Consider the following 65,387-nt stretch of genomic DNA (forward strand, 5'->3'; position numbering starts at 1 on the left):
CTCCTTGCAGGGGACTTTCTCCTCAGGAGGACCTTTCCTGGCCTGAGTGGCCTCAGAGGGACTCTAACCCTCTGTGGGATCCTAGACCCTGGGAGCCTTCTCTACAGTGCTGTAAATGTCCTAGAACCTATCTAGATAGTGTTTTTTTTAGGGCTGGGACTTTATTGCATTAATTTTGATTAATTAACTACAGAAATAATTGAAAGTAAAAGAAAATGTATGCATTTAATCGCATGATGATTTTTCTTTATTGTGTAAGAATGTTACCTTTCAAAGGAGACCAGACTCATGCATGTGCTATAAGTATAAAGTATAATACATCGCAAATTACTTTTTTTATTAGTCTGGTTTGTTCATAAAAAAATAATTATAAGAGAAATTGAGATCAATCAAGAGTTTTTTTTTTTTTCAATTGTCAACTGTTCTGGAATGTACTTGAATGTACTGCGTTTTACTTTTACCTCAAAAGTGCTTGAGTTTACAAAAGGTCCTTTGCGCTATATATATAATTCCTAAAATTGCTGCACTTTGTTAATGGTCTGTGTAGTAGCTAATACAGGATTTTGCTGCTTAAACGTATAATGTATATTCATTGATTCACTCGTATACCAAAATTAATTTGAATTGAAAAATGTTGCTTTTCGCATCAAATATTGATATGCAATTAAAATGTGATTAATTTCTATTAATAACTATAAAGTCTCGAATTAATTCGATAAAAATTTGTAATCGAGTCACACCACTAATTTATTTATTTATCTATCTATCTATCTATCTATCTATCTATCTATCTATCTATCTATCTATCTATCTATCTATCTATCTATCTATCTATCTATCTATCTATCTATCTATCTATCTATCTATCTATCTATCTATCTATCTATCTATCTATCTATCTATCTATCTATTTATTTATTTATTTATTTATTTATTTATTTATTTATTTATCTGTCATTGACCATGACAGAATGTGTATATAAAGGTGCTGAGTAGAGGCAAGTAAGAGACCCTGATGGGCCAATACGGGGCCTCAACTCATCATCGGATAAAAAAGAAAACACAAAAACAAAAGTAAAGTGAAATAAGTTCATAAAACAATTTTCATAATATTAAGATAATAATAGGATAATAACAATAATAATCAAAGTAATAATAATAATAATAATAATAATAATAATAATAATAATAATAATAATAATAATAATAATAATAATAATAATAATAATAATAATAATAATAATAATAATAATAATAATAATAATAATAATAATAATAATAATAATAATAATAATAATAATAATAATAATAATAATAATAATAATAATAATAATAACAAAAACAACAACATTAATAACTATTCTAAACAATTTAACATGAAACTGTAAAACAAAGTGACATGAATGGTTTTATGAGATTTAAGCTGACCATTTAACAATGTATATTTAAGCTTGGATTTGAGTGATGAAATAGATGAACAAAAAAAGGGTGAATTCCAAATAGGACCTCTAAATCTTATACTGAACTGACCTAATGTTGTGCGGAAGAAATTACGATGAATATTATTTGATAATAGTATAACCTAACCACCAGTGCGATAACTTCTCAGCTTTCCTAACAATTCACAGAAACTGAAATACTATGATACTTTTTCTCAATAAATAAATCCAATGTAATGGGATGGGATGACAGATAACAAGACGATACTCACCTAAGATCAAGCTTCTCGTTGTCATCCCACTTCTGACACCATTTGATTAGGAATAATTTTGTTAAGCCTAAAAGAATTGTTTCCGGAGGCGGACAACAGAGCCTTTGGTTGAGGGTGGAATGTAATGAAGCGTCATGTTATAGCATGGAGAGAGATATAGAGTACAGCCAAGAATGCACAATGGATCTCCTAACAAAGTATTTATACAGGGAGTAGACTAAACTAAGTGGGTGTATTGTACAGATATGGGGTTAGTAGGGGAGAGGAGAATGTATAAAGTGTATGAGAGATGAGGGGTACAGAGTGTATGAGAAATATGGGGTAAGGGACTGAGGTATGGGTGAGTCACATAGACAGATAGAAATTGGTAAGGGAGGGATGAGAGCTGTGTAAGAAAGTACATAATGTTCTTATCTTCGACAAGAACTGTTGAAAGTATAAGAAAGTATTGTATATCACTGTCATAACAAAATGATAGTTCTATCATTAGCATAGACATGTACTTCCTCTCGTTATAATACTGAGAGTTTAGAGTGGAATTCTTGTTGCAACAAAGAATAGGCTATATCCTTTCCCCTAAAGAATCAATTTTTCATATGCGCAGTTATGGGGTTCATGTCAGCCTCACTTTTCAAAACAAAGACCACATGTGTCCATTTAATGCAAACCAGACCCTTGGATGTAAGCAACCGGTTCCCAACTGCCTCCTCTCATTGGCTGGGTAGAGAGCCATGAAAGCGGGCCCTAGGGGGAACCATTAGCCCTCCTTCTCTCCCTCACCATGACCCCGCCTGACCCCCAGTAGGACTCACCACAACAAAGGACTGGGGTGAATGTGGTTCTGTACCCACAGAGGGACTCTCTCAGCATGAGAGAGATCAAAACAGTATGAGAGGAAGTACTGTATGGAGTAATCTTGGGTTTTCAGCATGATATCATACTGTATGATGATATCATCAAATTGTGTGGTCAATTAAATTAATTTACCCATTTAACTTGTTGTCGTTCATCAAGTTTGCTCCAGTTTCAGTGATAACCTGCAATTTAATGGTTCAATCATTGCCTGTATGGGTGAATGTAGGTCATTGCAGGTGCATGGCCATAGTGCATGTGTTGTACAAAAATACAATTATTTTAGCTTCATTCAAAATGCACAAATGCACTATAAAGGAAGAGTTGTAGGAATGCAGTAATAATAGTGAAAACGGAGTCGTGTTCCGATGCAAAAATACTATTTTAATACGCACTCTACTGTCGCACAACAACACTGCCATTCATCTTTCATTCGTCTCACTTTAACTACGTCATCCCCTAAGGATCACGGGAGATGTAGTAAACACCACCTAAGGCTAGGATGCCCGTGAATTATGTCCCAGTAGCCACTACACACGTCCCCCCAGAATTCACAAGAACTGGCCCCAAAAAACGTCCAGGGGCTCTGACGACCCGCCCAAAACGACTCCGGTACCCCTGGGCAGGCACAGGAAACCGAGGCAGTGGTAAAGCAGTAGGCTGGCCCTGAACAGGCCTCGGACGGCAGGTCCGGGGGTCCGCCGTAGCTAGAGTAGGCGTCGGGACTGCCCTACCAGGGGGCCGACCGCGGCGGGGCGGTTGGGCCAACTCAATGGGGCGGTCCAAATCCAGGTGAGCAGGCTTCAGGCGATCCACCGAGATCCGTTCTTCCCTCCCCCCCATGTCAACGACGAAGGTCTTATCGCCTGCCTTCACAACCCGGTAAGGACCATCGTAGGGTGGCTGTAGGGGGCCTCGATGGGCGTCGCAGCGGATAAACACGTACCCCGCTGCTTGCAGATCAGGCAGGACACGCACCCTTGGAACGCCGTGGCACGAGGTGGGGATGGGCAAGAAAGCCTTGGCCTTGTCCAGCAGAGCATCCCGCTGTTCCAGTGCTGACCAGGAGGCCGTAACACAGGGAAGAAAATCCCCTGGGACACGGAGGGGTTGGCCGTATACCAGCTCAGCTGAAGATGAAAGAAGGTCCTCCTTAGGTGCAGTACGGAGCCCCAGCATCACCCAAGGAAGTCTGTCGACCCAGGTGTCGCCTCGGAGATCGGCCTTGAGAGCAGCTTTCATCGACCGGTGAAAACGTTCACACAGGCCATTGGCCTGTGGATGGTAAGCCATAGTGCGGTGGAGGGAGACACCCAACTGCTGGGTAATGGAAGTCCATAACGCGGAAGTGAATTGGGCCCCTCGGTCAGAGGACAGATCAGAGGGAACACCAAACCGGGCGACCCAGGTACCGATGAACGCGCGAGCCACATCAGCTGTAGTAGTCGCAGTGAGTGGGACAGCCTCCGGCCAACGGGTGGTCCTGTCCACCATCGTCAGAAGGTGAGTGTACCCCCTGGAGGGAGGAAGGGGTCCCACCAGATCCACGTTGATGTGGTCAAAACGCCTCTCAGGCACATCAAACCGCTCCAACGGGGCTTTAACATGTCGATGGACCTTCGCGCGTTGGCATGCCATGCAGGTCTTGACCCAACCTCCATTGTCAACCTTCATCCTGGGCCAGACGAATTTTGCTGCCATTAGGCGCTGTGATGGTTTCCTGCCCGGGTGCGAGAGGCCATGGATAGCGTCGAAAACTTGTCGTCTCCATGCCCGTGGAACTGGCCTTGGCTGCGCCATAGATATATCACATAGCAGCGTCGTGCCATCATCAAAGAAGGGGACGTCCGCCAACTGGAGGCCAGTAACCGCCGTCCTGCATGCCTGGATGTCTGGGTCTGAAACCTGATCCGCAGCCATACGGGCGTAATCAATTCCCAGGTGGACAGCACCAATGGCAGCCTGCGAGAGGCAGTCAGCCACGGGGTTGTCCTTCCCCGCCACATGCTGGATGTCAGTGGTGAACTCAGAGATGAAAGCCAGATGGCGCTGTTGCCTGGCAGACCACGGTTCGGACACCTTCGCCATAGCAAAAATCAACGGTTTGTGGTCTACAAAAACAGTGAAAGGGCGAGCCTCCAGCAGGAAACGGAAATGTCTGACCGCCAAGTACAGGGCGAGGAGCTCACGGTCAAAGGTGCTGTACTTCTGTTCGCTGGAACGGAGTTGTCGGCTGAAGAACGCCAGGGGTTGCCAAATGCCCTCGACCAACTGTTCATATACGCCTCCAACGGCATAATCCGAGGCATCAGTTGTCAATGCCACGGGAGCCTCAGGCACGGGGTGCGTCAGCATGGTTGCACTCGCAAGGGCCTCCTTGGTATCCGAGAACGCCTTTGACATGTCGTCGGACCAGGCGATGGCATGCTTGGGAGTCTTGCCCTTGAGAGCCCCATACAGGGGGTGCATTAGGTGGGCAGCCTGAGGGATGAACCGATGATAGAAATTCACCATCCCCAGGAACTCCTGCAAGGCCCTAACCGTGGTAGGGCGTGGGAGCCGCAGCACCGCTTCCACCTTTACTGGTAATGGGACCGCTCCAGCAGTAGTGATGTGGTGGCCAAGGAAGTCCATGGCAGGCAGACCAAACTGACACTTTGCTGGGTTGATGATTAATCCATGCTCTCTGAGGCGACTGAACAGGAGTCGGAGGTGTGTTAGGTGTTCCGCCTTGGACGTGCTGGCTACCAGGATATCGTCTAGGTAGACGAACACGAAAGACAGGTTGCGCAGCATGGCGTCCATTAACCTCTGAAAGGTCTGAGCCGCATTTTTGAGGCCAAAAGGCATCCTCAAAAATTCAAAGAGCCCAAATGGGGTTATAACTGCCGTCTTGGGGATGTCCTGAGGGCTAACCGGCACCTGGTGGTATCCTCTCACCAGATCCACCTTTGAAAAAACAGATGCTCCAGCCAGGTGGGCTGAAAAATCTTGTATGTGTGGAACCGGGTAACGATCAGGTGTAGTGGCGTCATTAAGGCGCCGGTAGTCGCCACACGGACGCCAGCCGCCGTTGGCCTTTGGAACGAGATGGAGAGGCGAGGCCCAAGGACTGTCGGACCGACGAACGATGCCCAGTGCCTCCATGGAGGCAAACTCATTCCTAGCGATGGTGAGCTTGTGTGGGTCGAGACGACGAGCCCTAGCATGTACTGGCGGGCCCTCCGTGGAGATGTAATGCACGACTCCATGCTTAGTGGCCGCGGACGAGAAGGTGGGTGTTGTGATGTCCGAGAACTCCAACAGGAGGCGGGAGAAATCATCAGTGGGCGCGACGGCGCTGGACAGTGTCATTGTGGCCGTGTCACTGCGCTCACATGCTAAGGAGCCAAAAGTCTCAGCATTGACGAGCCGGCGATTCCCCACGTCTACCAAGAGACTGTTGGCGCAGAGAAAGTCAGCGCCTAGGAGGGGAGTAGACACCTTGGCCAACACAAAATCCCAGCTGAAACGCTGGTCAGCAAAACACAATGCCACGGTGCGTTTGCCAAATGTAGGGATCGCACTGCCATTGGCAGCTTCAAGGGCAGGGCCCCGTCTCGCTGAGTGAAAATCCTGAGTGGACGCCGGCAACACGCTCACCTGGGCACCCGTGTCACATAAAAAACGGCGGCCGGAGAGTGAGTCGGTGACGTACAGCAAGCCTGCAGGATGGCCAACACTCACGGCTGCTAATGAGTGGCAGCCAGTGCGTTTCCCGACCCCCCGTAGTTACAAGGTGGCAAACACTTTTTAGCTTTGTTCCCAAACTTTGCGTGGTAAAAACACAACCCCGACGGCCTCACCCGGCGGGGCATAGCCGCGGCAGAGATGGAGAGTGGCTGGAACCCCTGCTCATCAACGGTGTAGGCTGATGCTGTCACACACCTCTTCCCAGCTGAGAAAAATACATCTGCTTCCCTAGCTAGCTGGCGAAAGTCAGTTTTGATGGAATTAGCCATAGGTAAACGCACATAGTCTGGCAGCTGTTGCAAGAAAAGCTCCTTAAATAGAAAACATGGCCCATGGTCACCCAGCAGAGCTAACATGTGATCCATCAGTTCAGAGGGCTTTGAGTCACCCAATCCAGGTAGAGAGAGAAGCTGGCGAGCACGGTCAGATTCAGACAGACCGAAAGCCTCCTTCAGGTGTGTTTTTATAGCCACATATTTGTCATGTGTAGGTGGGTTTTCCAGCAAACTCACCACTCTCGCCGCAGTTGAGTTTGTCAGGGCTGCTACCACATAGTAGTACTTTGTGGCGTCCGCGGTAATGTCCCTGAGAGCGAATTGGGCTTCAGCCTGTGCAAACCAAGCGTTGGCGCTCCGCTCCCAAAACTCCGGCAGCTTGAGTGAAACGGCGTTCAAAGTGCTGCGATCTGCGTTCTGTTGTTCATCAGGCATGTTCAATGTAATCTCCGAAATACCAATGTAGGAATGCAGTAATAATAGTGAAAACGGAGTCGTGTTCCGATGCAAAAATACTATTTTAATACGCACTCTACTGTCGCACAACAACACTGCCATTCATCTTTCATTCGTCTCACTTTAACTACGTCATCCCCCGCTAAGGATCACGGGAGATGTAGTAAACACCACCTAAGGCTAGGATGCCCGTGAATTATGTCCCAGTAGCCACTACAGAGTTACATTTGTTATGTTCCACAACAATCCACTGCATTCCAAGCAGAGGTGAGTGGGTTTACCCAGACTAGTGGCTAGATAATGGTACAGCCTTCTGCTGTGATCTGAACAGGGGAAAATAGTATCTGGACTTTACTCCCTCCAGTCAGATAATCACTGTGACCCAGACACATCTCAATACTATATCACGCACATGGTAAACAAAACAATATTTCAACATAAGGTATGAAGTCCAACAGAGACATAAACTGATGTGAACTCAACTTAAGGGGGAATTTCACCAATTATTTGTCCTTACCTTGGGCGTAATTTAAATTGATTCCCCATTAATATTTTCACTATAGTCTTTAATTCATCAGCTGTTTGGTTCTAATGCTTATAGCTTATTAGAATCTATATTTTTCCAAATACTTTTCTCTGAGGCTTTGGGGCATTTTTTTATTGTAATGTTGTTTTGTACATTGTAAAAAAATGTATTGACATCATTTCATTGAGCTATGATAAGCACATCAATGGTTCAGTGTCCACCAGGGGGCGTCACTTGAAGGAAAGTTTCTCTCAAAATCTAAGTTCAGCCAAACAAAATATTGTGCAAGACTGCCGTTTTGGTAGGCTTATGATATACCAGTAGAGTATATCTATGTGTAAGATAATGTAGGCTACAGTAGCTATATCAAACATATAGAAAGTCCCCCGTTAAAGGTGCACTATGTAGAGAGTCAGAGAAGTGAATAATTTCTAAGGTATATTATATTTTCCTAACTGAATAATCAAACTGTCCTCAGAAGAAAATTGGATCCCTCGAACACTCTTTGAAGCTAGAAAGCTACATGAAAAGTTACTATTTCATTGCTGTCGTTTACAAAGGCAGGGCCCATAATTTATTTAATTTAATTAAAACATATTCTAGGTTCACAGTGCCTCAAAAAGGCTCTGAAAACAATTCCCCTTCCTCCAAAACTGCATAGTGCACCTTTAATGTAGCGTATTTAGTTGTAGGACTATTCAGAATTGTTTATTTGGGTAATCCATCTTCAAACATTTTGTATAGTTATTTTGTCTGTTATTGGCCTAATTACAAATGTGTTATAGAGGTTTTGTAGTAAAGTTGTATTTCCTCCAACCAACCTGTAACAATTGACAACCTCTTTTGAAATAAAGTGTCTAACTTCTGTGCAGTAAGTAAAATGTTGGACAATCATGTACTGTTCCATTGCGACTCAAGATCCAGTGATATAACATCAATAAAGGCCTTTCACAGAATGTCTGTAATTGTTATGGTTTGTAACCGACCCCAATCACACAACACAAGACAGGTATGAGAGTAAGCCAAGAACTGGGCATTTATTGAAAACAACAGAAAACGGCACTATCCCTTTAAGGGAGAACACAAATTACAGGAAAACAAGAACTTGGGAAAATAGGCACAGTGCCTTTAAGAGGCGAGCTGGCTAAGGGGAAGGCTAAGGGAAAGGCTAACGGACAGGGCCAGGGCAAGGGACAGGGCAGGAACAGGGAGGACTAGGAGGACTGGACAGGGAAGACTAGGAGGACTAGGAGGACTGGACAGGGAGGACTAGGAGGACTAGAGAGGACTGGACAGGGAAAGAGGCCCGCGGAGGCGGGCTGGGGACAGGGACATAGAAAACAGGGTTAAGGCCTTGGACTGGGCAAGGGACTGGGGCACAGGAGGGGAACAGGGACAGAGGCCCGCGGAGGCGGGCTGGAGACAGGGACAGAGAGAAACAGGGTAAGGCCTTGGACAGGGCGAGGGCTGGAGCTGCTTACAGGGAGGAGTAGGAGGGCGCAGGCTAGACGTCTGGAGGAGAGCGCGCCGGCTCGGAGAGCGCATCAGGCGCGGAGGTCTGAGTGGTGCGCGTCTGCTTGGAGTACGCGCCGGTACGGAGAGCGCATCTGGCGCGGAGGTCTGAGTGGTGCGCGTCTGCTTGGAGTACGCGCCGGTACGGAGAGCGCATCTGGCGCGGAGGTCTGAGTGGTGCGCGTCTGCTTGGAGTACGCGCCGGTACGGAGAGCGCATCTGCCGCGGAGGTCTGAGTGGTGCGCGTCTGCTTGGAGTACGCGCCGGTACGGAGAGCGCATCTGGCGCGGAGGTCTGAGTGGTGCGCGTCTGCTTGGAGTACGCGCCGGTACGGAGAGCGCATCTGGCGCGGAGTCTGGATGCGCGTCTGGATGCGCGTCTGGAGTGAAGAGCGCGTCTGGCGCGGAGTCTGGATGCGCGTCTGGAGTGCGTCTGGATGCGCGTCTGGATGCGCGTCTGGAGTGAAGAGCGCGTCTGGCTCGGAGGTCTGGAGTGGAACACTGGAATACCTCCCGTAGAGGATTAGAGAGCGCAGTACAGTGTCTCCCTCCAGGCAAACGGCGACAGGTGGTGAAGGCTTAAGCGCATCTCACGCCGGAGATGAAACAGCATAACAGACAGAAACAGAAACTCCCGTAGGAGCCTACAGATTGAGAACCTCCCGTAGGAGTTTGCTGATAGAGATATGATACGGAACGACCCGACCAGGACTGAGGGGAAGAGCGAGGTATTTAAAGCCCACAGGGGCGCTAATTAGAATACACATCAGGTGCGTGAAGGTAATTGATACTTGAACTAGAAGAGTGTGTTCGGCACGAACCAATCAAACAGATACTGACAGATAGTCCAAGGGTGTGGGCTGCTGAAGAGCAGACGAGGCTAAACGAGCGCGAGGGTGGGGGCTGGAGAAGTGAGGAGAACAGGGAATTAAAGGTCCAGGGAAAGGCGAACCTCACAGTACTCCCCCTCCACGGGAGCCACCGGGCGACCCAAAAATACAGACAGAGGGGCAGGGGAAATGACAAGGCAACAAAACAAAAAATTGGGCCATGCTAGCGGGGAAGCTACACCAAAAGCGGGGCTAGCAAAGGGGCAGGGTAGCCGAGGGGTAACTAGGGAAGCCGAGGGGTAACTAGAGGAGCTGAAGGGTAACTAGAGGAGCTGAGGGGTAACTAAGGAGCTGAGGGGTAACCAGAGGAGCTGAGGGGTAACTAGGGTAGCTGAAGGGTAACAGCCAGGGCACAGATAGCTACAGGGCCTATGCTAGCTGTAATGCTACATTAACATAGAGGCTGCGCTGGCTGCCGGAGCTAGGCTAGCAGACAGGGCTGGAACAGGGGCACTGGAGAGGGGAACAGGGAAGGGGCTAGCAGAGGGAAAGGGTAGCTGCCAGGGCACTGATAGCTACAGGGCCTATGCTAGCTGTACTGCTACATTAACATAGAGGCTGCGCTAGCTGCCGGAGCTAGGCTAGCAGACAGGGCTGGAACAGCATGAGAGAAACAAGCTAGCTGGAAGGACAGTCCTAGCTGTGGGGAACTGACCTTGCTAGCTGAAGGGGCAGTCCTAGCAGTAGGGAAAACTGACCTTGCTAGCTGAAAGGGCAGTCCTAGCAGTGGGAGAAAACTGACCTTGCTAGCTGAAGGGGCAGTCCTAGCAGTGGGGAAAAACTGACCTTGCTAGCTGAAAGGGCAGTCCTAGCAGTGGGGAAAACTGACCTTGCTAGCTGAAGGGGCAGTCCTAGCAGTGGGGAAAACTGACCTTGCTAGCTGAAGGGGCAGTCCTAGCAGTGGGGAAAACTGACCTTGCTAGCTGAAGGGGCAGTCCTAGCAGTGGGGAAAACTGACCTTGCTAGCTGAAAGGGCTGCATAAACATAGAGGCTGTGCTAACAGCCGGGGCTAAGCTAGCAGACTGGGGCCATGCTGGTAGTAGAGGCCTAACAAGCTGCAGGGGAGCTAACGAGGCTAACAGGGAAGCAAACAGGGGAGTCAACAGGCTAACAGGGGAGCTAACAGGGAAGCTAACAGGGGAGTTAACAGGGGAGACTAACAGGGGAAACTAACAAGGCTAACAGGGGAGACTAACAGGGAAGCTAACAGGGAACAAAAAAAAAGGCAAACTCAACATACACCGTCTGTGCTGGCTGGGGTCGTCGACTGGTCGGGTCGTACTGTTATGGTTTGTAACCGACCCCAATCGCACAACACAAGACAGGTATGAGAGTAAGCCAAGAACTGGGCATTTATTGAAAACAACAGAAAACGGCACTGTCCCTTTAAGGGAGAACACAAATTACAGGAAAACAAGAACTTGGGAAAATAGGCACAGTGCCTTTAAGAGGCGAGCTGGCTAAGGGGAAGGCTAAGGGAAAGGCTAACGGACAGGGCCAGGGCAAGGGACAGGGCAGGAACAGGGAGGACTAGGAGGACTGGACAGGGAAGACTAGGAGGACTAGGAGGACTGGACAGGGAGGACTAGGAGGACTAGAGAGGACTGGACAGGGAAAGAGGCCCGCGGAGGCGGGCTGTGGACAGGGACATAGAAAACAGGGTTAAGGCCTTGGACTGGGCGAGGGACTGGGGCACAGGAGGGGAACAGGGACAGAGGCCCGCGGAGGCGGGCTGGAGACAGGGACAGAGAGAAACAGGGTAAGGCCTTGGACAGGGCGAGGGCTGGAGCTGCTTACAGGGAGGAGTAGGAGGGCGCAGGCTAGACGTCTGGAGGAGAGCGCGCCGGCTCGGAGAGCGCATCAGGCGCGGAGGTCTGAGTGGTGCGCGTCTGCTTGGAGTACGCGCCGGTACGGAGAGCGCATCTGGCGCGGAGGTCTGAGTGGTGCGCGTCTGCTTGGAGTACGCGCCGGTACGGAGAGCGCATCTGGCGCGGAGGTCTGAGTGGTGCGCGTCTGCTTGGAGTACGCGCCGGTACGGAGAGCGCATCTGGCGCGGAGGTCTGAGTGGTGCGCGTCTGCTTGGAGTACGCGCCGGTACGGAGAGCGCATCTGGCGCGGAGGTCTGAGTGGTGCGCGTCTGCTTGGAGTACGCGCCGGTACGGAGAGCGCATCTGGCGCGGAGTCTGGATGCGCGTCTGGATGCGCGTCTGGAGTGAAGAGCGCGTCTGCCGCGGAGTCTGGATGCGCGTCTGGAGTGCGTCTGGATGCGCGTCTGGATGCGCGTCTGGAGTGAAGAGCGCGTCTGGCTCGGAGGTCTGGAGTGGAACACTGGAATACCTCCCGTAGAGGATTAGAGAGCGCAGTACAGTGTCTCCCTCCAGGCAAACGGCGACAGGTGGCGAAGGCTTGAGCGCATCTCACGCCGGAGATGAAACAGCTTTACAGACAGAAACAGAAACTCCCGTAGGAGCCTACAGATTGAGAACCTCCCGTAGGAGTTTGCTGATAGAGATATGATACGGAACGACCCGACCAGGACTGAGGGGAAGAGCGAGGTATTTAAAGCCCACAGGGGCGCTAATTAGAATACACATCAGGTGCGTGAAGGTAATTGATACTTGAACTAGAAGAGTGTGTTCGGCACGAACCAATCAAACAGATACTGACAGATAGTCCAAGGGTGTGGGCTGCTGAAGAGCAGACGAGGCTAAACGAGCGCGAGGGTGGGGGCTGGAGAAGTGAGGAGAACAGGGAATTAAAGGTCCAGGGAAAGGCGAACCTCACAGTAATGCCCTTTTGCCCTCCATGTTGGAAGGAGTGGGCTGCAGAAACAGAAATGTGCAGATGTTTTTGGACTTCTGTGCAGACAACAGCCTGGTAATTGGCGGAACCTTTTTCCCACATAAAGAAACCCACAAGACCACATGGGTGTCCCCTGATCAGAAAACATGCAACCAAAGCGATCACATATATGCATCAGGAAGCAGTTCAGACGATCTCTGCTCAATGTGCGAACAAAGAGAGGTGCAGATGCGGGATCAGACCACCACTTAGTCATAGCGAACGTACAACTGAAGCTGAAAAGGGGGACCCGAGGAAACAGAACAACAAAGTATGACACCAAGAAACTGGAAGAAAAACTACACCAGAAGCACTTCCAGATCACACTGAGGAACAAGTTCCAGGCCCTGGCTGAAATGGGCAGTGGGGAAGAAGAAATCGACGAAAGCTGGGAGAAGATCAAAAACGTGTGGTGAACAACCTGCGAGGAAAGTCTCGGAAGAAGAAAGAAAGAAAACAAAATGAGGATCACCCAAAGAACATTGGACAGCATGGAGGAGAGGAAAAAGGCAAAGGACCACCTCAACAATGCCAGGATGAGAGCAGCCAAGGAGAAGCACACAAAGGAATACAACAGGATTCATAAAGAAATAAAGAAAAAGGTCAGGGCGGACAAGAGATGCTACTATGAAGAGCTTGCTACACAAGCAGAAGAAGCAGTGGGACAGAGAAACATGAGAGAGGTATACAACATCACCAGGAAGCTCTCGGGAAGAAGGATGAGATCAGAGAAGCCCATAAAAGACAAGGCAGGAAACACACTATCCACAAAGGAAGAACAAACAAGGAGATGGGTAGAACATTTCACAGAGCTGCTCAACAGAGCAGCAGCGAGCATCCCAGCAGATATACAAGCAGCAACAGACACACTCCCACTGAAAATGCCCCCCCCCCCCCAACAAAAGAAGAAACTAGGAAAGCAATATCACAATTGAGAGATGGGAAAGCAGCAGGACCAGACACCATTCCGAGTGAAGCATTCAAGTCCGACATCACTACAAGCATCAAAGCACTCCATCCCCTCATGATGAAAATTTGGCAAGAAGAAAGGATACCCAAAGATTGGAAAGAAGGCTACATAGTGAAGATACCAAAGAAAGGGGACCTTGCACTATGCAAGAACTACCGGGGGATCACGCTACTTTCGACCTCCAGCAAAGTCTTCAACCGGATAATTCTAGATATGATGAAGACTGCCGTTGACATGCTCCTCAGAGACCATCAAGCAGGATTCCGGAAAGAAAGGTCATGCATAGACCAGATCGCCACACTGAGGATGATCATCGAACAGTCCCTGGAATGGAACAGCTCCTTATACATCAACTTCATCGATTTCGAACAGGCCTTTGACAGTCTAGATAGGAACAGTCTGTGGCACCTGATGGAGCACTATGGAATCCCACCGAAGTACATCAACATCATCAGAGGATCATATGACGGGATGACAAGTAGGGTACTGCACAGAGGGGAGCCCTCAAACCCGTTCGAGATAAAGACCGGAGTGAGACAAGGCTGCCTGCTATCCCCCTTCTTGTTCCTGCTGGCCATTGATTGGACCATGAAGAAGACAACCGAAGGAGCCAGAAACGGCATCCAGTGGACACTGATGCACCAGCTTGAAAACCTCGATTTAGCAGATGACCTAGCTCTCTTATCACACAGTCACCAGCAAATGCAACAAAAGACCAACAAACTAAAGGAAACAGCCTCAACTCTAGGAATGAAGATCAATAGGGTAAAAAAAAAGAAAAATAGGCGATGAAGATCAACACAAAGTGCCAGCAAAACATTGAACTAGAGGGAGAGGCCATCGAAGAAACTAACTCCTTCACCTACCTTGGGAGCATAGTAGACACAGCGGGTGGCACAGAAGAAGACATCAGAGTGTGAATCGGAAAAGCAAGAACGGCATACAACCTACTTGGTCGAGTATGGAGGTCTCGCGAAATAAAAACAAACACAAAGCTGAGGATCTTCAACTCCAATGTTAAATCAGTCCTGCTGTATGGCTCGGAGACCTGGAAGACAACTGTAGGGCTGAAACAGAAAGTACAGTCCTTCATAAATGCCTGCCTCTGCCACATTCTAAGAGTGAGATGGCCAAATGTCATTACAAATATGGACCTGTGGGAGCGCACAAAACAACTACCCCCGCCAGAAGAAATAAATAAGAGAAAGTGGATGTGGATAGGCCATACCGTGAGAAAGGAAGACACAAACATCACCCGGCAAGCCCTACGATCATGGAACCCACCCGGAAAGAGGAAACGCGGCAGGCCTCGAAACACCTGCCGCCGTTCTTGGGAAGGGGAAATTAAAGAGGCTGGACTGGGATGGCACAACATCGTTCGGGAGGCCAAAAACCGTGTAACATGGAAATAAATCGTCAGTGGCCTATGCTCCACAGGGAGTGCAAAGGCTTAAGTCAAGTAAGTCAAACAAGTCACAATGGAACAGTAATATGTTGTGCCACTGTTTTACCTGCTCTATCACTGCACATAAATTAGGCATTTTATTTTGAAAGTGGTTGGTTACCAATGGTTACAGGCTGCCATGCTGCAAGAAATAGAATTACATAAATACTCTGTACAAAGCCTCTATTAATTACATTTTTGTGTATATCTTTCTCATTATAACAATATATAGCAACCGTTGTTTTGCACATATCTCTCCCAAGACAAATGGGCATTCCAAACATTCTCTGCAAAGCCAATGTAGGTTGATCCCAGGACCTGCGGATGCTGTTGTGGCTGATCATAAAGTTACATAGTAGCCAAGGCATATTGCCATTTGAGCATTAGTGAATCATGTCAAGTTAATATTAAAGTTAGTAAGACTCTGATGTGATAAATGTTTTCAGCAGGTATGACATTTTGGGACAAAGCTGAGACCAAAGCCCTGACCAGCCACCTCCAATAATCTGTTTAGGTTTAACAAGATTATTCCCAATCACATGCTTTTAAGGTTTAAAGAGGAACTATCTTATAAATAGCCTTTTTCAGTGTTTAGCATTGTTTCCTAGCTATGTGGACTTATATTAATAGGATCTATGTCTCTAATTCTCACATTGGCGCATTCTTCCAATTCTCCTCTCACAATATTCACCCTCACTGAACTGAGTCATCTGAAAATGTGCATATCTGTGATGTCAGAGATTTCTCAGCTGCATAATAATGTGGCAGTTGATGTGGCAGTTGGCACTAGTGCACTGCAACCTTGCCCAGGCCCGACGGGGCCCGGCCCGGCCCGGCCCGGCGGGTTCGGGCTGGGTAGGGCTTTTTTTTTAATAAATAATTCGGGCTCGGCCGGGCCCGGGCACTGCCGTTTTTTATTTCTTTTATTTTTTTATTGCGTTTTTTAAATTTTTTCATATAACTAGGGTTATAGGATAACCTTCGTTTTTAAGATTCGTTTTCGCTTTTGCGCCAAGCTGTCATCAGAGAAACATTCGGATGTAATTACCGCAGCGCGCAGGGAGAACTCAGGCCGGGGACAACTCGATTGGTTGTGTTGGAATATAGCCAGTTGGCGAACGTTTTATTTGTACTTGGATCATGTAGCCGGTTGAAGTTTTGTTAAAGTTGTTCAACGCGTTGCTGACGTCGTGGTGAGTGATGTTTATTATTTGCTGGATCGCTCGCTACCTGTTTTGTTGTGCTTTTCATTATTGCTCTGCTCGAAATCTGATTTCTGTTTGTTTGTATATAGTGACTGAGTAGGCTATTGTGTGTCGTGTGTGTGTGTACTGTGTGTCAAAGAAGATTCTATAGCCTTGAATGAATGAATGAATGAAAACTTTATTTAACAGATTGCAGAATGGGTACAATACAGTACGGCTCAATACATACAATTGTTAAGGGGATGCAGACCTGAGAAAGACGTTTGTCTTGTTTCCATCAGGGTCCCCCATTTTCAATTCATAAATGCTTCTTAGTTTTCAGCGTGATATGCGTTATTTAGGCAGACCTATTGGACATTTTCGTTTTTGTTTATTTATTAAGTTAATATATAAAGTGTTTAGAATATTTAAAACAAATACAAAAAAAATTATATTTTAATAATAATAATAATAATTTTTTTTCAGGTTTTCACGCAGGCTAGGGCTTAAAATATTATTTACAGTCAGGCTTATTTTCGGGCAGAGCCTGAAGTTCACGGGCTCGGGCAGGGCTCTGGCTTTATTTCAAGGCCCTTGCAGACCACTAGTTGGCACCAGGCCACACAGTGGTTGGAGCCCAGCCTCAAAATGGCTTAAGATCTTGAGGTAGAAAAATGCTGTTTTTGAGTACTTGATTAGAAATACAAAACAATGATTTTTTTTTAAAAGAAACGTACAGAGGTGTTCCATCGACTCACAGGAATAGTGTAAAAGTGCCCAAATAGTGAAAGAAATAGTAAAATAGTTCCCCTTTAAATCCACAATTTGTGGCTGTGTGCCTTTGTACAGATCGGTATGATTTGATGATTATAAGAGGTACTAAAGAAAGGAGCATACTACAGGGAAAGGGTTTTTAAATAGTTCCTATACTGATCGCTGCTATTTGAGACAGACAGAGGCAGCAGCAAGGGTTAATTTAGTCACGTTTAATGGCCACGTCCACTGGAATGAACCCCCTGCAACGCTTATGAGGTCACTGGACAGCAATGCTGCACACAGTGTAGAAAAAATGCAAAACCATGAATAGAAACATGCAACCAATAAATCAGTTCCAACCCGATAATCTGTGCATCTGGTGAGCAGTCATATAACTTCCGTTTCTAATGCTTGTTTGGGGTTGTATAAGGTAAGGAGGACATAAGGAACACCGGTTGATTTCAACTGAGCAATGCAAAAGTAAAACATGCGTTTGCAGTGCTTGTAGTTTTTAGGTGTCACACAATTCAACTTGAGTTACTGATTAACAGCTGAGTCATACCAATGTCATGAATGGCAGAATGTCAGACAAATAGACACCGTCTGTGGCGAATATGAACTTGCATAATATTTGTATCAAACACATGTACACGCGCATGCATGCACGCACGCACACACACACACACACGTCACACACACACACACACACACACACACACACACACACACACACACACACACACACAAGTCACACACACACACACACACACACACACACACACAAACTGCCAGCACGATCTAGAATACTTTAGGCGAAGAAGACCAAAAACAAATCGTGGGCAGTCAAGGACAGCAAGCTCCTACATTGACTGTGACCGTGTGTTGGGGACAGTCCCTTGTCGCCAGCCGTACTGCCAGCATGCTAAAGGCAACACTGTTTGTGTTGTCAAATGTCAGCTTGTAACTTCCAAAATAATAGAATGAATGAAGTTAACACTTTGAATGCCCAAAATCGTTTTATTTTTTTTATTAGCGATCTGAATTCATATTGCATCAAGCGAGTCTACCGTTGGTAAATCAGCCACCCCAGGCGCTCAGATGTGAAAAAAGCACCCCCTATCGTCTCCCAGATGGTAATTCACCCTTTTGGATTGAACTCAATGAAAATGCATGTGGGAAAAAAACCCGGACTCCACATTTTACTTCTCACGCATGTAACCGGCGCCGATCAGCTTCATGCTGGACTCTCAGCACAGCGTGGTTACTGTGTTTTACTGTATACGCGTGGGATCAATAAAAGGATCGATTTTTGGAATGGCTATCAGGAATTGGAATAATCCATTTGGATACCATCTGATCTCAGGTAAGGAATCTATTTTACCAGTCTTAGGATAATCAGACCCGTTTTCACGGAGATATAAACGTTTCCCATATGTGTCCCCCAGGCTGTTTGACTGTGCGAGCAGTCAGGAACTAGGAGAATCGATTTTCAGCTCGCGGCACGAGCGTGCATGCGTACACATATACTATCAATAATCTAGCGATTCATAAATAGGCCGAAAAATGACGACGTTCTAGAATATTCCAGTAAAGGGCGATTATCATGGAATCTCTTCTTTTTTACGTGAAAACGAGTGCTTTTCAAAATGCTAGAAAACGGAAATGAACCGATAAAAAAACAATCCGCTTCGACAATGTTGACTGGAAAATGAGTCTTTGATAAGCAACGGGCAGATTAGACACATAGCCATAATTTAAAACATAGATTAGGCGATATTAACGTTAACATAGGAGTGGATGGTGGCATTCAAGGGGGTAAAAAGGAAAACACGGCCGGCATTCAAAGTGTTAAAGAAGGATGGAGGCATATGGTTCCAAATCTAGGATGTAGCTTAATATGCAACCAACTTAATGACATAACTCTGTTCAAACTACTGTAGTAGTAATGCTATTTAACACATTTAGGCACTAGGTCTTAAATAGTCTCTCTCACTATACTTTCTGATAACAGGCCTGCTGTGGTTTGAAACTTCAGGCAAATTACATTTTATTAGAATCCCTTTCCTGTCCAAACATCTTTTTAAAAGCTGACAGCCATTACACGGAATAGTTCTACTAAATTCTTCACTGCTATTAGTGGCCTTAATTACAGAAATTAACTTAATTGACTTTGTAGGGAATGCTTTGGAGCTCAAAACCCCAAGACTTGAGTGTACCCTATATTTTCTCTGCAGACATGTTATCCGACTAAGCAGTCTTGAAATTGCATGCATGTTAATAATGTAGGAACAGCTGTTGAATAAACAGTGTTTTCCCCTCTCATCCCTACACACTTTTTCAATCTCACCACAGGTGGGTCATCTGTTTTGAATCCATGTTGTAGCAGCATAGAAGGGGTTAAGAGTCACGTGGTAGCGGGTGGTATTATCACCTCAGGCTATAAAAAGTGTATGTGAAGAAAAAGAGAACAAAGAAATCAGAACCTATATAAGAGCTCCCGAGAGCTTGCGCCGTCATTCTGCAGCTGCAGAGAAAGGGGCAGCCTTCGCACCCGCGCACCGCTCACCAAGACAACGTTTCCACTGCTTGCAACGGGGTGATGATGTTGGTGATGATGCAGACTTCCCTGCTCGTGTCCTGTGTCTTCACGCTGCATTGCCTCCAGAGCATGCATTGTTTGCCGTTCCGCGGACCTAGCAGGTACAAAGTTGCGCCGGTGAGTTGAGAACAACTTTTCTCTCTTGTTGGAAAGTGAAAAGAAAACGACTAAAGTGAAAGTAAACGTCAGTAGGCCTACACCCTCTCAAAACGTGTTGTTTTATGACTAGAGTTGATCGCGTGTTATTTTCCTTAGAAAATTACATGCACAAAAAAAGAAATCCCGTTTATGACTTTTCTTGTCAAACTTCAGAAAGCAGTCTGCAGCGTGTAGTGGAGTGGGGTGCTGCCGCGCGTGTTCTGCCTCCTCTGCACCTTCCCCACTCTTTGACATGCATTACCTTGCTGCTGTCTGCAAGCAGGAGCTGCCAGTATTAGTGTATTACCCCTCCTTTTGGCTGCTGTCTGAGGTCATTGTCATTGATACTATTGTAAATAATTAAGAGGATGACAAAAGTAGACTTTTTGTTACTGGACCCATCTTATTATGGACTGGACCTGGATTCTCCTGGTCAGTTAACTTAATGTGTTTAGCGGCAAAGCTTGATATACGATGCATGTGGTGACATCAACAGAAGGTTTTTCTTCTCAGCCTTGCGTGGTCCACCAATCTGACCATGACTGCATGCATACATATTTATAGGAAACGGTTGCTGAGTTCTTCTGTCTGCAGGACAGGAATCGGTAATAACAGGTCTTATACAGTACACACATTGTCAACAACACCATAAAAGAGGGACAGGGTGGACCTCCACAGGCAATGTGATGATGGAAAATGGGCATACGTTTGATTAGTCATATTGACGATTCAAATGTTGACAATAGTTTTTGTCAACAGAAACCTATGGTCGTTTTCATTCTGAATGAAAAAATTTAACAATCCTCAATAGAATGGATGAAAAGTTCTCAGTCTACTCTCCAGCCTAACACTATCAGCTGTGATTTTCACCTGCAATGACAACTTTGTTATGTCTCCCGTTGACTTAACTGGAAAGTCTAATCTGTAGTTTTGTCAATTTGTTCCCCGTTGTTGACAAAGGGGTGAGTGATTATACAAGCTTGGACAAGTCTCTCTGTCTGTGGCATTTGGGGCAGCAGGATTCAAGTGCCTGTTTTCTTTCTCTCCCAGGGAACGAACGGTGGTGAACTGTTAGGATATTGTCAATAAAGCCTGGGTCCCATAGGTTTTTCTTCCTGTTTTGCTCCACTATTTGAGTCTTTGGGCAAAACTATGGGTCAGAAGCTGTGAGAGCATCATTGTGTGTTCCCATAACCTCTACAAGTAGAACTAGGTCACAGCTGCAGATCCCTGCCAATAGCCAATGGAAGACACTTGTGGTTATGTAGTTAAAAGGCCCTTATTATTTTTTTTTATCCACTTTTTCTCCTTTTTCTGTTTTTCTCCCATCCCAATTCCCCCCTCCCCTGTCTTGATCGTTGCTCGCATGTGCCCTCCACTGGTCGGTCGAAGGGAGGGTTGAAGAATCTATCGCATGTCCCCTCCGATACATGCAGAGTCAGCCAGCCACTTCTTTTCACCTGCCAGCGTGGACTCTCATTGGCGAGGTGTAACGTGTGGGAGGCTCACACTACCCTCGACATCTCCTGTCCTTGCTGTGCACAGGCGCCCTGACCGACCTGTAGGAGTCGCTGTTTACAACAACCAGATTACCACCCATCGACTTCCCTCCCGCTGACTCTGCCAATTGAGTCAGTATGACGGCCGGCCCTAGCCGGAGGCAACACTGACAGCCGGATTCGATACCGGTGTCTCGCTCGTTGCTGACGAGCGCTTAGACCGCTGCACCACCCAGCCGCCTATAAAGGCCCTCATTCTTGAAGTTAATCAGATGCTTTGGTTCATTAGCGAGAGGAGAGTGCTTGGGCCTATGGATGCACAGATATATATCGGTAGACAATTGGCGTTGGATGATTTGGGTTAATCGATCTGATTGCAACCTCCTTACTTGCTTAATATAAGTGCAAAGTGAAAAACAGAGTAACACTAACAAAGACTTTTGATTAATTAATAAATTTCAGCGCTTTTCTCCTGTAACTACAGTTTATTGTGAGGCCCAAGTGGGAATGAAGCTGGGATGAAGCTGGATGAAGCGGGGATGAAGCTGGCTGAAGCGGGGGATGAAGCTGGGATGAAGTGGGGGATGAAGCTGGGATGCGCCGATATCTTTTTTTAGGCCAATATCCTCGTTTTTCCTGACCCATATTGGCCGAAGCCAATACCAATACTAATTGTTACAAACAAAATTAAATGTTTGCACAAATGCAGGACAGGTACAAAGCAGGTTAATCATTTCAGACAGGCCTATCTCCATGTCATGCAAGGTCAGATGTCTGCTTTGTCAGATCCATAGACATCAGATCTGGGAGCCTGAGGTCTCAGAGGAAGAGCGTTGTTGCCAAGAAAGATAAGAATGTATAGTAAGTGCCCAGAGGATTTGTGTCATCTCCCATCGCCTGCTTCAGCTTCCCATGATGTATTGGATTAGGGGGATGAGCTGATACGGTATTTGTTGATAGCAAAGCACACACCTCTTGCCCCATCAGATACAATAAACCCTCTTACATTAAGAGATCCTTTTTGCCTGTTTATTTAATGAGAGTGTACACCCTTCATATCAATACCTCATCTGGTTCCTCAAGTAAGCAGTCACTCTGAAGACTTATTCCCACTACATCGTCCTGGATTCACTAAAACCTATTGCCGAAATATGGGAAGTGTACACTTTAACTGAATGTGTTCTAGGCGTTGTTTGGCATTATAGTAATGCAGTTACAAAAAAAGAAACAGAGTTCACATGTCATTATCCCAATGATCTTGGACAGTCAGATCAATATTCATGAACACAGATAACTCTTCCAAGCTATGGTAGAATCCAAAGAAACAACACCATCAAACAACACTTTCTGGAGTCACTTCATTGATAAGGAATAGGAGGCAGACTTTTTTCTGGGCTCATAGAATGTTTGTTTGAGCACCCAAAATAACTTTATTCCATAATACTGCAGTTGTGAACCACATCATGTAGCTATTAGACCCCTGTAATCATCATTGGGTACTGACACAGTCCCACACAATTTATTGTGAGTGGAGCAGGTACAGAAAGCATCACTTGATGAAATCATGGTCTGAAGTGTTTCTGGATTTGGGAGGGAGTTATTCATTTAATCAAAAATCTAAACTACAATCTTGCCAAGACCATCAGAGGGAAATATGTGAACTTTGTTGTAGGTTAAACTGGTTTTCTTCCCCTTAGGGGTGTGGAGGCCATAATTACTATTTTGGGTGTAAACGTTCAATCAAGTAAAAGCTCTTGACAAGAGCTATTTCGGGCCAAAAGCACATTGCTGAAATTATGACAAAACCTAATTTAGCAGCAAAATGTCAAAAGGATGTACCGGGCTTCCATAAGAAGGTTGTTGGTATATTGGCTGAACTGTGTTAACTTAACAATTACTCATTCTGCTCTGGCTTCAAGCCCGCAACATAGTCACAAGTAGCTAAAAAGAGAGTGAACTGATTAAAAAGTATTTTACAATGTCAGGTTGTTTGGTAGAATAGAGACACTTTTCACAGGCACCTTGTACAGACATGTTACCTGTTCTCTTTGAATACCACTCTGTCAGATCCCCCTCCACTGTGGCTCACAGATCTTGTCATCACTGTAACCAGAAGCTAGATGTGTCCATACATGTAATAGATCCCCCCTCCTCACATGATCGCATAATGATAAAACCCTGCATGGCCTCCAGGAGAGCTATGGGGGGGGGGGGGGTTCATCAATGGCTTTTAGCATCTTGTCTCGCATACTCAGCACTGCAGCAGCACTCTCTGTAACAGTACCCCACATAGTCTGCTGACAGGATGTCCACTGTCTGAGCACTGCGCGGGCTGCACAGAGCTATTCTATACTATTGGGCAACTTAAAAGGCTGTTCTACCTAGAGTGGTAAAACGTAATTGCCGGTGTGGAAAGAAAAAAACACTTGTGTCTAAATTTAAAACACATCTTTATACCTTTCCACTTAATGAAATCGACTTGGTCAGGGTATGACCCTGAACTTTGATCCTAAACCTTTTTAGAAATCTAGGTGGTCTGTGCTGTGTTTACATTCCCCTGGGGAGGTCACAACAGGTCAACTGATCCATTTGGCACATGGGCAGGGGGGGTATTTTTCAACCGCACAATCTTTTCATCTCCTCCTTTGAAATGACAGGCATGCCCACATTAACCTACTGCTTAGAATTAGCCGTGTTGTACAACCCTGAAAAGCCGATACTCCCTTCACATGACTGATTGTGATCAGTCAGTGGGCAGTTAGTATAGTCCAGCCTTTCTTAAACAAAGTGAAATACAGGAGGAGGGTTTAGAGTGGGGTGTCCGCTGTTTCTCCTTTGATCATGCCCATCATCACTCACAGCAAGGCCCTCTTTATTTTTGAGGTCTGGAGCACATTCCACAAATCCTGCTGGGTATTGTTCCCCTACCCTACATTGCTGCAACAGTTGAGCCCCACAGAGCTTAGTGAGAGTGGGTCACTTCAAACACAATGACAGCGCCATCATGATTTTATTCGGACAAAACCAGATTTTCTTTTCTCGCTAGAATAGTGTTTTATTTCAACACACTGAATGCACCCATTAGTGTGTTGGCACTCACTGTATATATTTGACTCTATTGGGTAGTGGTACATTTGAAACCTTGGACCCACTTCCACTGTGACTGAAACTGGTGTTAAATGTGCTCTTTACGGGATCAAATATACACCGTGATTTAATGCGGTTGTAGGCTTAGCAGTAGGGTATCCCATCATTTCTGCAGTTTTTTTTTTTTTTTTTATATATTTTTTTTATTATTGCAAAACAAAAATTATTAAAAGTCAGTACTCAACACACAATGCATAATGAAACTTTCAGTAAAGGTGGTTAAAATATATGCAAGTACAGAAACAAGATAAAACAAAATTAGTCTATAATAACATTTTAACCGTATACAGTGTATATCCAGCGAAATTACAATTATATAAATGTTAGTATATAATATACCCCTATCATTTCTGCAGTTGTAGAGGTAGGGGGACAGGAAAACAGCCAAAATGCTCGGCCTGAATTGTAAAATGACAGATGTAGTTCTTTGCATCGTACCACATGAAGAGGTGCTGAGGCGCTGCGGCTCGGACTGCGCTCTGTAATTTCCTCTGGAGGTAATGAGCAGAGCCATTTCCTCACAATAATCTGCAGAGGGATGTTTACTGTAAGAGTTCCAGAGGTAAAATGATAACTGACAGTGTTGTCAATCGAGGCCCACTCTAAGTCAGCGAGGGAGAACAACATGGTTGACTCAAGCACCTGATTGTTCATGTCTGGTGCCTTGTTATCACATTCATAAATACCCAAATGAATTGAAAGATTTGGTAATGCAGTATACCGGACCGGTACTGAAATACTTTGGTTCAATTCTATTCGGGCCATTTTGACAGAAGGGTAGAACTCGCACAGTGCTTTGGTGACCAAAATTTTACACAAATTCAAATAGTACATGAGTTCCACTTTAAAAATGGAATCTACTCTTCAACTCAGCACTTAGAGAATAGATGTCTGATAGAGGCATCTGTCATTCTGATAAACATTTATTTTTGTCATCCACACAACAAGCAACCTTTGAGGAAATGTGTGTATGAGAGCGTTGAGATGTTTAACCCTTTCACTACCACACTACAGAAGGTTAAACGTGTGGTAGTGAAATGTTAACCTTCTGTAGTGTGGTTGTGAAAGGGTTGGCCCTTTGTCGTGTGGCAGCGAAAGGGTTCATGAAGCCTGATGTTTCAATAGGGTTTGCCCCAGGCCTCTGAGAAGCTCCATGAGCTGAAGAAGAGAGGGCGAGGGGTCCATGCCCAGGACACAGTGAAGGAGGCAAGCCTGGCTACCAACAGCACCGAGATCTGGAACCGTCCTCGCTGTGGCGTCCCAGACTACCCAGCCCAGAAGGAGATCCATTACAAGGGACGACACCGGCAGAAACGCTTTGTCCTACATGGCGGACGTTGGGAGAAGAAGGACCTCACCTACAAGTATTTTAACTATGTTATGTATTCATCTTTTTGTTGACATTGAACCCAAGCTGAACCCAAGACCAAAAGACATATCATATTTTTGCCCATATTGTTCTAGTACTTGTACAGGTCAAATAACTTTTTAGTTAGTATTAACAATATGAATTTGGAATTTGAAAACATCCCATTTTAATTCATGGTAACCTACATTAATTGATGTAATTGAATTGATTGATTACAAAATGTAAATGACAAGGCACGAATGGAGTCTTGGCGTTAGTGGAGAGCACATACATTTACACCCACTGCATTCATTTCACACTACACTCACAACAGGTGGGGCAGTGATAATACATGTAGGCAGAAGCCAATTTAGTTTGGGGGGGGGGGGGGGGGGGTGTTCCACTCAAGGAATTCCAAACCAAAAATCTCAAACCAAAGTTCAAAAGTTCATTCTTGTGATATTCCCACCCCAAGGGTACAACTAATGTTTCTTAAGATTGGCAACTCATGAAGCTGTTGGTCTCAGAGTCGTCTGGGGCCTGTTGCCTCACTGTCTGTCTCTAGTGGGCCATTCTTTACCTTAATGCAACCTTCTGTAAAGACAGACGCAGAGAAAGAGCAGGAAAGGGGAGCCGCAGACTAATAAGATTTCGCTGGATACGGGCAATAAATCAGTCACGGTGTCACCTGGCGGAGGGGATGTGGTTAGCCTGAATCATGGCAGCCGTCCAGAATACTCCCCTCCCTTAATAGAGGAGCCACTCCAGCGGCTCCTAAAGCCGTGGTCGGGACCAATCACCGAGACACAGCAGGCATGTAAAATGAGTGCATACTGTAAGAGTTCTGGCAAGGCACTCAAAGTCTGTGTGTAGCTGCAGTGCAGACCTATATCAATTACATTACACTACTACACTGACTATATGAAGCCATCCATCGCACACTGCCATGTACAGTAAAATGTTTGGTTGCTGTTTGCTTGCTGCTACATCTGATCACCCCAGCCTACAAGCTGCTTTGGTCTGGCTCGTATTATAATCAAGGGGGGTGAATTTGTACTCATTGCATATATTATGTTTCCATATTACCCTGTACTCCTGTAGCATGGAGCACCTTAACACTTTGATTGCCAGCAGGGGGTGTGCTATTTATCGCTTGAGTGCCAGCGATTTAGTCAATGAGAGGACGGGGATATTTGCGAACGCATAAACTATATCTTAAATTATGGCTATGTGTCTAATACAACCGTTGCTTATCAATGACTTGCTTGCAGTCAACATGTACGAAACGGATTGTTTTTTCATCAGTACATTTCCGTTTTATACCGTTTTGAATACGAGTATAGTTTTGAAGATTTCTAGTGATTCCAGAAAAATCCACGATAATATCTTTAGTGGAATACACAAAACACGTTGTCATTTTTCGGCCTATTTATGAATCGTTTTCAAATAAACGCTAGATTATCGATAGTATATGTGTACTTATGCACGCTAGAGAAGCGGGCTGAAAAATCGATTATCCATGACCTGGTCAGCACTAACGTCATATACACACATAGGGGAGACGTTGTGAACGCTGTGAAAAAAAACTCTGATTAACCCAATACTGGTAAAATCTATTCCTTACCTCAGATCAGATGTTCTGCAAAAAGATTATTCCAATTCCCGATCGCCATTCCCAATATCGATCACGTTTATTGATCCAACATTAGACCTCGAAACAGATAAACCACGCTGTTTTCGGTTGCCTCAATGAATGCAATAGTCTCAGGTTACATGGCTCAGAAGTAAAATGTGGAATCCGGAGTTTTTTTTTCTCATGCATTTCCATTGACTCCAATCCAATGGGTGCAATACCATCCGGGAGACGATAGGGGGCTGTATTTGCCCTTTTCGAAGTCAGAGCCAGTCCCAATGATAACGTGAGGCTGGATGGATGAAAAATGTATGGATATCGCTAATAAAAGAAATAACGATTAAATAACGAGATTTCTCGTCATTGGCACTCAACGCATGGTGGCCAACAACGAGATTTCTCGTTGCTGGCACCCAATGTGTTAAAAAGTTAAATCATTCCACAGATTCTAACTGTGTTTTCTTACACATGGCACGATATGATGCAACAGGGTTAGAAATTAAAAAAAAAATTCAAGGGCTTTTTTTGCCCCCCTTAATTGATTTTCGGGGGCTTTTTTTGTATTTCGGGGGCACAACATTTTTATAATGAAAATTAACATAAAGATTATAAAACATTGTTGACACTTTTTTTTACAGTCTTCGTCCCTATGTTTGATAACGTAATGTTAATGTCTCCATATATAGGGCTCTACGCTAACCTTTTTCCCAAGGAGCACATGTGCTCCTAAATAAAATCTAAATACAAATTTAGGAGCACACAGAAATTTAGGAGCACAGTGACAATTCTTCAAGTAACACACAAACACACGATGTGTGACATGACATCATGGCTTGGTTTCATGTTTTGAGGTACCTTCAATTATCTGTAAATAATACATACATACTCTTATCTAAATGGATTAAATATTATTGTCCCTGAGGGCAAGTTGTGGTGTTGTCTTGATATATCTACAAATAGCAGACGAATAGCCGGTTGCCTCTGGATCAATGAATGTCTAATATTGAATAATATTATTAGCTATTTTATTTTTAACATCCCTAATTCCAACAGTCAAGAGGCTTGTTTCAAATTGATACATGAAAAACCCCACACGCAACGTTTGTGAGTATAGGCTCTGGCCAGATCGATCAATGAAATATGTTGCGCGCTCAGCGCTGTGGAATGAAGGAAATGCGCATCGGGATCGGATTTGGATGTTATTCTTTGGAGTTGTGTTACAAATGGAACAGTCTTTCCCAGCGGAACACAAGTTACTTAACGTTACACAGGTCGCGCTATGCAGATGCTTAGCTTGCTAACGTTAAGATAGCAGTGTAAATTATGTTACACTATGCATGCTTGATGAGAGCAGAGCTCTCTGTCTGTCTGCGTTCGCACCTCTCAAGCACCCTGTAACACGCAGCGGGCCCCGCCTCCCTCCCTCCTTGCAACAGACATTCCACCCAAACTGAATTTCAGTCCAGTTTCTGAACTATTAACAGCGGAGCTGTTTTGTAATCTTCACTCGTCTCGCACACTGTCTGCAAGTAAATTATTTTTCCGGTTTGCACACACACATATTATTAGGGGCAAATACGAGAGAAATGCTCGCACTGTAGAGCATATATATAATTATATAATTAGTAAACTGTCTGGGGCTTTTCTTGCCCCCCTTAACTGATTTTCGAGGGCATTTGGTCAATTTTCGAGGGCATTTTGCCCCAAGCCCCCGTTAATTTCGAACCCTGTGATGCAATATACTTTATTGTCCCCATAGGGAAATTTGTCTTGGACACATAGCTGCCTCCAAATAGTAGTAATAAAAAACTAAACAAGAATCATATAAACAAAGCATCACACACACATGTAGCACATCACAACCACATATTACACACATTACACAACCAGTGATGAGAACAGCAACATATTGCACAATCCCTCGCATCATATCATGAGTCTATTGCACATCTATCAGGATTCCTGACTGAGATGCAGTAAACGCATTAATTCAAGGCACTTATTCCATATTCTTACTGCAGTCATTAATTTGTTGTGAATTTTTGTTAGTAATTTGATTCCTTTAAATCTTTGATAATTGTTGCATTGGTTGCATGTTGATGATAGGATTAGGAGATTGGTTTTACACCAGAGACACTTCGTTTTAGGAGAGGAAAGGGAGACGGGCCATGACACACTAGTGTCTCTGAAGGCCTGAGGGTCTTAGCAACGGCACACCTCTCTTCTGATCTGATAGTTAAATATATCAGATGAGACGGAGATGTACAAGACAGGTGGTCTCTGATGTGCCTCTACAGATAGTGTGTGTGTGTGTGTGTGTCTCTCTCTCAGGATCGTCCGCTACCCCTGGCAGATGAGTGAGGACAAGGTGCGGCGTGTCCTGCAGGAAGCATTGATAGTGTGGAGTGACGTCACCCCTCTCACCTTCACTGAGATTGACAGTGGAAAGGCAGACATTGTCATAGATTTCACAAGGTCGGGACATTTATTTTGTAATGTACAAACCTAAGCCTTTCTGCCTGTTATTGTCAGTGCTGTCAGAGCTTTCCCCTTATGGAACCCAGGTACTGGCACGGAGACAACCTTCCCTTTGACGGCCCCGGGGGCATCCTAGCCCATGCCTTCTTCCCCAAGACACACAGGGAGGGAGACATCCATTTTGACTATGATGAGTCATGGACCCTAGGCAACAACATGGGTATGTTTTGTACACTACACTAGAATTAAGTGAAGGAGCTACCGTACTTTTCGCACTATAAGCCGCACCTGACTATAAGCCGCAGCAGCTAAATTGAATGATGTGTACATATATAAGCCGCACTGGACTATAAGCCGCAGGTGTTTTAATGTTTAATTACCATATGTAATTAGCATTGGGACACAATACTGTCGGACAAATAACAAGCATTAACTCATTTACAAGTTGTATTAAGTTTAGCAAATAAGGGAACAGATAAATAAAATTTCAATGCAGTCAAAAAAGCTATATTTAGATGTTTACATTTTCGAGTTTGGTCACGTCGAGTCACATATAAGCCGCACCGTTATGCCGCAGGGTCGAAAAATGGGGAAAAAAGCCGCGGCTTATAGTCCGAAAAGTACGGTTGTGAGCGGCATGTTGTGTCATGCTGCTTGAACATAATGTATCTAAATGCAGTCATACTTCCTCTCATATTGCTTACTGATCTGGTGTTTGCCATTAATTAGGGATGTCCGATATTATCGGCCGATATTGGCAAATGTATTATCGGTAATTATCGGTATCTGGGTTTTTTTTTCTTCTTTTTTTACATTTATTTAACCTTTATTTACCCAGGCAAGCAAGTAAGAACAAATTCTTATTTTATTTATTGTCAAAAGTATGCATAATGTTGTGTTAATTCCACGACAAGAGATATGTAATGTTAATTACCTGAAATTATTCAGTAACTTCATAATTATAAACCCTGCATATATCGGTATCGGTTGATATCTGTATCGGAAATTAAGAGTTGGACAATATCGGTATATCGGATATCGGTAAAAAAGCCAATATCGAACATCCCTACCATTAATTGATACTTTGAAACCTGTTATATGACTATATAATTGTGCCTACAAGATCTGTGTAAATTTACCATATCGCTCACACCACTGTTATGGGCTCAAAAGAGCTAGAGTGTTACCTTTTTATAATTATCTTAAATTATCAGATTCAATACCATGTTTACGCCATCCCTCATAAGTACTATTCTTCCCTGGTTTTCAACCACAAGACAGACATGAATGACTTGAACCCTCTGAAGTTTGAAATAAAATCATATGAAATGTACATAATATTGGATGTTTACATGTAAAGTGTCAGTCCATCATTCTATGTCTTGCTCTGTTCTGTGAGAGTACTATCTTTTTACCATATGTATCAGGATTTGTAACTGTAAATCTACAAGTTGCTGTATTTCTCCACTAGTGTCACCAAGACAAATTTCTGAATGTGAATGTGACGAACAAAGTGTTTGAGATTCAGATTCTTCTTGCTGTTGTGCATCTTGCCTAAACACCTAAAGGGTTCACAAAATATGTTTCTGACTTACATAATCTTGTTATAACTTAGAGATGAAAAATGTAAACATGGGCTTGCGGACCTTGCGGACATGGGCAGATGACGACATTTACACCACACCAAAGCGGACTCTCGCAGACATGTGGACATGGAGAGCATGAATTTCGCTTAAGGGCAACACTCTATGTTCTTAACAATCAAGCATCTATAGCAGGGGTGGCCAACCAGTCAGAGACTAAGAGCCACACAAATTACTGTGGTACCACAAAGAGCCACACCATATACCAGCGTTTCTCAACCTTTTTTTTCAGTCACGGCACCCTTCATGTGTTTATAGGTCTCACCCTCTGGCCTCTGAAGTTGCTAATGTCTTTTTTATTTGGGCCTCACAGGGTTAAAAGTACCCTGTGAGACCCACGGTTGCAAAATTACAAAATCACTTTTAGCCATTTAAAAAAAATAATGTTTATTTAAAAAATGTTAAAGGGGAACTATTTTACTATTTCTTCTCTGAGACGTGTCTGTCTCTCCACTGCCAGGCACAGACCTCCTCCAGGTGGCTGCCCATGAGTTCGGCCATGTCCTCGGCCTGCAGCACTCCCGCGAGCCGGGGGCCGTGATGTCCGCCTACTACAGCTTCTCCTACCCCCTTCAGCTCAGTGAGGACGACAAGCAGGGCATCCAGTACCTGTACGGCACCCGTCCACATGTCCTGCCTCCGCCCCCGCCCACAGTCAACACAGAGACCAATGAAATCATAAGCAGCACTGTGAGTTTCACTCCTGTGTCCAAATTTACCCACTCTACCATGCTGCACTGAGATATATATCAAACGCACCCTATAGGACACACACTTTTTTATTGTTCCAAATGTGCACAATGTAGTGATTGCTTTTTGTTGTGTTGTTCTCTGTGTTTTATAAGTTTTTGTTGTGTTTACCATTGTGTAAACGTTGCTGCTTTCTTGGCCAGGTCAGCATTGTAAATTAGATTTTGTCTCAATGCTTTTTTATAGAGCACATTTATGGGTTCTCCTGACTTTGTGAGCACCCATAAACATTCACGTTAGCCTGTGTTAGCTTTGTTTGGCAGACAACGTTCCAGACAAAAAAAGGTTCTAATGGACCTGTCTCAAACCCTGCCCCTTTTCTTGATCCTCCAATCACAACTGTCGCTTACCTCGGACAAACTTGGTTTGTCCGAGGTAAGCGACAGTCGTGATTGGAGGATCAAGAAAAGGGGCAGGGTTTGAGACAGGTCTATTGGAAATATACCACCGGTCTACAAACCCTTTTGGAATCTTTATTTTAGGGTTTATTAGTGTGTGGAAATTAAGTGATTTGCTTGTTTCCAGCCTGACTCTTGCCAGACAGACTTTGATGCCGTGTCTATGATCCGAGGTGAGCTGTTCTTCTTCAAGTCTCGCTATGTGTGGCGCATTCGGGAGGGGCAGCTGGAACGTGGATACCCTGCACTGGCGTCCCGACACTGGAGGGGGATTCCCGACAACATCGATGCTGCCTTTGAAGACAAATCAGGAAATATCTGGTTCTTTCAAGGTGGGGGGGATGGACATTATGCTGTTAAGTGGTTTATTTTCCATGAGTATATAATCAAATAAGCCCCATGTATGATTGATTATACAACCAGACGCATGGATTACTCAAATATATTATCATTTTAGGTGAAAAGGATACTCACATTTAATGAAGCCAATCTGATTTATGGGGGTTCAGGCCCCCAATGACTTCCACTATTATTGCTAACAAATGCTAATACTTTGTACTTCCAATATGTCAAAAATCAAAACACTGGTGCTTGTGGGATGGACTGAAATGTTAAATGAGATAAGCTTCTTAAAATGGACAGTGTCCGTTTGAGCATGAATTAACAAAGAGGTTATGGAATTATCACAGCCAAGGATTTAATGTGAATATTGCCATCTGTTGAGGTACTCTGAGCTACACTTTCCTCTTCCGAACATAGTAAAATTGTACACTTACTGTATAGTTCTGTATATTTTATATTAGAATGTAACATAGGAAATGTATATCCCGGACCATATTTTATTCTTAGGCTTATTTTAATTCTTATTCGTGACTTTTGTTTTGTCTACCAAAATGTTTACTGTTTACTGTGGGCGCCGATTTGTAGTGCCAAATTTCCCTCGGGATGATTAAAGTATTTCTTTTCTATTCTATTTCTATTCTATTCTCTCTGGTGGCAGGTCAGAATTACTGGGTGTTTGATGCAGAGAAACCGATCAGGGGCCCAGAGTCTGTCCAGAGCCTTGGTCTCTCGGTCTCCCACATCCAGGCAGCTCTGAGATGGGGCCAGGACAGCAACTACAACACCTACTTCTTCAAGTCAGGCAGCTACTGGAGGTTCAGCTCGCGGGACAACCGCGTCGACTCCATCTACCCTCGCAGTATGCAGGACTGGAGTGGCATTCCTGACGACGTAGATGCTGCCTTCAAAGACATATATGGTAAGATAGAACAATTTTGTGTTTACACATGCAGCTCTTATATTGGCATTATATTACTTCATACTACATCAACCACATACTACATCAACGTGTTAAAGATTCAGTACAGTGAAAAGCGTGTTTGCATTTTGTAAAATTACCCAAAATAGACCTGTTGTTGTTGTTAAATTGGCCCTTTGATGTCTATCCCCCTGGTTATCAACAGAATCAAGCCATTTCAGATATTGCGCCGGTTGAGCGGACGTGCGTGCAGTTCCATTCACACAGCTGAGGGTCGGCCTCTGCCTGGCGTTCTCTCTCCCGACTGTCTCGTCCCCTACCATCATTTTTTAAATACCACAACAGCAGTAGACGTTCTCCTTTTCCACCTAAAGGGTTCACAAAATATGTTTCTGACTTACATAATCTTGTTATAACTTAGAGATGAAAAATGTAAACATGGGCTTGCGGACCTTGCGGACATGGGCAGATGACGACATTTACACCACACCAAAGCGGACCCTCGCAGACATGTGGACATGGAGAGCATGAATTTCGCTTAAGGGCAACACTCTATGTTCTTAACAATCAAGCATCTATAGCAGGGGTGGCCAACCAGTCAGAGACTAAGAGCCACACAAATTACTGTGGTACCACAAAGAGCCACACCATATACCAGCGTTTCTCAACCTTTTTTTTCAGTCACGGCACCCTTCATGTGTTTATAGGTCTCACCCTCTGGCCTCTGAAGTTGCTAATGTCTTTTTTATTTGGGCCTCACAGGGTTAAAAGTACCCTGTGAGACCCACGGTTGCAAAATTACAAAATCACTTTTAGCCATTTAAAAAAATTATGTTTATTTAAAAAATGTTAAAGGGGAACTATTTTACTATTTCTTTCACTATTTGGGCACTTTTACACAATTCCTGTGAGTCTATGGAACACCTAGGTTTTTTTTTCAAAAAAAAATGCATTGTTTTGTATTTCTAATCAAGTACTAAAAACTGCATTTTTCTACCTCAAGATCTTAAGCCGTTTTGAGGCTGGGCTCCAACCACTGTGTGGCCTGGTGCCAACTGCCACATCAACTGCCACATTATTATGCAGCTGAGAAATCTCTGACATCACAGATATGCAAATTTTTCAGATGACTCAGTTCAGTGAGGGTGAATATTGTGAGAGGAGAATTGGAAGAATTCGCCAATATGAGAATTAGAGACATATATCCTATTAATATAAGTCCACATAGCTAAGAAACAATGGTAAACACTGAAAAAAGCCATTTATAAGATAGTTCCCCTTTAAGCACATGTATAGTCAATTGGTCCTGTTGTTCAGCCTCACAATGCTATTTGATAGTAAATGTGTTTATATGTCCCACCCTCTGGCCTCTGAAGTTGCTAATGTCTTTTTAATTTGGGCCTCACAGGGTTAACCTCTTAAGCCCGAGTTATACAGTAAAAGTGTATATTTTCAGCATTACGTTTGTTTACCAATTATTTTAACTGTTATTAGTGAAATATAAGATTATAGAAATCTCAGGGCATTGAGTCGGAAACCGGCGCATATTGACAGGAGGAAGTGGCACATCCAAAAGTGAGTGTAGTCTTTTGAAGGAAGAGACTCAGGGCTTTCAAATTTCGAAAAACTACCCTACCCAGCTCACACCAGCCCCTGTCAATCATCTGACTTCTGGATTTACTTTTTAATTTCTCTTATTTTTTGGGATTATCTCCCACAAACCTGAACGTTATTGCCATAAAACAGAACGCAGTTAGTTTCTCTACCTTTCTGTGAACGTCTTGCAAAAAACGGTGTTGCAATATGATGAAAAATGGTGGAGACATTTACATTATAAAAAAGATGGCAGAATTCAGTACTGTATCTACAAAACCTTCTGTTTAATCATCTTCCCTTTATTCATTTGCTTAGATTTTTCAGGTCTGGTCAATTTTAGCATGGTGTTATTTACAGTCAAAGATATAAAAAAAAAAAAAAATAGAATTGATATTCTCCTTTGGTTCATTACAATTTACTCAAGCCTAGTAACAGACACACTATTTATGACACTGATCCATATATGTCCCTAGATTCAGATACCAAGAACATGCAAATGGACCATTTAAAAAAAAATTGTAAATGTTTATTCTACGTCCTTATGGAATGAGTGACATAAAAAGAAAAGTAAAAAAAAAAAAAAAAAAAAATATATATATATATATATATTTTTTTTTTATGGATGGAAGAGCCGCACATTGACGGGCAAAGAGCCGCATGCGGCTCGCGAGCCGCGGGTTGGCCACCCCTGATCTATAGTGTCTAGTCAACAGAAGGCCCCACCCCCTCTGCCTACTGAGAGTTGGCTGTGCTCAGGGTGGCTGCACTAACACAGTTCAGATTGAGAGTTGGCTGTGCTCAGGGTGGCTGCACTAACACAGTTCAGATTGAGAGTTGGCTGTGCTCAGGGTGGCTGCACTAACACAGTTCAGATTGAGAGTTGGCTGTGCTCAGGGTGGCTGCACTAACACAGTTCAGATTGAGAGTTGGCTGTGCTCAGGGTGGCTGCACTAACACAGTTCAGATTGAGAGTTGGCTGTGCTCAGGGTGGCTGCACTAACACAGTTCAGATTGAGAGTTGGCTGTGCTCAGGGTGGCTGCACTAACACAGTTCAGATTGAGAGTTGGCTGTGCTCAGGGTGGCTGCACTAACACAGTTCAGATTGAGAGTTGACTGTGCTCAGGGTGGCTGCACTAACACAGTTCAGATTGAGAGTTGGCTGTGCTCAGGGTGGCTGCACTAACACAGTTCAGATTGAGAGTTGGCTGTGCTCAGGGTGGCTGCACTAAAACAGTTCAGATTGAGAGTTGGCTGTGCTCAGGGTGGCTGCACTAACACAGTTCAGATTGAGAGTTGGCTCCGCTGTGCTCAGGGTGACTGCACTAACACAGTTCAGATTGAGAGTTGGCTGTGCTCGGGCTGGCTGCACTAAAACAGTTTATTATCACCTCATTTACTCCTTTACAGCACAAACAAGTGAGATTATTTCTGTCCCGGCTCCTTGGCTCTGCAGCAGCGACATCAATAAAACCGCAATAGCAATAGCATAAAAATAGCAGCAAAAACTACTTATAATACAATATACTTAGAATTATAACACATCATTGTACTGGAGCTTTAAGTGTGGTGGCGCTGGCTTAACCACAAGTGATTACATGTGGTAACCAGCATAGTCTTCTGTTGGACAAAGGTCTTATACATGGCTTAATACATGTGGAAAGTATCTGAGCTGTCATTGTTCTGGAAGCCCTAGCATAGTAATTAATGATTGTCACTCACTGCTGTTGCTGATCATAGCTACATGTGTTCTGTATTTTCAGGCTATGCCCACTTTATTCGAGGAAGGCAGTACTGGAAATTCGATCCCGTTGGCATGAACTCACTTGAAGGCTATCCTCGATATATTGGCATGGATTTCTTTGGCTGTAGAAATGTGTGAGTGTCGTCGCGCAACTGTGGAGAATCGGGATGACATTTAATTTTTTTTGTTGAGGATGTGAACCTCTTGGGACAGAATATATGATTTTCTTTTTCATCCTGGCTCAAGGGAAGTAGATGTTGAATCAGGTCTCTTATCTTCTCCTCAAAATCTGTTTTATGGTTTAAACTCCTTGTATTAATATTCTGATTCATTACATCATGTTTCTCAGGAAATCCAATCACGTAGACTTGGCACTTCATGTGCAGCTATATTCACATTTGTTTTGCACATTATGTCACCATGAGGCTGAGATCCGGGCCCTGTTCCAATGTTGTGAACGTGCATTCCTCTCACCTCCTTTCATCGAGTTGGGAAAGGCGATAACCTGATTGAATTGATTCAAAGACGGAACCAGCATACCATACACAGACTGCTTCGTTCCATATAGTGGAATCTTTGCATTTGATCTGTTTTGTTATGACATGGTTGATGGGAATGCCTCTGTCATGACTCATGAGCAAGTACAGTAGTAGGCATGTCCTTGGGAAAAGCACAGTGGTGCCATCTACAGGGCAACAAGAGAACGGTGTGATCTCTTTATTCCATATACTGTCATTTTTTCTGTCATACTGATGACGTTTTTAACTTTAACAACATGGTGCTCTATTCAAGTCTCTCATTGTGGGATGTTCAGGGGCAGCAGCTACTGTAAAGAAAACCTTAAGTTGTCCACACTCTGACACAATTGAGAACTTGTTTTTTTGACAAGATTATATGGTGCTCTAATTTAGTAATGAGGGTGTGAATGCCCTCTGTGCACAGATAGTGATCAGATAGTTTACCAGTTTGTCAGTGCAGGACGCAGACATCTAATGTGATTCCTTTATTCATCTGTGTTTATTATTGGTCAGTGATTATATATTGTTTTTTCCACGACTCTTTTTAGTGTTGATTACTGAACTCTAACTGGTTAATAACCATTGTATTTATAAGCAAACAATTATCTGTACTCCATTTGTTGTAAATAGGCTACATGTTTTTGAATATTTTTATACTCTTATTTACCCTGTAAATTGAAATGTATGGATTGTGAATTATGTTGCTTTTTAATAAAATGTTAACCTTGACCAACTCCCATTGTTTGGGGGCGAGACATTTACTTTTACTGTTGAAGGCTTGCTGGATCAGTTTGATTGGGTAATGCAATTGGGGGGCGTGGTAATATAGTCGCTCAACTTCAATACAAATGTGTCGCACGGGTGTTGTAGCAAATTGCCATGGCTCACAGCTTCACTCAAGAATATTTTCAGATTCCTGCCGTGACAAGAGCCTACACTACAGCTTGCGTTTTGACTACAGCTGCAGTGGTAAGCTAATGACGAACATGGTAGAGAGCATAGTCTTCTATAGCGTACAGTTGTTTCAGTAGCTTACGGGGTAATACTATAATAGCATCACCATAACAACAGTAGTTGACGCGCCAGCTATCACGTGTGTAAAATTTGTTTAACCGTAAAAGGGGTGTATAGCATAAAAGGCGCATTTGTCAGGCCTAACGATACTGCTGATTTCAGCGTGCAGTGTTCAAGTGATGTCTAATGTCTTATATCTTGTTATTGTATGTAGACGAATCTACACATGGCGTTGGCAGACAAAAAAACACGTGTGTGCTGAATGCTCACCATTGAACTTACCTATACTTACCTATTTACAAGTTGAAATTGTGACTACTGCTTCCTTTGGGTCACAGCAACTTGAGGTCAATTGTACTTTAATCCAGACCTAATCATCAGAAGATACCAGGTAAGATTGTCAATAAATACATTTATTGTAAACGGAGGCTACTCTTCATGTGCTGCCAACATTGTCATTAGGCCTATTGCAACCCCCCCCCCCTCTCTCTCTCTCTCTAGATATGGCGCCTGATAACCAACTTCCTATTTTTTGGCTCTTGGATTGTTTTTTATTCAACATCATCTTTCTGTATCCTTTGTCAATTTATAATATATATATAGTATATATATACAAAAAGCTGAGGTGCATTATTGATCTGTGGAGCACCATTTGAAATGCATCTGTCCATAACTGATTCTGTGAATTGACTGTATTCCATCCTTGACAAAACAAGTTATCGATATTGTCGCATGTTGGAGGAAGGTTCTTTCCGGGGCCGAACTGCAGACTTTAATTTCATGTTCCTGTTCGGCGGCATCCTCATGACCGTATCCTTTCATGCTGACCACCAGTACACCCTGCCCATCTTCTCTGATGGTGCCAAGCAGTGTTCTTCTGAAGGCCTATAGTAGTACAGTTACACTTACAGTAGAGTACATTCCAGGTTAATGATAGTCTTTAACTTGTTTTCCACATAACTGTCTTGTTAGTGTTGTGAAATGGTCAATGTGGATTTTTACGAGTGTTTTGTTACGTTTTATAGATAGTGCTAATTCTAGACAGACACACAGGAGCTTGCAGCTATTGGTACAGTAATATCAGGTTGACGCAGTAACGTGTCTCAACAAGCATATATGCTATTGTGACCATTAGGTTTAGTAGTCTCCAGTTGAAATGAGTGGAATGCTATATAAGTTGCTATTCTTTTATAAGTGTGTGTGTGTGTTTACACAGTACATCTGTTTTAGATAAGGAGTAGTAGAATCTAAATGGTAGGTGTAGAAGTAACAGTAGGTGAAAGATTATTTTGTTCATTGCATTTAACTTGAAGGACTGCGCAGTTGTTTGGTCTCTTTGCCAACCTGTTCTTCTTGGGCCAGGCCTTCACCATCATGCTGGTGTACGTGTGGAGTAGAAGGAACCCTTTCATTCGCATGAACTTCTTCGGCCTCCTCAACTTCCAGGCCCCGTCTTTGCCCTGGGTGCTCATGGGCTTTTCACTGCTGCTTGGCAACTCCATCGTTGTCGACCTTCTAGGTATTGATCATTTCCATTTCGATGATGAAAGTTGACAAGTATGTTAATTAGTATTCCACTAATAGTAAACTCTGTTATGGTGTGGAACTAACCACAGGGGAGACTACATTTTTGTATTGCCAGCATAGCAATCGACTACGAGTAGTCATTACTAGTCAGTTTTGCTTATGGATTACTCTTCCCCCCATTTAGGTATTGGAGTTGGTCACATGTACTATTTCCTAGAGGACGTGTTTCCCTACCAGCCAGGAGGCAGGAAGCTGTTGATGACACCAGAACTCCTGTGAGTTTCAAGTGATTATGTATAGAGCTGCAGTCTCTTGCTTGGTTTAATCTTAAAACTCCAGTTCCAGGAAGACAGTGGCTGCTATGGACATGTTTTAATGATCTCCTTAATGTATCATAGACCGGTGATTCCCAAGGTGGGGCTCAGAGACCCCCAGGGATCCTTGAGGGGTCTCCATTGTAACCTGTCAACCTTCAGCATAGTGAGGTGTATTGTAGTCATGTGACCTGAGAAGTGATCCTGGATCTGTAGGCCTACTTTTAGAAGTATGGTAGGTTTCTCTCTTGCCATTGTTTTTGTCCACCTTCAGCATGGATAGTTACATAATACAAAACTAAATCATATTAAACTATAAACTATTTAAATGGGGCATCCCTAAGACAGTATCTCCTGTGGCCTATAGACTGTTTCAAAATGACAACGATAACATTCCAAAAGGACCAACATTTCCTGTTGCAATGTTAGCTAAATGCAATAGTTGACAGGATGTACATTTGGGTCCAAACTGTTCCCTAGTAAAATAGACCCAGTGAAACCATCCATTAGGTCTATTTGGGGTTCTTTAACATTAATCAATGTGGGAATTGCTCTTAGACAAAATATTTTCTCTTCTCTTTCAGGCGGGCTATGTTTCACAACCCAGAGGATCCTAGCTACTCTCCTCTCCCAGAGGAGCAGGCTGGAGAGCTGTGGCAGGGACAGGATGGCGAGGAGGATCCTGACCAGTAATATGTCCCGTAACCGATCCAGGTATACAAATCTGTCAAGAGGCAGAAAGCCGTTGTGAAGATGTGGATTGACATTCACTCCCGTCCCGAGTTCCGAGAGTAATTTAAAGGCATGCATGCGGGTAACCACTGTGCATTATCTGTGATTCTTAAAATACAGTACTCTCTTTTCAGTGCATTTACCTATGCACAGGATCTGATGCGTCTATCACTTGTGGTGTAACTATAGTGATCGTTCACCTGGAAACCAGTTTTTTTCCCTCTTCACTTCTCTACCATTTCAGTTGTATCATATTTCAGTTTGCTTGTTCACTGTGTAAAAATGACAGCAACTAGATCTCTTCATTCCTGTTGCAGTCATGTTGCTGCTGGTACTCATTCATGAATCTGCGGAAAACACGCAGTCTGCACTTTCGAATGCTGCCTTTGTGGCTGAAAACACCAGTGGCAAATAGAAACTGCTTAGCACAACAACATGCATCACGGTTGCCCTGGGAACGAACAGGCTGGGTCAAAATGCAATACACTTTCAAAAGCCAAATAAATAAAGTACCTCCCATAATGTTTCTCCCATTTTCATGTCTTAAACTGTTTGATACATAGACTATAAACAGTTTAAACTAGGTAGGAAATCAAGATTATTAACTTTTTATTTTTGTAAGAATTATTCAAATGTACAAAAAGACAACAAAATAACAATATATTATCTGAGATCAGCTGTGTGGGGTTTTCTTTTCCTTCTGAGAGCACAAAGAGTCAGTGGTTGAAGTGGGAGCAGCTTTTCCACACCGGAGGATGACCGAACATACAGAGGTGTCTCTAGCAGGGTCTCTCCAAACAAACAAATAATAATAATAATAATAATAAAACATGTTGGGAGTTGATGGACACAGCTGACAAGAGGACACATGCCACCGATGAAGGCAAGCTGCTCGGAGCAACTAGCTGAAGGAATGTCTTGTTGGTGTCGGAAAAAATCTCGGCAGCTTTGTACTTCATCACAGATGGCCAGCGTTCCAGCAGAGGGCATGATACTAACTACATAGACTACCACGTGTTTGCCAGTCGTCTCATTCGCCTGTCAAAACAAACAAGAGGATAAATCAGTAGCTGCAACAACAACACAGGGATCTGTGTTCCAACTAAATAGAAAATAGTAAAGAGACATTTGTATTGTTGCTGTCACATTAAGTTCAAGTCTGGGGTTTTTGTGTTTTTACTTAAATTGGAAGTTTGACGGGCAGTGTATGGAGTAAGTGACCCTAGGACCAGTAAAAAAAAACAATTCAACACTCACACTTTCAAAAAGGCACAGTTGGCAACATTTAAACAAACTGCTGACAATCACCTGATGTAACTTAGGTCCTGAATTTCAGTATACTGACAATTGTCTAAATTGGTTTTAGAACCGTATTTAAATTAGTAGCTTAATAAAACATCAACACAAGAAAATTCTGATATGTATTGTGTTTACCACTTTCTATAGTTGAAAAGAGATGTTCGACTTGACAGACCATAGCCACTGCTGCTGCACAAAAACCTCATAATTCAACATTTTGCTTGGATTCAGGTTTGACATGGTATTTGATGTAATGAGTAGGTTTCATGACACTAGGTCCCATAAACGTCACTCAACACTCACCCTATACTTTCAAAAAATGCAGGGCTGTAATTTTTCTTAATTTGCTGAATAGTCAAGATTTGGGAGATAGACCATTTCAATGGGGTTTTCATATACTATGCAACGTCAAAAACAGCAGACGATCAGCTGATGCAATGCTAAACTAAGTCCTGAATTTAACTATTGACAACCGTTTAAATAAAGAAATTTGCACAGGAGTTTGCAACAAGGAGTTTTATACCATCAAACCCCAGGGTCACATTCATATACATATTGTATAATTGTTTTCAAATATTGAAACGATCAATACTAGGGATGTCCTGATCAGATAGATTGGAATCTGAGCTGATCATGGCACATTAAAAAAAAAAATACTAAATTAAGCCAGATCAAATTCAGGTCCTTTTTTGTAAAAACTAAAAATATAAATATCGGGACTCTATCGGCAGATACTCGATATTAAATGACTTATTGGGTGCAAAAAAACTTGATCAGGACATCCCTAATCAATACGGTTTTAAGTTTTTTTCCCTCTTAACACTTTCGGGGCCATTCACGTATACGTTATTGGGCGCCAGCGTTTGACGGCCAAAAAACATATATGTTATTTGATCTTTTTTCCGATTTTTATATCCTATTCAATGTCAGGGACCTGTATGTTGCCGTTAAAAGGCATACTGGGACTCCGAAGGTGTAGTAGGCAGTATCGAGAGTGCAGTAAACCCTGTTCCAGACCGGGTGTAACACTCAAATGTCTCCGGACGGACTTTTCTAGTAATGGAAAACCTAGGGCTTCACTCTATCGGATTGAATCGTTTTCGGGACCCCCGATCCATATGTTGTGGTGGGTTATGTCGTGGACCAGATGGGCATCGGATGGATCAAATAATTGGAATATTATTTTTGGAATACCACCGACTACAGGTAAGGACAATCTGACATCAATTTCAGCTTGATCGTGCATGGTTTTCATACCCATCCCCCTGATCGGCGTGTGTTGTGGTAATAACGAATGCCGTTATTGGCAATCAATTAAGCAGAAATGACCCCCCCCCCCCCCCCCCCTTTCATGCATTCATGATGAAACATAATACCTATCATATGCATTTGATTTGAAAATAGTAGCGTGTACAGGGACAAAACGCCAATGGATTTAGTAGAATTCATGTTGCGCCCTACAGCCAGCCTCCCAGGAATTAGCCTGGATCATTCTGAAATTATACTCATATTCACCACAGAATAACATGTGAACGTATTCATGAAAAAATTTATTCTTTTTTGCATCTTGAACGGAAGATAGTTACTGTCAAATGACCATGGTATTGTATCCATAGCTATAATATAAAATATAGATTTAGCTCTACAAACAATGTGACGCACAGTGAAACTATGTAATGAAAACCTGGCCGTGCTATAGCTAGATGCTGAAATCGAATGGCCCCGGCCAACCACGTATAAATACGTGTTTGGGCGCCATGCTTAACACTTTCAGTGCCCAGCAGGGGGCGCACATTTAGTGCTTGAATGCCCACCATCCACTTCAATGTTAGCATTAATATCGCCTAATCTATGTTTTAAATTATGGCTATGTGTCTAATCTGCCCGTCGCTTATCAATGACTCATTTCCAGTCAACATTGTCGAAGCGGATTGTTTTTTTATCGGTTCATTTCTGTTTTATAGCATTTTGAAAAGCCCTCGTTTTCACACAAAAAAAAAGATTCCATGATAATCGCCCTGTACTGTAATATTCTAGAACGTTGTTATTTTTCGGCCTATTTATGAATCGTTTTCAAATAAACGCTAGATTATCTATAGTATATGTGTACGTGTGCACGCTGGTGCCGCGCGCAGTTCCTGATCGCTCTTACAGTCAAACAGCCATATCACATTATAGGGGAAAAGCTTATATCTCCGTGAAAACGTGTCTGATTATCCTAAGACTGGTAAAATAGATTCCTTACCCGAGATCAGATGGTATCCAAATGGATTATTCCAATTCCTGATCGCCATTCCAAAAATCAATCCTTTTATTGATCCAACGCGTATACTGTAAAACACATATTACACGCTGTGCTGAGGGTCCAGAATAAATCTGATCGGCTCCGGTTACATGCGTGAGAAGTAAAATGTGGATTCCGGAGTTTTCTTTTCTCGTCCATTTTCATTGAGTCCAATCCAAAATGGTGCATTACCATCTGGGAGACGATGGGGGGCGCTTTTTTCACATCTGAGCGCCTGGCGGGGCAAGTTTACCAACGGTAGACTCGGTTGATGAAATGTGAATTCAGATCGCTAATTAAAAAAAAAAAAAAAGAATTGGGCTCGTGATGGGCATTCAAAGTGTTAAAAGGGCCAACCGCGTATATATACGTGGTAAACTCGTATTTGCTTTTATTGCATTTTAATATCCTACTCAATGTCACGGAGCAGAACTGCAGATGTACCCTACTCTTGGAATTCGGAAAAGTGCATTACCGGCCAGATCCTGGTAGTGGCACTGTCTCGAGAATGGAGTACTCCTCGTTTTCAGACCGGATGGAAATTTGTTTTCATTCAGGCCTACTTTCTCTGTTAGCCTGAAGCTATGCCTTCATCAGATCGCATGGAATACCTTTTGCGACGCCGAATTCAGTATGCAGTAAAGGAATATAGCATCAGCCAATGGACATATCGATCTACCAGATGGTGATCAATAACTGGGAAATTCTTTTTGTGATCCAACCGGCCACAGGTAAGAACGATTTCACGTAGATCTCATGCTGATCAGGCCTTGTTAGCATAGCCAACCAGCCTATCAGTGAATGAGGCTACAACAACGAATGCAGTTATTGGTAATCAATCATCAGAAACGACGTCCCCCCCCCCCTTTCATGCATTCATGGTGGAACATGATATCGATCATATGCATTTAGATTTTTATCTCTAGCTTGTGTATGGCCGAAACGCCAATCGATTTAACGTTATTAGCTTAGCGCCCTGTAACTCGTTTTGCAGGAATTATACCAGACCAATCCCATATAACGCTTATATTCACGACGCTATAAAATGGGAACGTATTGATGAAAAAAAAAATTCTTTAAGGCATATTGAAGGGAAGGTTTATAGTGTCAATTGACAATGAGAATGGACACATAGCAATCTTTTAAAATATAGATTTAGCTCTACAAACACCCTCACGCATAGTTAAACCGTGTTATGATAAGCTGGCCTTATAGAGTGGGGCCTGTCTAATCCCCGTGGCCGTCAATGTGTTAAGGAAAGACACTGACCTGGTGTTTCTGTCCTGGTCCCTGATTTTCTTTTCCATCTCTGCGTCTGTCAGGGTCTCCAGTAGGGGGCACCACTGGTCAGCGTCACCTGTGTTCCTGATGGCTATCTCCACTGTGGGCAGGGGGTTCTCACTGCAAAGACATATGGGGAAGAAAATTAAAGTTACGGCTTGGTTTATTAACCACTCGGCAAAGTTGATCAGGACTCCCTGGAAGAAGAGATCTTGTATCTCAATGGGACATTCCTGGATAAATAAAGGATAAATAAATAAAAGCCCTACGTCATCAGAATAAACTGGGGATGCATTCGATGCACCAATAGCACCCAGTCCTAAACCTTTAAATATCTGCTGATATACAGTAGTACCAATCATATCCATTACTTTCATGCAAGAGCATAGACTTGGGACCACCGGTTTTGGGTTACTGGATACAAATTATTTAGATATAATACATACTTTGATTTCTAATATGTTCTAATATATTGGTGAAATTCCCTGATAGACACTATTCTAGCCTGGTATCAGCTCAATATTCCATACCCAGCATAAATACTTATGTTCTGAATATTTTGAAACAGCATTTGTTAGATTTTCTTTCTTAAGTATCCAACTATGCCAGAGATCACTCTGGGTATTTTGACATTCCTGATTACAAGAGATTGAAAATTGGCCAATTGGCCCCGTCTGCTACATTTTACCCAATGATCTCTCATCAACATAGCAGCCCAGACAACAACAACCAAGATGCAACATACTTGGATTTATATTGCAAATAAAGAATGTTTTGAGGTTACACTAAGCTGCAGGTAGGTTAATGCAATCGGATGTTTCCAAACACATGTTGTGTGTCACGTAAGCATACAGATGTGCTTGTGCTTTCTGTCATTCTGTCTATAATACCTGAAGGCGTATGTCCTCTGGTGCCAACTTAGCTGCCCCCGAATACTGTATGCGATCGTGGTGACAAACTCTCCACCCAGGCCCAGCTCAGAACACAGTTTCAGGGCAAACTTCTCTGGGGAGTTCTCCCTCTCCGACATGTCCCACTCAAACTGGTCCACCAGCGAGATGTTCCCAACGTGGATGTTCAGCTAAAGGAAAGATAGGGAGAATGAGAATAAGAGACGGTAAATCAGCTATATTAACTCATTCTACGCCAGCCACGAGAAAAGTCAGGTTAACTCAAGTTTTAATCGTTATTTCTTTTATTAGCTATATCCATTCATTTTCATCCATCCAGCCTGATGTCATCATTGGGAATGGGTCTGAGCTCGCAAAAGGGCAAATACTGCCGCCTTCCAGCTGGTATTGCACTCCACTGGGAATGGTGTGGTTTATTTTCTGGGACGATCCGAGCCGTGCGGGCAGGGTTTAAATACTCAGTTGAGGTAGGTCTATACAACGATGGCATTGAACAGTAACCCCGCCTGCCCGCCCATATGTAACGGTCGGTAATGTGGTAGGGACCTCCAGAAGCAGTATTTGGAATGGCAATCAGATAATTGGATTATTTCTTTTGCATTACATCAGATACAAGGTAAGAACACTATATATAAATTTGATCGTTGATCTGATATTTATTTTTACCCCGATCGATGCTGTCTCTGTGTGTGTGTGTGTGTGTGTGTGGCTGTGTGCCGTTGGGTGGGAGGAGGCGGCGGCGGAGCCCCGCAGTCCAGGGCTCTTTTCATTTTTGCATGAGGAACGATAATAATGACGATCTAGCGTTGATTTCAGGAAGATTCGATAATCAGGCGAAAAATGACAACGTGTTTAGTAGGGATGGGACTTTCTAGTGAAATAGCTGGTTCTCGAGATCGAATATTCGACTTTATATATATATTTTTTTATAAAAAATATATTGTTATTTTCTGTTACAGTTTAAATTCAGTTAAAATGTTCAGTTCCAGTTAAATTCAGTTATTCTTTTTAATAGAATGGATCATTAAAATCAAAGGGTATTGCACATAAATAGGCACTAAATAAACAAACAGAAACAGTAGCATGTGCATCTTTTAGATCAATTATGCTGTCTCTAAATATAAAAAGGAATGAAATAAGAATGGTTTGCTTAAAAAAAAGAATACTTTTTTTTTTTTTTTGATTTTCTGACATGAAAATCAAATGTAGATATGGGATCGAATATTAGAAAATTCAAATATTCGATCCCATCCCTAGTGTATAGTGTATTCCACTAAAACGCTATTTAGCTCTAGCGTCTTTCTCTGGAATTACTCAGAAGCACCCAAACTATACTCATATTCAAAACGGTATAAAACGGAAATGTACTGATGAAAAAACAATCCGTTTAGTACATGTTGACTGGAAGCAACTCACTGATAATCGACGGGTGTATTAGACCCATAGCTATAATTTAAGATATATATATATATTTTTTGATTATCTTTTTCCCCCTCCTTTTTCCGATTTTTCTCCCATCCCACTGTTAGTCGTTATGCCAATTCCCAACCCCCTTCCTGGTTGTTGCGCACTTTCCCCTACTGTTGGTCCGAGAGGCCGGAGACTGTCACATGCTTTCCACCGACGCATGTGCAGCCAGCCGGCAGATTCTCACTGGGAGAGTGTAACGTGTGGGAGGCCGCACTACCTCTCACCAGATCCTACCTTCGCTGAGCAGGCGCCCCGACCAAACTGTAGGGGTCGCTGTCCACAACGCCCAGGACCCACCCACGGCTCCCCTTCCCCTAACTCAGCCAAACGAGTTAGTATAGCGATCAGCCCGAGCCAAGGCAATGCTGACTCTCCGGGAGTCGAGACCGCAGCCTCTTGCATTGGTGACGAGCACAATCTCCGCTACACCACCTGACCGCCCTTTTAAGATATATTTTAAGCACTCGCAAATCTCACAGTCCCCCCATTGACTTACAGCGGTGGCATACTAACGCCATCTCGCGGATTAAGCTCCGGCTCTGAATGAGTTAAAAGGGATACTTGGGACATTGAGTTTTAGTTGTTTGTTCCTCACAAGAAAACATGTCATCTTATTAACTAAAATTCATATCCCTTTAATATCTCCATATGTACTGTATTCACTGCTTATTTGCAATATACATCTTAGCCCTTTCACTACCACACTATAGAAGGTTAACCATTTCATTACCACACTACAGACTGTTAAATGGTATTTTAATTTTTTTTATTCAACCAGATAAAAACAGATTAAAATATCTTTTACAAGAGTGACCTGGCCAAAAAGGACAGCAAAAACACATTTGTTTCAGACAAACAAACATTAAAACGTTCAGACAAGTGAGCGCATGGTTTGACACAGTTCCAAAGAAAGAAAATACGCTCCGTCAATCAAAACATTTACAGTTTCCTATGATCTCAGATTCCATGGTCTTCATCATACATTTGAATTAATTTAGAGTTAATGGGCCTCATTCACCAATACTCTTATTATTCTTTCTTACCCGTCTGCTGAGAGAAAAATAAGAAAAGCCACCGCCACATTCATCAAGCCGTAGGTGTGTTGAATGATGAATCCCACCTGTTCTTAAATTGAAATGCATGTTCGTGCTCAATTAATTTGCATACAGACACACCTCGCCTGCTCCTTATAAGGTGAATGAGGCATCTGCAAAACAGCTTGAGAGGTTCGGCATTGCATGCTGATCCATTCAACAGGATAAATAAACGGCTTAGCGAGGCAGCCTTAGCGCACTTTCGAGCGAGCGCACACACATCTCACGACTCAGTGCATGTGTGTGTTCCTGTCGGTCGCTCATCGCGCGTGTGTGTGTTAATCTGATGACAAATACAGACTTATACTTGTACGTATATGTACTGTACAGTGCGAAATAAATCGTTCGAGCAAAGTAGGCTTTGTCAATACTGAACGACAAGAACCAATCGCGCAGTAGGTTGGGAAATACCGGATCTGTCACCCGTCATCTCTCTGAAAGGTCCCTGTGGCTAAAATCCAGAGTGCGCTCAGAACTTGTAGGTGTGGAGCAGAGAAGAGAGGAGAGGGGGGAGGAGAGGAGAGGTTGTAAATATGCATTATATGCGTACGGCCAGAGCATCTAACTGTTTTAACAGCAATATATAATCCGCCAGATCAGAGGAAGAGACTGTCACAACTGCCAGCAGGCAGGCTACACAGTACCTGACTATACTGACGGACAATCTATATACTGAAAAGACACTTTTTTATGCCACTGTGGGAATTCATATGAACTGCTGATGTGAATGTCTCTTTCCTCTGATTTTTTTTTTTTTTTTAAGATAAAATAAAAAGTTGGTCACAAAAAAAAGCAATACATAATCCATTTCAGAAGCAGAATAATTATTGAAAAGTTCTGGGTTTGTAGGGCGGCTAAGTGGTGCAGGGGGCAAGGCGCTCGCCACTAACGCAGGAGATGCTGGGTTCGAGCCCAGCTCTCTGCGTTGCTACCAGCTTGGCTGGTCGTTCATACTAACACAATTGGCAGCGTTAGGGGTGGGAAAGCTGGTGGGTGGGGATCGGACGTTGTGGACAGCGACTCCTACAGGTCGGTTGGTGCGCCTGTACAGCAGAATCAGGAAGCAACAGGGGCAGCGTGAGCCTCCCACGCGTTACTCCTCGCCACTGAGAGATCGCGCTGTACAGGTGAAAAGATGCGACGGCTGCCTCCTCGTGTACCGGAGGGGACACGTGATGCAAGGCTTCGTCCACATTGCAGCCGACCAGTGGGAGGCATGGTCTAGCAACGTTCGAGACAAGGGAGGGGAGAATTGAAGGGAGAATTGGCTAGGCAAAATTGGGACGGGAGAAAAATAGAAAAAGGAGGAGAAAAAGTGGATCAAAAAAGAAAGTTCTGGGTTTATAAAGTCGTATTTGGGGGCAATTGACCAATGGTTTGCTTTCAACCCATGAACTCCTTCCTCTCTCACCTTTTTATATTTAATTTTCTCTACTAAAACTGTATTGTATTGTACTCATAGCCAAGCTCAGGGACCTGGGCTTGAACTATGACCTCTGCCAGTGGGTCTTGGACTTCCTGACGGGCAGACCCCAGGTGGTGAGAGCAGGCAACTGCACCTCTCTCTGCATCACTGCATCACTCTCAACATAGGGGCCCCCCAGGGCTGTGTTCTGAGTCCCCTCCTCTACTCCCTGTACACACATGACTGTGTGGCACAGCGGAACAACAACACAATCATCAAATTTGCTGATGACACAGTAGCGGTGGGCCTGATCTCTGCAAACAACGAGAGGGCCTACCTGGAGGAGGTCAAGGTTCTAGCGGGATGGTGTCGAGAGAACAGCCTCTCCCTGAACGTCAGCAAAACAAAGGAGAGGATTGTGGACTTTAGGAGGTCGGGGGACAGGGACTACAGCCCCCTCAGCATTGACGGGGCACCGGTTGAGAGAGTGAACAGTTTTAAGTACCTCGGAGTCCACATATCCGAGGACTTGACATGGACCACACACATTGACAGTGTTGTGAAGAAGGCACGGCAACGCCTCCTCAGGCGCCTAAGGAAGTTCCAAGTCAGTCAGAAGATCCTCAAGAACTTCTACTCATGCACAATAGAGAGCATCCTGACTGGCAATATCACCTCCTGGTTTGGGAATAGCACCGCACAAAACCGTAGCAGACTACAGAGAGTGGCCCGTTCAGCCGAACGCACAATTGGAGGGGGGCTTCCCACTCTCCAGGGCATTTACAACAAGCGGTGCATGGGCAAGGCTAAGAGAATTATCAAAGACTCGAGCCACCCAAACAACTGCCTCTTTGAACTGCTGCGGTCAGGCAAGCGATACCGGAGTCTCATGGCAAGCACAGAGAGACTCAGAAGAAGCTTCTATCCCCAGGCCATCAGGATGCTCAACGAACAATAACAATATGTAACAACTAGGGATGCACGATAATTATCGGGCCGATATCAGCAATTATGACGTCATCCCGATAAACTCGATAACGTTATTGATAGCTCCGATAACATATAATTAGGGATGCCCCGATCGATCGGCCACCGATCGTTATCGGCCGATAATTAGTATAAATATGCGATCGGGGAATTCCGATAATTAGTCATATTCGCCGATCGCGGAAACTGATCAAGTGGATATCTCACTCGCTTGTCTCAGACGCACAGGACCTGCAAACTGCTCCTCCTCCCTAGCCCCGCCCGTACCCGTGTAGAGTTTGTAAACACAGAGGAGGCGGACCTCCTCTGCTGAGTCTAGATAGTGCATTCGACCTGAGCTAACGTTAGCTACCTAGCTATCGTTACTGTTTAAACAAAATTACCCAGTCAACTATTCACTTTTAGTAGGCATTGTCTAACGGTATTTAGCCGGCTAGCTACCGATAGCTCCTGATATCAACAAATGCTCCAGCAAGTCTTGTAGTGCATGTTGATACCTCCGTTAGCTCGCGTTAGCTGACGTTAATTCACTGTTCAAAACGAAATGTCCGATTGAACTAAATAGTTGTCTTAACGTCATCTAGCCGGCTAGCAGTAGCTACAGATAGCTCCTGATATCAATGTCTTATAACATTGATTGAATGCGTATTCGAGCTGAGGGCTTGCTGAATGTGAAATGACCAAAGCATAACGTTACCAATAGGGTCCCGCTGCAGCGCCGGAGAATCCTTTTTGGTAGCTGGAGGCTACTAGAGTACACACAGACAGTGGAGCTGTTTGCAGATAGCGAGCATTTTGACTTGTTGCGTGGTGGCGATGTCTCGCAGATAATACAAGTACAAGTCTAATTATATAATATATATATTTTATAAAAAAAAATATATATAAAATAATTTTTAATTTCTTTTTAATCAAAAACGATCGGTATCGGATCGGTATCGGCCGATATGGCTCACGACGATCGGTGATCGGTGGCAAAAAACGTGATCGGGGCATCCCTACATATAATACATTTTTTGGTTAAAAGAAATCCGGTGTGGGTGGATTTGGATGAAGGGCGCTTGTTTTTATTATAGCCTCCTCCCGTTTTGCCAGTACTGTGGTAAAACTGATAGCGTGTGGTTTAGGAACAGGGAGTTTTTCACAAATCCAGCGCTCCCTTTCTTGGCTGTGACGTAGTCACGTTACATTCGGAGACAGACAGTCGATCTGCCAATTACGTCCCACGGCTTGCACCCACCTCTTCTTCTTACCACCAATCAGAAGCTCTCGTTCGTTTATTTACCTCCGGATTGTCAGCCATTACTCTACTCGGAGCTAACGTTATCTCCCCGCCAGCCACATTGACAAGTACCAGCGCTTATACATTACTGGCAAATGTCTTGTTGCACTTGTGGCAATGAGCGTTGTCAGCATCGACTTTAGTCAAATAGACCCAGACTTTTGAACATTTCGTTCTGTCCGCCATTATGAGAGCAGCGCAGCACCCGTGTGAGTGAGTGTGTGTGTGTGTGAGTGAGTGTGTGTGTGTGTGTGTGTGTGTGTGTGGGAGGGGAAGAGAGGAGAGAGCAGGCAGCCTGCTCCCCGCGCAGGCAGAGACAGAGGCAGGAGAGATATAGACAACGGCCAACAAGATTAGTTTGCGACGTTTAAATTCCTCAAAAAAAAACTCCATAATTTCTCGAGTACCGATAGCAGTACCGATGACGTCGGAGCTTATAAATACTCAAAATATATATACAGTTAAAAAAAATATTATAATACAATAAATATCGGTTATCGGTATCGGCTTGAGGAGCATAAAGTTATCGGTATCGGTGTCAAAAAATCAATATTGTGCATCCCTAGTAACAACCATCAAATGCACTCACAGCACACACATCCACACGCACACACTCACTTTAAACATACAACTCACTGCAGCACCCACTTTAACCACCTAAGCACACTTTATATTTATTGGTAAAGAATTTGCACTACAACCCATACCTCATTACACCTTACTGTAAATTGTACCTAAATTGTACCTCATTCTTTGCACTGTATTAGTATATTGTATGGTAACTCAGTTACTTCTACTACATTGAGCATTGTATATATGTATATACTGAAAATTTTTGTCTACGTACTTGACTTCTATTTTATACTTGCTATACTTATTTTATACTTATCTATTTTTGCCTAGCACAGTCTCTGGAGCGTAACAGAAAGAAGCATTTTGTATAAAAGTATTCTGTACTTCTGTATGACAACTAATAAAGAAACTTTAAACTTGAACTTGTATTGTTTGTTTTGTAAAGTGTCTTTGAGCATTAGGAAAAGCGCTATATAAATCTGATGTATTATTATTATGAATGGTAGGCTTTTTAAAATGTTTCTCATCTGGGTAAGAGTGCTCTCGGCCACTCTTAGAATTTGGTCTTGCCTAAGAGAAAAGCAAAAATAAGAAAACATTGCTGAATCCCAGGTAAGAACAAAATAAGAAGAAATGCTAGTTAAGAACAAAATCTGTTCTCATATCGCTTCATGAATGAGGCCCAATGTATCCTGTAGTTTAAGCTTGTCTCTACATCATCGTTTACATGGTATTCTAGGGGTTTAATGGATGTTCTTATCCAGAGTGACTCACAACAACTGCAATAGCTGAGGGAGCTCTAATCTTTGCATCACCAAAATGTTGCCAAAAAAGTGCTGAGGACAAATTAGTGCCCAGCAAGTAGTCTAAGAATAAGTACCTAAAATAAATGGCAACTACAAATGAATTAATAACGAGGACAAATACAAACATTTTCCCCCACAGTTCTTTCAGTCCATCCAAAAAGCACTTTGAGATACAGATCGTTTCGATGGACTCGTGTTGACCGTCAGCTATTGATCTTAGGAAATAAAGGTCTATGGTAAGCATCATGCTAAGCATACTGGAAAGTGGAGGGGCATGAGTCACGAATATTGCTTAGCAACAGAACAGAAGAGACCTCACCCCCATTGAATTCCACTTGCATGATGCTAACATTTTCTACTTCCGATATCTCAAAAAACAAAAAACACTGGTGGAAGTGCTTTTAACTCTTTAATTTCCAAACCTGAGATAAGTCGGGTTAACTCGCCATGCGTTGGCTGCCAGACCCGAGATATCTCGGGTTTTGGTCGTTTATTCTTTTATTCAATATTTGTATTCATTATTCATCCAGGGACCTTGGTGTTACCATAGGAATGAGTCTGATATCGCCAAAGTGCAATACCGGCCGCATCCAACTAGAGGGCGGTATCGAGCACCCTTTGAAACCTTATATCTTGCCCTGTGTTACACTCAAATGTCTCCGGGCGCAGTTTTCTGGGTCGGGCAAGTCGAGCGGTTCTCCCGGTTGCATTGAAGTGCGTCAAATGCCCCCGAACCATATGTTGTGGTGGGTTATGTCGTGGACCAAATGGACATCGGATGGACCAGATGGCGATCAAACAATTGGAATATTATTTTTGGAATACTCCCGATCACAGGTATGGACTATCTGACGTCAATTCTAGTTTGATCGTGCAATGTTATTATTATACCGATCCAGCTGATCAGCGGTTTTAGTGTTCAATACGAATGCCGTTACTGGCAATCAAATAATCAGAAACGACCCCCCCCCCCTTTCATGCATTCATGATGAAACATAATACCTATTATATACATTTGGTTTGGGAATAGTAGCGTGTCCAGGCAAGAAACGGCAACGCTTATAGTAGAATTCACGTACAAAGCTATAACTCAGCCTTTCGGGAATGACCCCAGACCACTCTAAAACTATACTTATATTCACCACGGTATAACACGGGAATGTATGGATGAAAAAAAAATTCTTCACATATTGAACGATAGATAGTTGATGTCAAATGGGCCATAGTATTGTATCCATAGATATAATATAGAATATATATATAGCTCTACAAACAAGGTGACACACTCCTATCTTTAAAGCGTGGCATTGCTACAACGGGACCCGTCTAATCCCTGGCACTGAATGAGTTATGGTGGAATGAAATGATGTTTATGACTAATCAGATCACTGAGATGTGGACTATCCTGTTAATAGATCCCTCATCCAGTTCACTCCCTCAGTCTCACCTTGATGATAACTCTCTGGTCAGACTGCTCCTCCAGGATGCTATCAGTGGGATATGACTCGATCTGTTGCCGGATGGCTGAGGCGATGGCAGGGACGAAGGCCAGGGGATTGAGGTCCAGGTCGTCGCACAAGATCTCAGCAAACATCTCAGGTGTCATCAGCTTCTCTGGAGGAGAATAAACAAGCCTTTACAATGGTTTAGTCTTAAGAGTCATCTGTTGTCACTTTACATATGCGTTGACAAATCAAATATGCCAAGGCTCTATAAATACAACAACAGTGGTCAGTTTGTTTGAGGGTCTCTAGAAGAGTGATGGTAGAACCCTACCGTTCATATTCCAGGTGAAAGCATCTCTGAGTTTCTGACCCTCTATCTCCATGTCCAGTCGGATTGGAACCAGCACTTCAGACTGAGTGGCGTTCTCATGGATCACAGCTGGGTCGTGATCGTCAAAGCTGCGTATGACAAATGCACTCAATACTAAAGAATTTGCCATTTAATCTTAAGCCTTCTTTCCACAGACCATTTACACTGAGTTGTTGGCAGACTTGATCCTGCTTTGACTTGTGGAAAAACTTTCACCCAGAGAAAAGGGGGGGGGGGGGGCAACATAAGCTAGGTCAGACACACCAGTTCTATTTGTTCTGAGAATTGTTTGTACAAATGCTGATAACCATCTCAGCATCCCATCACATGATGTGCGCATGAAAGTTAATAAGATAAATAATAATTAATTACCACAAACAATTGTGTCACTGTCATGAGTTACTACTGTAGGCTACATAGTTGCACACATACATTGATTCCCATGGATTCTTCTCTAAAGTGAAGACGATAACAGTGAGTAAAAGGCTTGTAAAGAACGCCAGTGGAAATGGTGATCGATAATAATCAATGAAGATCAATTATATCCCTACAATGGCATCGTAAGCTGTGTCATCAGTGTAAAGAAGGCTTTGTGCACATCATTATGTAGGCTTACCAAAGGGGGAACGTTCTCTTCTTATCACGGCCTAGTCGACTGCGGTTGATGGTAGTGGAGCAGGGGACAGCATCGAGATGGTGAGAACTATTGGGCAAAGTGGGAACCCACTGGCTGTTCCTCTTTCCCTTCTGTTCCCTGTTGATAACCGAAGGACATAGAGCCGTTAGCAATGGATTACAACAACCCAAAGAGGGAAGTAAAAAGAACTAGGATTTAGATGAGACTCTTGGAGGGTACCTGAGGTAGGCAGGTGGCTCTGTGCTGATTGAGATAGCTTTGTACTTCTCATCATTTCCTTCAAAGATCTCCTCTACCTCTGAAGCTTTTAGTAGTGTCACACTGGTGGCCAGGGTGGTGTAGCCACGATCTAATAGAGATAAACAAGCACTGTTGTGTAAAATCAATTAGCTGCTAACTGGCAACACGTGTCATGGGGTTTAATTCCTCTTCTTTTACCGTGTGATGATTCAACAATTTTCTTCCGCTCTTCTACTGATGCCAGTTTTCTCCATAACGACGGGTATCTCTTATAAAGGGAACCTCTGAACATACGCACGTAGTTCCCAACCTAAAACCACACACACACATACAGTAACGTCAGTATAACTTAAGTATTGGCTATCCAGAGACGTTTGTGGTGCTGCTACGGCTACGCTAGCAAGGGAGAACACGTTTAGGCTAGTTATTTTCTGGGATGGCATTGCTAATATGGAGAATCGGACATATGAACCAGTTTGGGGATGTTCAGAAGCGTTAACAATATCACTGACAAGTCCTGCTAACGTTAGCGTTATTAGCCGGCTAGCTAGCGAGTGCCGGTCAAACGATAGTAAGACCATACTATCAGCTACATAATTTGTTATTGTATTGATTGGACAAAGTACTAACCTCTGATCCAATCATATAAAAATCTCCATCCTCCTCAAGCTGAAATTTTACAGGTTTTTGACCGAAAGTCTTGCTAAGCGCCATACTGAATTGCAAAAACAAATATTTCTGCTACTACGCATGTGCCTACACACGGATAACCTGGCGCTGCAAGATGACGTCAGATTACATAATCTATCTCAGAAACTCCACATATCTGATTGATTGATTGAAAACTTTATTAACAGATTGCAGAATGGGTACAATACAGTACAGCTCAATACACACAATTGTTAAGGGGATGCAGACCAGAGAAAGACTTTCGTCTTGTTTACATCAGGGTCCCCCATTTTCAATTCATCAGGACATGACATACAGATAGACAGTACTGCTACATCTATACATTTATTTATGACATACCAGATTTGCAAATACAGTACTGTTTGTGATACAAAAAGAGTCCAGAAAAGTGAGTATATACATTTGACGTAAAAACTGTACATTGGAGGAGGTTGGGTGGGGGGGGGGGGGGGTTGGGTAGGAGGGGTTGGGGGGGGGACACTGTACAACTGTACAAGCAAAACTGTACATTGGAATATTGACAACCATACTAGGTAATTTACTGTACATTGGAGGGGGTTGGGGGGGAGAAACACTGTACAAACAAGCAAAACTGTACATTGGAATATTGACAACCATACTAGGTAATTTACTGTACATTGGAGGATTGATTGATTGATTGAAAAGTTTATTAACAGATTGCAGAATGGGTACAGTACAGTACAGCTCAATACATACAATTGTTAAGAGGATGCAGACCTGAGAAAGACTTTCGTCTTGTTTCCATCAGGGTCCTCCATTTTCAATTCATCATATGACACACACGAGATAGACAGTACTGCTACATCTATACATTTATGACATACCAGATTTTCAAATACAGTACTGTTTGTGATACTAAAAAATCCAGAAAAAGAGTGTATATACATTTGACATAGAAACTGTGCATTGGGGGAGGTTGGGTAGGTGGGGTGGGGCTGTACATTGGAGGTGGGGGGGGGGGGGGGGGGGGGGGGGGTTGGGTAGGGGGGGGGGGCACTGTACATTGGAATACTGACCTACATTTGACATAGAAACTGTACATTGGAGGAGGTTGGGTAGGTGGGGTGGGGTTGGGTGGGGCTGTACATTGGAGGTGGGGGGGGGGGGGGTGGGTACATTGGAATACTGACAAAGCCATGCTTGGTCTTTATTGTACAACTGGGTTAGGACATTTGTAGGGGCCAGTTTTGAATTGCAGTCTCCCGTAGGTGTTCTTTGGGAGTGGGTTAGGACATTTACAGGGGCCAGTTTCGAATTGCAGTCTCCCGTAGGTGTTCTTTGGGAGTGGTTTTGAAAGTGGGTAGTGATTCACATTCCTTTACAGCTTTAGGTAGGGCGTTCCACATTGATGTGGCATAATTGCTAAACATGTTTAGTCCCTTGTTTGAGCAGAATCTGGGTTTAACATGATTTGTGGAGCTCCCTCTGGTGTTGTGATCGTGGTATTCACTGACCTTTGGGAAGTATTTTGACATGTACATGGGTACCTTGGTCGTGTAGTGTATCTTGTACTCTTGTACTCTTCAAGTATTTTCTTTTACTCAATTAGGCCGTAAGGTGAAGGCTGTATCGTTTCATCCCGTTCCCACCTCGGCGGACTACGCAATTTTCACTCTGGGTGATATATATATTGGTGTGTGATTTAGGAATAAAAAGTTCTCCATTTAGAATCTACAATTTTTTGCGCAATCATCATTTTAAATTAAAACAGATTGCAGAATGGGTACAATACAGTACGGCTCAATACACACAATTGTTAAGGGGATGCAGACCAGAGAAAGACTTTCGTCTTGTTTACATCAGGGTCCCCCATTTTCAATTCATAACATTTATGACATACACCCGACATACAAATATACAGTACTGTTTATTTACATACAGAGTTTCTAAAAGAGAATATATACATTTGAGGGGGAGGAAACTGTACATTGTGTTGGTTGATTTTTGATTTTATTACGGATCCCCATTAGCTGGTGCCATGGCAACCAGCTAGTCTTCCTGGGGTCCACACAAAAAAACATACAAAAACAATTATTGCAAAACAGAATTATTAAAAGCCAGTACTCAACATACAATACACAATGAAACTAACAATTAAGATGGCTAAAATTACATGCAAGCAAAGAAACAGAAAACAAAAAAACAAAACAAAACAAAATACAAAATACAGTGTTAAATACAATTTAAGATTGTTTTTAAAATTGAATATTTTTAAGAATTGCTTTTAGAATGCTCATCAATGCTACTAAAACATCAATTTCACCATACCTTTAAAAAGAAAAGAAAAAACACACAAAGTAATCAGAAGAAGTTTTGGATAACATGGATGCAGCTATGCATGACATATATTAATTTCCTTCCGGATTATGGCTCCTTTGAGTTTCTTTTTGAAACTGTCCTTGTTTTCCGTCCGTATAATATGTAATGGGATCCTATTCCAGTATGTTATGGCTCTATTGGTTGGGGGGGGTTGGACATTTACCGGGGCCAGTTTCGAATTGCGGCCTCCCATAGGTGCTTTTTTAGAGCGGTTTTGAAGGGGTAGTGATTCACATTTCTTTACAGTTGTGGGCGTTCCACATTGTTGTGGCATAATTGCGAAATGTGTTTAGTCCCTTGTTTGAGCCGAATCTGGGTTGGACATGATTTGTGGAACTCTCTCTGGTGTTGTGGTCGTGGAATTCACTGACCATTGGGAAGTATTTCGACATGTACATGGGTACCTTAGTGGTGTAGTGTATCTTGTAGACCAGGCCCATTGCAAGTTGCTGTACTCAGTGTCGTCTACTCTAGCCATCCTAGGTTGTCAAAATGGGCAGGGGAGAGGTAGGTTTTAGGAGTAAGGTCGAAGGTTAGACTATAACCCTAGTTATATGAGTTCTGACAAGCGTTCTGCTTCGCCATATTGGACTTGCTCGTTATACCTATTTTTTTTTTCAGGGGACAATGACCACTGAAGTTTTGTTTTTTTACAATCATTTTCCAACATTGAACAGGAATATGGTTTGAACAGCATTTTCAAAGTCCTTCTTTTTCTCCTTTATTTTCATGTTCATCGGCTCTTCTTTAGAAATATAGTGTTCATTTCAAATACATGTGTTCAAATACATTACCAGAGTACAACTTATAGAATGCATATATTTCTTTTTTAAGTAGAAAATCCAAAGTGGTATTTGGTGAATTATATTAATATGTACTGTTGGACTGTGGTAATTCCATGTACGAATAAATAAATGATGAAATAAATAAACATAAATAAAAATAGGATAAAATGAAATAAAGTGGGCATGCTAGCGTCTGTACAGAGGTGAGGCTCTCATCTCCTGTTTTTCTTTTTTTTTTTTTTTTTTTTCAACCTTTATTTAAAATCGTAAGCATCTGAGGTTTCCCTCATTTACAGAAACGACGAGTGTACAGTACATAATAAAAACAATATTCACAGAAATTTAAACACCAGAGTAAAACAAATTAAAAACGTTTAAAAATCATTTTAAAATATCAACTAAAACAGTTACAGGTAGTCACACAATGGTCTGAAATCATACATTTAAACATTCCAAGGGAAGGGAGAACCTCCAATTTTAGCATGAGTTGAAGGACATTCCATGAGTTAGAGGCATCAAAGGAAAAGGCTGACTTCCCTAGCTCAGAACAAATCTGAGGAACCCTAAGAACCATCCAGTCATTCGATCGAGTTGAATAGGTTCCAATATTCCAATTTAACAGTGAGGAGATATAAACAGGTTGTTTACCAATAAGGGCTTTAAAAATAAATAAATACCAGTGTTTGTTGCGCCTTTCTGCAAGAGAAGGCCAACCCACCCTATCATACAGGACACAATGGTGAGTATCATAACTGTCACCAGTTATAAATCTGAGAGCTGAGTGATATGCAGAATCCAGAGGTTTAAGAGTTGATGCCGCAGCATGCCTATAAATTACATCACCATAGTCCAAAACTGATAAGAAGACTGATTCCACAATTCTTTTTCTACTAAATAGAGGAAAATTGGATCTGTTTCTGTACAGGAAACCAATTTTCTGTCGCAGTTTAGTGGCAAGATTTTCCACATGGAACTTAAATGTTAATTTCTTGTCGAGCCACAGGCCAAGATATTTATACTCAGTGACTCTCTCTATACAAGAGCCACTGACAGTAGATATCCTCACATCATCAAGGTTAATATTCCTTGCTCTTGAAAACAACATAAACTTTGTCTTACTAGCATTAAGAACCAATTTAAGACTAGTAAGGGCATCTTGTAGAGCATAAAAGGAAAGTTGCAATTTCTCAAAGGCCAGCTGTACAGAGTCTGCAATACAGTACACAATTGTGTCATCAGCATACAGATGGGCATGACATCCATACAAAGAAGAAACAATATCATTAATATAAATTGTAAAAAGGACAGGACCCAAAACTGAACCTTGTGGCACACCTTTAGTCATGGCCAAGAATTCAGATTGTGCTTGACCTAACTTCACACACTGCCGCCTAGAAGATAGATAATCCTGAAACCAGACACAGGCATTATCATCCAACCCAATGTTAGATAGTTTCTTTAGAAGTAAGTAGTGATCAACTGTGTCAAATGCTTTTGATAAGTCAACAAAGAGGGCAGCACAATGTTTCTTCTTATCTAATGCTGAAATAATGTAATTTGTAACCAAAGTGATGGCAGATGTTGTACTATGTTTGGCTCTAAAACCAGATTGTTGAGAGCTAAGTATGGAGTTAGTTGAAAGGTAATATTTGAGTTGTTTACTTACTAGTGTTTCCAGGACTTTAGCTAAGCAAGGTAGCCTGGAGATAGGACGATAATTATCTAAGTTATCCCTATCACCTCCCTTATGTAAAGGAATCACCCGTGCAGATTTCCAAACTAGAGGAAATCTACCTGATGAGATAGAGAGATTCAAAATATAAGTAATCTGTTCAGCGATAACTGGTGCAGCCAACTTAATAAAAAAAGACTCTAAGTTATCCTCACCTGTAGAACACTTTGCATCAATTGATTGCAAAGCATCAAATACAGCTGACTGTGTAAAAGGTTGAAAGGAGAAATGGGAAAGTGACGCCCACAGGGTACAAACAATCAGAATCAACAGGACAAGGTCCATTATAGTTCCTATTAAATAAATTACCAGCCTCTGCAAAATGCCTATTGAAGGCAACACAAATTTCACTCTGCTCAGAGATCACACAGTTTTCAACTTTAATATGAGAGGGTGAAGAATTAGATGATTTTATTTTGTTCACCTTCACCGCACTCCAAAATGTTGCCGGATTAGAGTATGAGTTTGTAACCAACTCCAGATAGTAATCAGTTTTAGATTTTCTTACTACTGCAGTACATTTGTTCCTAATTTGCCTAAAAGAAAGCCAATGTTGAGGGTCTCCAGAACGCCTTGCCCGAGACCATGCAGCATTTCTGTCTTTAATTAGGGTTGACAATTCCTGAGAAAACCAGGGTATTACTCTATCTTTAATGCGGACTTTTTTAAAAGGAGCATGTTTGTCAACTAGTAAATTAAATGTATTTACAAAGGAGTCCAGGGCTAACTGAACATCAATTTCAGTGTTACAATAAGTATCAGAAAGAACAAGATCATCTAAAAATGATTCGTTATTAAAAGATTTAAAATTCCTCCTTAAAACTGTGTGAGATCTTGTTTTTGGCAGTCTCGTGCTTCTTACACAGACTGTGGGGCAATGGTCACTTATGCCTAAGTCAAAAACCCCACAAGTTGAGATCCTGTCATATTTATTCACAAAAATCAAATCAATAAGGGTAGACCTAGAGTAATTTTTAAGGTTTGGTCTGGTGGGCTCAGTAATTAACTGGGAAAGACTGAGGTTACCACTGACTTCTTTAAGGTGCTTTGCAGCACCACTCAACCAGTCAATATTAAAATCACCCATGACAATCACCTCAGAGTCAATATATTGTGAAAGGAGCTCAGCTAATTTATCTAAAGAGCTAGCATCAGCAGAAGGGGGTCTGTAGACACCAATTACATATATAAAATTGTTGATCCCCAACTCGACCTTTAAAACAAGTACTTCAAAACACATTGGGATAGTGACAGCATAAACAACAGACACCGAAAAACAAGATTTAACATAAATAACTTTCACAACGATGAGTGTATAGTTCTTAGGTATTCACACATTAAAGGGGAACTATCTTATAAATGGCCTTTTTCAGTGTTTAGCATTGTTTCCTAGCTATGTGGACTTATATTAATATGATCTATGTCTCTAATTCTCATATTGGCGCATTTTTCCAATTCTCCTCTCACAATATTCACCCTCACTGAACTGAGTCATCTGAAAATGTGATGATTTGTGATGTCAGAGAGACACCGCTGCATGATAATGTCCCAGATGCCGCGAAGGCCACACAGTGGTTTAGGAGCCCAGCCTCAAAACAGTTTAAGATCTTCAGGTAGAAAAATGCTGTTTTTGAGGACTTGATTAGAAATACAAAACAATGAATTAAAAAATATATATAATTACAGAGGTGTTCCATAAACTCACAGGAATTGTGTAAAAGTGCCCAAATAGTGAAAGAAATAGTAAAATAGTTCCCCTTTAAGTACATTTCTCCTCTTATCCCCTTAACCTTTCAGCTAAAGTCTGATCGTTCATGTTTGACATATTCTGTACATTTTGTCCAAATCTTGTAGAATTTTTCCAGTTGAATTCTAATTGAGAATGACATTTTTTCCATACATATACGTATATCCTGAATTACATCTATCCAGTATTCAATTGTGGGTGTCTCTGGATTTAACCATTTTCTCGTGATAGCTTTCTTACTTGCTATCAAAAGCATCTTGATCAATTTCTTATCATTGAAATCCCATTTTACGAAGGAGATGTTCCCTAGGTACAGGGTGTCGAAATCAAAGGGGATGTCAATCTCAAAAATGGCTTATAGGTTCCTGTGTATCAGTCTGTGCCAAAGTCTGGCATTCCCAAAATATATGTAAATGATTAGCTTCTATCGATCCACAGGATCTCCAGCAACCCGCCCCGATTCCCTGGTGTCTTTTCTGTCTCTGTAGAGATTCAAAGCTATGGAAAACCCCTTTGAGAACGA

At 43.0% G+C, this 65,387-nt stretch overlaps 3 protein-coding genes across 4 annotated transcripts; 2 read left to right on the forward strand and 1 right to left on the reverse strand.

Moving 5' to 3' along the window:
- The first annotated feature begins 19,678 nt into the window (after positions 1-19,678).
- On the forward strand, positions 19,679-38,628 carry mmp11a (matrix metallopeptidase 11a). Of its 2 annotated transcripts, none has more exons than XM_084324694.1 (8): positions 19,679-19,865; positions 25,658-25,896; positions 29,845-29,988; positions 30,078-30,211; positions 32,095-32,324; positions 32,910-33,114; positions 33,783-34,043; positions 37,401-38,628. In XM_084324694.1, exons 1-8 carry the CDS (start codon positions 19,749-19,751, stop codon positions 37,517-37,519), a joined length of 1,449 nt encoding a protein of 482 aa, XP_084180820.1. In that variant the 5' UTR covers positions 19,679-19,748; the 3' UTR covers positions 37,520-38,628. The 2 variants fall into 2 exon arrangements, with proteins under 2 accessions (XP_084180820.1, XP_084180821.1); XM_084324695.1 differs by having other exon boundaries at positions 32,925-33,114.
- A 150-nt stretch (positions 38,629-38,778) lies between these two features.
- derl3 (derlin 3) lies at positions 38,779-41,781 on the forward strand (the record flags this gene model as incomplete). The annotated part of the gene is given in 9 exon segments (XM_084320794.1): positions 38,779-38,868; positions 39,252-39,258; positions 39,261-39,304; positions 39,415-39,456; positions 39,459-39,484; positions 39,630-39,723; positions 40,237-40,432; positions 40,625-40,715; positions 41,339-41,781. Coding segments are annotated over 9 exon segments (699 nt in total). The 3' UTR covers positions 41,448-41,781.
- Positions 41,782-42,138: 357 nt separating this feature from the next.
- Positions 42,139-58,328, reverse strand: smarcb1a (SWI/SNF related BAF chromatin remodeling complex subunit B1a). Its single transcript, XM_084333208.1, has 9 exons — positions 58,201-58,328; positions 57,769-57,880; positions 57,550-57,679; positions 57,310-57,447; positions 56,655-56,782; positions 56,326-56,492; positions 47,241-47,431; positions 46,339-46,470; positions 42,139-42,524 (listed from the first exon to the last, which is right to left on the reverse strand). The coding sequence occupies exons 1-9, from the start codon at positions 58,282-58,284 to the stop codon at positions 42,494-42,496; spliced, it is 1,113 nt and encodes a 370-aa protein (XP_084189334.1). The 5' UTR covers positions 58,285-58,328; the 3' UTR covers positions 42,139-42,493.
- Positions 58,329-65,387: the final 7,059 nt, after the last annotated feature.

This window comes from Notolepis coatsorum (genome assembly GCF_963971535.1).
Source record: "Notolepis coatsorum genome assembly, chromosome: 1".
Classification (NCBI taxonomy): domain Eukaryota; kingdom Metazoa; phylum Chordata; class Actinopteri; order Aulopiformes; family Paralepididae; genus Notolepis; species Notolepis coatsorum.

Bases quoted from the DNA above. Each gene is read 5' to 3' on its own strand.
- mmp11a (XM_084324694.1), top strand. From the start codon at position 19,749: ATGATGTTGGTGATGATGCAGACTTCCCTGCTCGTGTCCTGTGTCTTC. The intron at 30,212-32,094 runs GTATGTTTTGTA...CTCCACTGCCAG, and splicing joins GACCCTAGGCAACAACATGG to GCACAGACCTCCTCCAGGTG. The intron at 33,115-33,782 runs GTGGGGGGGATG...CTCTGGTGGCAG, and splicing joins AAATATCTGGTTCTTTCAAG to GTCAGAATTACTGGGTGTTT.
- smarcb1a (XM_084333208.1), bottom strand. From the start codon at position 58,284: ATGGCGCTTAGCAAGACTTTCGGTCAAAAACCTGTAAAATTTCAGCTT. The intron at 47,432-56,325 runs GTGAGACTGAGG...TCTTTCCTTTAG, and splicing joins ACCAGAGAGTTATCATCAAG to CTGAACATCCACGTTGGGAA. The intron at 42,525-46,338 runs GTCAGTGTCTTT...TTGTTTTGACAG, and splicing joins GACCAGGACAGAAACACCAG to GCGAATGAGACGACTGGCAA.